At 38.9% G+C, this 72,089-nt stretch overlaps 1 protein-coding gene across 2 annotated transcripts; it reads right to left on the bottom strand.

Annotated features, from left to right (window-relative positions):
* Window positions 1-25,293: 25,293 nt before the first annotated feature.
* Window positions 25,294-57,929, bottom strand: TSPAN8 (tetraspanin 8). Of its 2 annotated transcripts, XM_045872958.3 has the most exons (8): window positions 57,479-57,920; window positions 44,841-44,903; window positions 40,084-40,221; window positions 38,192-38,266; window positions 37,987-38,094; window positions 33,656-33,790; window positions 30,779-30,862; window positions 25,294-26,872 (listed from the first exon to the last, which is right to left on the bottom strand). In XM_045872958.3, the coding sequence occupies exons 1-8, from the start codon at window positions 57,536-57,538 to the stop codon at window positions 26,819-26,821; spliced, it is 717 nt and encodes a 238-aa protein (XP_045728914.1). In that variant the 5' UTR covers window positions 57,539-57,920; the 3' UTR covers window positions 25,294-26,818. The 2 variants fall into 2 exon arrangements, with proteins under 2 accessions (XP_045728914.1, XP_045728915.1); XM_045872959.3 differs by lacking the exon at window positions 33,656-33,790 and having other exon boundaries at window positions 57,479-57,929.
* Window positions 57,930-72,089: the final 14,160 nt, after the last annotated feature.

Below are 72,089 nucleotides of genomic sequence, written 5' to 3'. Positions count from 1 at the left end.
TGGATTTCATTCTAAGTAATGGAGAGCCATGGGCAACGGGGGGTAGAGGTAGGGGGTGGAGGTTAAGCAGAGAAGTGGGATGATCTGATTTATATTTTTAAAATAACATTTGGCTGCCCCTTGGAGAACATCGTTAAAATTAAATCAAGTCCAAGGACAGAACAAACCACAAGTTTAGGGAGTAGAACAATGGAAACTGTTGGACACTTGCTTTCTTATTGCCTTTGTCTCAAACCAGTGCATTGGTATGCCTGGTGTTTAAAAAACTCATCATTCCTCTGGGCCATGTTTAGATGAATTACTCTGGCACGGCCCACTTAGTGATCTCCCAATGTTCGGAGGAGACTGCATGTGACTTCTTCTGCTACTAGACAGAACTCACTTTCAGAGCACAGCACACATTTCTCAGCTTGATTATGCATGACTGACTGCTTCCCAGCTTAGGCATTCACTTAGTAATAGGAGGGTAAAAAAGAATACAAGGAATGACTCTTCCCAGCTGAGACACATATGCACCATGTAGAAATAGCAATTTTACTATGGGCTGTCAAACAGGTGCTAACGTCCACAACCAGGGAGAAGCTATGGTCTCTAACGAAGGCTATGGGCTCTCTCTCTTGTTTAGATGGTTATTGAAATAAGGTCCTGTGTCTTTCTCATAAATTATAATGCAAGCATCTTCCCTGTGATGTGGATTTGTGAGTCATACAAACAGGACAAGTCAAGACTGATGAATTAAGGAACCCAATTCATGTTGTGTTCTTAACCAGGTCACAACTGAGAGTCAGAGCATGACTTGGAGAATAGGAAAAAAGTAGAGACAACAAAACCTGGAAAACACAACCTGCTCCATTAACATCTTTTATTTACCATTGCCCTCTTTTTCCTTTAGTTGAGCCTATCCTGAAGTGTCCTTCAAGCTAAATAGTAAAATCAAGGCTCGGAGTGAATGAAAGACTCTAAAAGGCTCCTGCGTAGATGGGGACCAACCAGCAGCACATTTAGGTTTGGTTTTCATGGTTTAGATCCATCAATTCATATATTTTAGCCAGCATTTGTAAAACAGGCAAAGAGATTTTTGTAAGTTGATGTCATTGACATATATGCACAAAATAATCTTATTGTGAATCAGAAACACAGTAACTGCTAAACCCCACTTCCCATTGAGTCATTGTTTTTATAACGCAAGGTTTGATGGCACAAATTTTCTGGGAAAGGCAATTAATTTTCTCTTAAAGCAGATTATAAAGAAAATGAGAAATCACTTCCAGTGAGGCAAACTCCACTGCAAAGTTATATTAAATTTAAGCCTACTTATTCTAGAAAATTCATACATTGCCATCTACTGACAGATAATAATAACTTTCGTTAGTAACTTACTTATATTTAAAACAGTAGTCCTAGTTGCTAATGTAAATTAATTATTCAACAATTACTCACTGGACTCCTATTCTAGGCACAGGGATATAAAATGAATAAGATCCGAGTATTTCTGCGCACCTAGAGCTCATCGAGCTGAGGGTGCCCACCTTGCTCTCTGTTGCCTCTGTTTCATGGCCCATCACCAACCAGTATTGTGCATTTATCTGTTTATTGTCATATTCCTCTATAGATTCAAGGAGGAACTGACTTATTTATGCTCTCTCACCATCTCCAGATATCCAGCTCGTAATTGCCTTTCCATAAGTATCTGCTCAATAATGAATGAATCAATAAACTCAGAATCACATAACTTATAAAAGGCAGACCCCAAACTCAAGCCCAGATCCATCTGACCGCAGAGCTCATGTCCCTCGATTATATTCTTCCACAGTGTTCATGAATTCTTTAATGAGGATGCCCCTAAACTAGGAATGGCCTACATTTTCTACAATAGATGTGCCCAGTGATATAACCAATGAAATAAAGTTTTCAAATTACCTTAAATGATGCTGGCAATTGCTGATAATATAATTTTTAGAAGAAAAAAGCCCCAGGGTAAGAAATTATATATATAGCATGAGAAAAATGACTGCAAGATAGATGTAAAAGCAAGGACTGGAGGCAAAGGCATGAAAATGTTTGGACTAGTTCACTCTGGATAATAGGATTGTGGTAACTTCTGCTTCCTCTTTGCTACTTTTCTCTATTTTCCAAATGTTCTAGTAAGGACACATAACCACTTATATAACCCTAAAAATATAATTTTGACACTTATGTAGATTTTTTAGTGGAGTATAAGAGCAAAAAGGGTATACTAGGCAGGGAGAATTTCAGTAGCAAAGAAACAGAGGAAGGGATTTCCAGAAGACTAGCTCAGCTGGCTCTGACTCACTGTGTATGGAGGTGGTGGGGGGACACTCTCCAAAGGTGTATTGGAGCTTGATTATAGCAAATCTTTCAGGCTGAGTTTGGGCTTCATCTTCAAGTAATAGGGAGCCATGGAGAGTATTGGAGTTGACAGGAAAGTACTATTGAATGCTCAAAGCCTAAGTGATTGTGAGAAAAGTAACACAACTGGAACATCAATTAACCCCTGTGTGCATTAGTCCCCCTGGCTGACATGTCTTTAGCTTTAACATTCTGTAATTATATCTTAAAGATTATACAAGAACACATTTACTTGCCAGAAAGTGCTTTGCTAACAAATTCTGCCACTGCAAATGTGACAGTGTCCCTTGGGCCAAGGCCTTTCAGAAGACTGATCATCTAAAAGTACAACAAACAAAAGATTTTTTTTAATTTAGGGGTTCAATCAGGCATTAGTTTTCTCTATTTCTATTTACTCCTTGTTAATGAATTTATAATATGGAATTGGGATATAATATAGGAATATACTTACTGTTGAGTATTAAATATTCTTGTGAAAATTTTGTTTGTTAGATTTTTAGACCTGGGCATTTTCCACTGTATTTTTTTGCCTGTGTGTGTGTGTGCGTGTGTGTGTGTGTGTGTGTGTGTGTGTTTGTGTGAACTTTGTGGTTTCCTAGCACTATATCTGGAAGCCAGAGATATCACAAGAGGCAAAAAAAGTAATAGACATACTCCTGTTAATATAGATTCCTACAAAATCATCAGACTCATGAATCAAACTTTTACTTTTTTTTTTCTGCAGAGATAAACATCCATAGGAATTGTAAAATCCAAGCATATAATAATTCTCTTTTCTAAGAAGGGATTCAGAAGCTTCATGAAAATAGCTTTAAGTTTTTTTCACTCTACAAAGGAAATACATATATGCGCCAGCCTATGTAAAAACTGCCTTTTCTCTTGTTCTAGCATGAAAAGTCATACTTGTTCTTCCCTATCTGCTTTACATGTTACCTTTTTGTGAAGCCAACTATATGAGAATTCTTTTGGCTTCAAGTGAAAGAAATCCAACTCAAACTGGCTGAAGAAAAACCAGTGTGTATAATTAAGAAGTCAGAGGTAGTTTGGACTTACGTTCTACAAAGCTTAGCAACGCCCACAGAACAAGTGCACCTTTAACCTACCAGCTCCCTCAGGAACCCGAGATTCGTCTTACGTGAGAGTGGCTTGGCTATTGTACCCACCTCTGAACTCATCACTGAGACTGGGACGTGGACTGCTCTAATTGGTCAAAGAGAATTCTCTCTCAGCCGGCAGGTGAAAGATCTGTTCTAGGCAGAGAAAATAACAGGAAAGAAGGACAAAGACTTACAATCAAGGGACTGTGGAGTTTCTGGGGAATTACAAAGCATGACATTCAGGAAAAATATTTGGAAAGGAGGAAACCATTACTCAGGGTTTGGAGTTCATCTTGAAACCAGGAGGGTAGGAATTGAAGAATTAAAACAAGAAAGTATGATCATATCTGCATCTTTAGTTAGCTCATTCTAAAAGCCAGATGAAAGAGGGATTGGAAGAGGGAAAATTCTGCATAACTTTTTACCTGTATTAGAACACTTATACTATAAGAACACTTATACTATTAAATTATAAGCCAACTGGTGCAGCCACTATGGAAAACAGTATGGAGTTTCCTCAAAAAATAAGAAATAAAAGGGCGCCTGGGTGGCTCAGTTGGTTAAATGTCCAACTCTTGATCTCGGGGTTGTGAGATTGAGCCCCACGTTGGGCTCTGCACTGGGCATGGAGCCTGCTTAAGATTCTCTCTCCCTCCACACCTCCACCATTCTAAAGAAAAAAAAGAAAGAAAAGAAATAAAACTACCATATGATCCAGCAATCCCACTTGTAGGATTATACCATAAAGTGAAAACATTAACTCAAAAAAACACCTGCAGTCCCATGTTTATAGTAACATTATTTACAGGAGCCAAGACACGGAAACAATTTAAGGGTCCATTGAAGGATGAATGGATAAAAATTTGTGAGATATAAATGATAGATAGATAGATATTATTTGGCCATGAAAAATAGGGAAATTCTATCATTTGTGATGATATGGTGGACCTTGAAGGCATTATGCTAAGCAAAATAGGCAGAGAAAGACAAGTACTATTCGATCTCATATATGGAATCTCAAAAAAAAATTCATAGCAAAAAAGATTAGATTTGTGGTTACCAGAGACATGAGATGGGGGGAGAGGAATTTGGAAGGTAGTCAAAATGTACAAACCTTCAGTTATAAAATAACAAATACTAGGGACGCCATGTACAACAAGATGACTATAGCTAGCACTGCTATATGATATAGAGAAAAGGTTTTAAGAGAGTAATAGATGCTAAGATTTTATATCACAAGGAGTAATTTTTTTCCCTTTCTTTTTATTATATCTATATGAGATGATGAATGTTAACTAACCTACTGTGGCAATCATTCCACAATATATGTAAATTGTCATCATGCTGTACACCTTAAACTTAAACAGTGGTGTATGTCATTATTTCTCAGTAAAATTGGGGGAAAAATTGTAAGCCAGTATTTATGTGTTCTCTACTTTCTCTACTTAACTGTCAGCTCCTCTAGGGCAGGGCCAATTTTTTATTCATCTTTATAGCCCTCATCTGTCACTGTAAATCCTTAATGAAACTCATTAAAATAAAAGAAAATTACTTTTCAATAAAATGACCGTAAGTTTTCACATAAATCAGATCTGAAAGGAGAATATATTACTGGAAGTTCTATACTTCCAAAAAAGAAAAGCCATGAAAATATTAATGTTAGATTGGTTTTCAGACATTAAGATGTACTAAACCTAAGCCTTACACAAAATTTTTTTGCCTGGATTGAAAAGTTGTCCTTGGTCTAGAAAGAGGGTTGTAAATTTGGTAGCCTATGGTCTAGTTTACTTCTTCATTTTATGCTCTACACCAGGAATTGGCAATTTTTTACTATAAAAGATCAAGGAGTAATTATTTTAGCTTTTGTGTGTTAAATGGTCTCTATTGCACCTATTCAAATCTGCCATTTTGCAAAAGAGCAGCCGTAGACAATTCATAAATGGATGTGGTTGTGTTCCGATAAAACTTTATTCATGAACACTGCAATTTAAATTTTATATAATTTCACATATCAACGAACCAATGTGGCCATGTCCTCTTGCCCCCAAAACATGTCCCTTTATTCTAGCATGGTGCTAAAAATAATAGACATTCATCTGTTTGGGTTTCACCAAGTCTTCATTCCATTTTGTAGGACTTTCAGCTTTATTTTCTAACACCTTAAAATATATATATATTTTAAAGTAGCAGTCATTTAAAAGCAAAAAAGACACATAAAGTTGAAACCCCAGACTTAGGCTCCAAGTGTGTGGCTACAGGGTAAGAAGAGGGTCAGAGGAGTAGTGGACAGGAAGGCGCGAGGGAAAGGTCCTGAAAGAGAAGGTAAGAGAGAACAAAAGAAGCGTATTTCTTTATAATTTCACAAATATGTCCAAGATGATGCCCGTAGTCTTGGATTTCCTTTGTGAGTCAGAGCATAATATTTCCATTCTTAAAAACACTGGCTTTTCTTTTCATCTGACGCTACCCATTGATTTCTAAGGGAATAAATGGAATTATTCTTATTTCCTGAGCCTTTTATCCCCTTTCAGAAGGTCAAGTTCCTGGAGGATAGTAGTAAATGAACCATGGTAGAGCAGTTTGTGGAAACTTTTACTTGACCTGTAACTTAGTTTTAGAAGTAATTCTAAGCAGTTATAAAATGACTATGCTTGAAAAATAATTGCTCATCGTGGTAACAAATAAATTCTATCTATGCAATCCAGCAAGAATATCATATCCCAAAAAAGACTTTCATTTAAAATTGTGGTTTCTAGGTATCATTGTTCACATACTTGGCTAACAACATAACTTTGTATTTTAGGAAATATACATTTTATATACTTAAAAGAGGAAAAAAATACTTCAGTGTCGGGGTGCCTGGGTGGCTCAGTCGTTAAGCGTCTGCCTTTGGCTCAGGTCATGATCCCAGGGTCCTGGGATTCAGCCCCACATCAGGCTCCCTGCCCAGTGGGAAGCCTGCTTCTCCCTCTCCCACTCCCCCTGCTTGTGTTCCCTCTCTCGCTGTCTCTCTCTCTGTCAAATAAATAAATAAAATCTTTAAAAAAAAAAATACTTCAGTGTTCCAGGATTTCTTTTGTTTTATTTATTTATTTTTACAAGGGAACACAGGGAGAGGACACAGAGAGGAGGCAGGGCTGGAGAAGACACGATTAATGTAAGTGAAGAAAACAAACCATAGGGGAGAAAGACACAAGGGCTGCAATCCCAAAGTAGCTGAATAATGCTTTGATGTATGGTAGCAAAGGGAGGGAATAAAAATCACAATAAGCTCTAGGGACAGAGGACTTTATTTGTCTTTGTTTTCCAATAGGATGGTCTTCCTAATGTCTCTCTTCTATTCTTATATTCCAAAATACTTACTGAATTTATTGAATATCAGTGATTTGTTACCTACTCTACAAGATGTTTTAAACACTCAGACAAATAAGATACAATCCCTGACCTCTTTTCAGTTTTTTACTATTATCAAGAAAGTAACTACGAGCATTCTTGCATATATCGTTTGGTGCACATAAGATTTGTATCTGTTAGGTAGATACTCAGGAGTGAAACCTTTGTGTAATAGAGAATTCCTATGTTTAGCTTTTCTCAGAACTGTCAGTTTTTCTAAATGATTGTTCCAGTTTTTACTACCTATCAATGTAAGAGAGCTTCACATCCTCACCAAAGTTTATTAATGTCAGTCTTTAATTTTAGCAATTCTAGTGGGTAAATTGTGGTATCTTACTGTGATTTTTCCCTGAGTTTCTTTGATAATTAATGATGCATATACTTATAGGATATTTTGATGGTCTTTCTTGTGGATTGCCTCTTCAAGTCTTTGTCTATTTTTAAATTAAATTATCTATCTTCTTCTTAAAGATTCGAGGGTCTTCTTTATGTATATACATATACATATATATGTATATATCTAATATATACCTAATATATATATTAGATATAAGTCCTTTGAATTGAAGTCTAATCAAAGGCTGTTTCCATTCCCAGAACTGGAGAAACTGACAATATCTGGCTGCTGAAATCTCTAGATTTCTATAGGCCAGTGACTGTTCTATACCTCTCATTCTGTCCTTTTCAAAATTGCATTGCTTTCGTTCCGTCATTTATGTATTTTGAATATTTTTTCCCAGCCTGTAGTTTACCTTTTCACTCTTTGAATGACGGCTTTTTATAAGCAGAAGTTCATAATTTATTGAAGCATATTTTATCAATTATTTCTTTTGAGGTTAATGGCTTTTGTGACTGTTGAAGCAATCTTCGCCTATCTCAAGGCTGTCAGAATGGCCTGGTGTCTTCTAAAAGTTTGATTTTTCTCACATTTAGGTCGATGGTCCATCTTGAATTAATTTTATATATGGTTTGAAATAGTGGTTAAAGTTAATGTTTTATCACATGGAAATACAGTTGTTCCAATACCATTTATTGCAAACATTCCATGTGCCAGTTTTTTACTAGTTACTGTCTTTCGCTCCAAACCCACCTAGCTGTATGCTGTTTTGTGATGCTGGGCCTGCGACTTTGCAAAGCACATTTCTGTTTTGCCAGCTGGCTTGCTGTTAAACGCTACCAGTAGAAGTTGCTAGAAAGAGGCTTCAAAGCTGGAGGAGAAGGAAAACTTAGTTTTCCTGTTTGTTAGTTTGTTGGTTTATTCCCAAGGGTGTCTGTGGCTGGTGGTCTCCATGAGTGGCACCCACCAATATTTCACCCCTGTAGAGGCAGAAGAATGTTCTGTCCTTCTGCAGCAACAACACTCCCTTTTCAGAGGCCTGGGCCCCATCCCACAAGTTCCTCCTCTGGCCCTGCAAAACTTGTAAACATAAGCAGTAGCTGAGATCAGCCCTCCTCAGAGCTGAGAATCAGCCCCACAAACACTTTCTCTAACTTTTCAAGCTTTTCCCTTTGATCCTTCAACTCCAGGGATGGTAGATGCATTCACTTTCTGCAGTTGTTACACTTAGATTCTCTGTTGCCCTGTTAGTAGTTTGTAACATGTTACTCCGTGAACAGTGCTTTACATTATATTCTCTTTGTCCAAATTAGTTGTGTGGTTTCTATCTCCTGACAGACCTCCACTGATAACAGCATCTGTTCACTCACTGAATTGCTGTGGAATGTCACCGCAAATCGGGTGACTTCATATAAATGGGTACGTTCTTGGCCTCTATGCTATGTCATGAGTTTGTGTGTCCTCGTGCCAGTACCACACTGTATTAATTACTGTATTATTATAGTAAGTCTTACTATCTAAGAGTCATGCGGTTTTGTTTTTCTATGAGCGTTGTCTTGGCTCTTCTAGATACTACATTTCCACCAGAATTTAGACTCAAGTCACCAAATTCCATTAAAAAAAGGCTGAGAATTTGATTGAGATTGCTTTGTATCTACAGATCAATTTGGAAAAAGTGGACATTTTACAATGTTGATTTTTTTTTCACGGTAAACAAAGGGATATATTCATGTACATGGTATGTCCTACTACGTATTTAAGACTTGTTTAATTTCTCACAAAACTGTATTGTAACTTTCCTCATAGTATTTTCACACATCTTTCATTAGATTTAACCCTATGTATTTAATGTTTTTTGATGCTACTACAAAAGGTATAGTTTTTCACTTCATTTTCCATTTGCTTGTTGCTAGTATACAGAAAAAACAATTTTTCATTGATGTTGTGTCCAGCAACCTTGCAAATTTACTTATTAGTTCTAATAATTTATAAGTTTTATTTCTTTTTGTGTAGTTTTGATTAGTAGTGATTCTCAAGGAATTTGTCCTTTTAAACGGAGTTGTCAAATTTTTATCAGCATAAAGTTGTCCATGGTATCTTTATTGTCCTTTTAATGTCTGAAGGATCAGTAATAGTATTTTCTTTTTCATTCTTCATATTGGAAAATTTTTCTTTGTCTCTACTTTATCTTGATCAATACTGTTGGGGGGGCTTTACCCATTTTATTAATCTTTTCAAAGAACCAACTTCTCACTTTGTTGATTTTAAGGATTAAACATTTGGTTTTTATTTTGCTGTTTTTTTTCTTTTATCTGTAGTATTTTTTTGCTTTCTACATTTGGAATTTAATTTGCTCTCTTTTTATAGCTCCTTGAAAATGAAAGATCCCTCAAAACATTGCTATGGCTGCACCCCTCCGATTTTGATATGTCATATTGTTTATTTTCATTTAGTTCAAAACATTTGCTAATTTTATCTTGCTTTTTTAAAAAAAATTATGAGTCATTTAGAACATGTTGCTTAATTTCCAAACATTTGGGAATTTTCTAGGACTTTTGCTGTTGTTATTGATTTCTAGTTGATTTTCACTATGGTGAGAGAACTTACAGTATGATTTCAGTCTTTTAAATTTTATTAATATTTACTATATATCATATGGTCTATTTTGGCTGTTGTTCCATGTGGGCTGAAAAAAATGTGTATCTTGCAGTTGTTGGGTGTGATGTTCTATAAATGTCAGTTAATGCAAGATAAGTAATAATGTTACCTGAGTTCTCTATAAATCTTTTGTAGCTTCTTCTGTTAATTACTGAAAAAATGTTTTAGAATATGCAATTTTGAATGGGTTTGTCTATTTCTTTTTAAAGTTCTACTGAATTTTTCACTGTTATTTAGGTGCCAACACTTTTTTTTTAAAGATTTTATTTATTTATTTGAGAGAGAGAGAATGAGAGAGAGCACATAAGAGGGGTTAGGGTTAGAGGGAGAAGCAGACTCCCCGCTGAGCAGGGAGCCCGATGCGGGACTCGATCCCGGGACTCCAGGATCATGACCTGAGCCGAAGGCAGTCGCCCAACCAACTGAGCCACCCAGGCGCCCCCAACACCTTTTTTTTTAAGATTTTTATTTTTTATTTACTTGACAGCGAGATAGAGAGCACAAGTAGGCAGAGTGGCAGGCAGAGAGAAAGGAGAAGCAGACTCCCCACTGAGCAAGAAGCCCAAAACGGGACTTGATCCCAGGACCCTGGGATCATGACCTGAGCTGAAGGGAGACTCCCAACTGACTGAGCCACTCAGGTGCCCCTAGGGGCCAACACATTTTGAATCATTATGTCTTGTTGGTGAATTTTATTGAAAGATATTAAATGGATTGAGAGAGAGAGAAAGATGGAAAGATTTCATATCATAAAGATAGCAAGTCTTTCTAAAATAATCTGTAAGTTAAATGCAAGATCAATCAATAGCCTAAAAATTTTCTTTTGTTGTAATTGTCAAGCTCATTCTATAAATCATCCAGGAGAATTAAACCTAAAAATAGACCGAACAATTTCAAAGAAAGAATTTTAAAAGGGAAGATTCACATTTTACTAATCTTACAATTACAAATATTCAGAAATTAAATCAGAGTGAGACTCTACCAAGTTAGATAAGAAAATTAAATGAATGGAAAAGAATGCTTAGGAACATAGCTACATATTTCTATCTATACTGGAATTTAGCACATGATGGAGGTACATTACAAGGCAATGGAGAAAAGACAGTTTAATTATTAAATGGTGCTGGTACAACTGGCTATTCATTTGGGAAGGAAAAATGTGTCTCTCTGCTTTCTACACACAAAAAATAAATTACAGGTAGATCAAAGACCTAAATGTGATCTCTGTTCTGGGCACATTACAGAGTAGATACTTTGAACTAAATTATTACATTTCTAAGATAATAAATATTAAAAATCATTTTGAATGTTTTGCTAAGCTGGCAAGAAAAAAAAATCACACAGGGACCAAAAATGATGGAATACTAGAATTCTGGGATACAATGTATACCACATCCAGCTTTCATCCTACGGAATTTGGCTAGGTAGGTCCTGGAGACCTTGAGCTTCTACTTTGATGTCTGCATGGGGCAAGGAGAGAGGATAAGCCTTGGGCCTAGCTAATATAGGATACCTAACAAAAACCCTCTGCATAAAGCTGGTTACCCAAAGGGCCTTTTACCCTCTGTATTAAAATGAAAAGGAAATAAACCTGTTATACAGTAGGTCTACCTGTGTGAAACTTTCCATTGAGTGAAAGTAAAAACCAAAATCTCCCCTAAGGATTTGTCATCACTCACATGGTTTATGGTCTGAATTCCTGTGACCAAGAAGGTCTGATAAACCCCAAACCACTCAGATTGGTTTTATCTCCAGGCAACTAGTAGAAGCAAACACAAACTGTCTTGGAGAGACACGACTGCATTTGAGACCTCAAAAAACTCAAGGAAATTAAATAATAAAATTCCAGAGAACAAGTCAACCAAAAGTCAAAACACACAATCAATATTGGTTGGTGTGACAATAAGATGATTATTTTGGAAAGCGGTTTGTCAGTTTGGAGAAGGGCATTTCCATGTGCCCCTGCAGCGCCATTCTTGGGCATCATCCCTGGAGAAACTATAATATATGTGTGCCAGGAGAGATGAGTATGCACATGGGTGCTGAGTAGAGCCTGTTGATAATTCCAAAGCAGTAGAAATGAATGAGCTGTTTCTCGAGAGGTGAATAAACTGGGGTCAAGAATGCAGCATCTCATAGAATGAATTCGCTCCCTTTGAACAAGGCTCAGTATCACAGTGTTCAATTTTTTTTTTTTAAGTCAATTACAAAAAGATGTGGGCAGGTTGACACCATTCACCTAAAGTTTTAAAACTCAAGTGGCACCTGGGTGGCTCAGTCAGTTAAGTGTCTGCCTTCAGCTCAGGTCATGATCCCAGGGTCCTGGGATTGAGCCTGCGTTGGGCTCCCTGCTCAGCAGGGAGTCTGCTTCTCCTTCTGCCTCTCCCCCTGCTTGGGCTCTCTTGCTCTCTCTCTCTCTGTGTCAAAAAAAATAAAGTTTTAAAAGAACTAAATAAAAAAAAAAGTAAATAAAATTGTATAACTCAAGTTATATGGTTATTTAAAGCATAAAAAATATATGAGAATTTTAAACATTAACCTCTGAAGAACGTATTTTTTTCGGAGGAGGTAAGGAGGAGAGAGGCTGTGTGAGGCAGAGGAAAATAAGACTTAAGCTGTGTCTGTAAGATTTATATCTTTTCTTTTTTGTATGGGACAGAGCTGAATCAAGTAACGTATTTTAGTCATAAGAGTCTGTTTTGTCCTTTTCTTGTCTGTATGTTTTAAATGCTTTAAATTATAAAATTTGAAACAAAGCAAAAAGGATAGAAAATCAAAGCCAAACCCATGTTGATAAGAGATTTCCATAGTTAGTTGCCTTGCTCCATTTTACTCCAAGTATGTAATTAATGCCAAATAATTCTTTAAAAATAAGTCTCAATAAAAAATCTTAGTTGGATATAATTTGAAGGAGAAAACCTGAAATCTACTATCCAATAAATATCTTATTTACAACCATATTTCATTCAACTTTGTACCAGTCTATGAGCTAGTATTATTGTCCTTTTAAAAATATTTTCCCCAGGGGTGCTTGGGTGCCTCAGTCAGTTAGGTGTCCAACTCTTGGTTTCACCTCAGGTTATGATCTCAGGCCCTGAGATCAAGCCCCGAATTGGGCTTTGTGCTCAGTGGGGAGTCAGTTTGAGATTCTCCCTCTTCCTCTCCATCTGCCCCTCCCCCCACTCATGCTCTCTCTTTCTCTCTCTAAATAAATACATTAAAAAAAAAATTGTTCCCAATCCAATCAAGAAATGGGCAGAAGACATGAACAGACATTTCTGCAAAGAAGACATCCAAATGGCCAACAGATACATGAAAAAGTGCTCAACATCACTAGGCATCAGGGAAATACAAATCATAACCTCAATGAGATACCACCTCACACCAGTCAGAATGGCTAAAATTAACAAGTCAGGAAACGACAGATGTTGGCGAGGATGCGGAGGAAGGGAACCCTCCTACACTGTTGGTGGGAATGCAAGCTGGTGCAGCCACTCTGGAAAACAGTATGGAAGTTCCTCAAAAAGTTGAAAATAGAACTACCCTATGACCCAACAATTGCCACTACTTGGTATTTACCCCAAAGATACAAATGTAGTGATCCAAAGGGGCACATGCACCCCAATGTTTATAACAGCAATGTCCACAATAGCCATACTATGGAAAGAGCCTAGATGTCCATCAAAAGATGAGTGGATAAAGAAGATGTGGTACACACACACACACACACACACACACACAATGGAATATTATGCAGCCATCAAAAAATGAAATCTTGTCATTTGCAACATGGATGGAATTAGAAGATATTATGCTAAGCAAAATAAGTCAATCAGAGAACGACAATTATCATACAATCTCACTGATATGAGGAATTTGAGAAACAAGACAGAGGTTCATAGGGGAAGGGAGGGAAAAATGAAACAAGATGAATCCAGAGAGAGAGACAAACCATAAGAGACTCTTAATCTCAGGAAACAAACTGAGGGTTGCTGGAGTAGAGGGGGGTGGGAGGGATGAGGTGGCTGGATGATGGACACTGGGGAAGGTATGTGCTATGGTGAGTGCTGTGAATTGTGTAAGACTGATGAATCACAGACCTGTACCCCTGAAACAAATAATACAGTATATGTTAATAAAAAAAAAAATTTCCCCAGGTTTTGCTATCCCGTGGTCTTCTCCTTCCCAGAGAAGGTAGAATGATTTATCTGATGGTAAGTCGGAGCCTGCCATAAACTGGGCCTGCCTGGCTTAATTCCTCCTTTTTACCCTTGGGAAGCCAATATATCTCTTGGGTAGCTCACTCTAGGGTAGGATTTTATAGTTTAGGGAGTATTATCTCAAATGCAACATTTGGTGTATGTGCTTTGAACACTGAAACATAAAATTGGGAGTAGAATGATAGACCAAAGTAGCCTGTCAAGAGGATTCTCACAAGGCTTGGATTAGCAGACCACGGACTTGAATGTGTGGGGAGGGGGGACCCCCCCCTTGGTGATTCATAAAGTCTCACTTGGATCATAGCAAGCCAAGAGGGTTTTTACTTTGTGTGATTGGAATGTGACTGCCGTAGCCTGATCTTGGCAGGTGATTGCTGCTCCTGGCCATTCTGTCCACAGGGCATTTGCTGTTTTGTAGAGGCAGGACTATATACGTGGGCAGCATCACGCAGATCTTCGGACCACTCAGGCCTCAACAAAGGCGTGGGGGTGGTTAAGACCTGGGGTAGGGTGCAGAGGTACAGTTCAAATCTCAGGAAAGGTGGTGCCTCTAGACCATCCCAAGCCAGATGGCAGAGGCTCTATCACTCTGGCCACTGCATCTTACTCTGCAGGCACATCTGAAGCACAGATTCAAGTCTAAAGAAAAGACAACAATTCCACATTAGACAATGGAAAAAAAGAACAATGTTGGCTGCTTTCAATGCAAGACTGCTGAATATTATGCACACTACAGAACCCTGGGGAGATAATGGTGAAAGATTGTTAGAGCCAGTCTCTATAAAGGCAGGTCTGCATCAGCTGCCTCAAATTCCACTCTGAATTTAGGGCCAAGATGGAACCCATGGAAGGCCCAATGTTGAATTTATGTTTGTACAGGCTTAAGGGTGGAAAATATTTAATTACCTGATGTGTTTCAGGGTGATCCTGTTATCATGCAGGTACTCCGAGGAAACATGCCTGAGAAAATTAATGGAATTCAATAGTACCATAGAAAGAGCTACTGGGGAGCAAGAACCAGTTCTCTCTGGACTCCTCTGAGGGTATGGTTCTCAGCTGCAGGTGCACATTGTAATAACCAATTATTCATAATCTCGAAAATAAATAAATACATACATACATACATACATACATACATACATACATACCTCTAGAAAGGGGACCCAGGTATTGGTATTGAGATACTAAATTGGGGTATCTAGCCTCAAGGCTGACAAAGAGCTGGGATCTAGCCAATAAATATTGGCACCCTGCCCAGTTTCCTCTTGTACATGACGCGGTCTTTCATTGTCCTAGGATAAGTTACCTAAGGAATCTTAATTATGTTATCAACATTTTATTTTCACAACGGATCATCCAACATTGCAATTTAATCAGGCCGTCTCAGAAAAGCTCATTCGAATAGTCATTTTTCTTTGGAGACTTAAAGTCTCACAATCCGAACACTATTCCTTTTTTTTCCCTGCTCCCCTGAAGTGAAAAATGTAAGTTTCTCAGTTCTCTCACCAGACACACATTACTACCATTTAACTGTAAAGATATAGGATAATTGCATATGAGAATAATCTGGGTCATAGGGAAAATAGAATTTCTGCTTTATATTTCTCAAATATATGCCATCTAAGATATTTTTAGACGTTTTATGGCTGGATGCTTCCCAGGAAAGAAAGTTGGTTCTTCCATCAAAAATGTGCTCTTTCTATCTAAGGATTTTTAGATCTTTAGATCTTTGGAAAGTGCTTTCCAAAGTCCAGAATTTTAAGCCACTGAGGGATAATTAACAAGGATAAAAAAGGTATTGGGAGTTTAGCCAGCATCACACAGAGCCAGGCGCACAGCCTGGCTTACAAACCACGGCTCCAGCTTCCAGACCCATGAGACTCTGCTTTTCCCAAGTCAACAAGTACTCACCACATCCTAATGATTATACACATTTGATTCTCATTTTATTTCTGAGTAGTTATTAGGCTTAGTTTTCTTGACTTGCCTGTTTCTATATTAAGCATTTTTGGGATTATTAAAAAAAAGAAGTCCAATTGCCAGTTACTATGGCTTCCAGTTATGAACTTATTAATGATTTCTTGCTTGTTTATGACATTCCTGACTATTTCCATCTCAAAATTTGCCATGAACCCTAACCTGTTTTCCAAAATCATAATTTCTGCAGAGAACAACATGTTCTATTGGAATCACTTGAAATAGTGTCACAAATTACTCTTGGAGATAGCATGATCCAGGTGCAATGTTGTGTTCACCCTGGTTAGTTATTGCTCTTGGCTTTGCCACAGTTGATGCTCAGATTTCATTAAGTAGACATGACTTATTAGGGTCTCACCTTGCTGGTAATGCCGACAGAGCTGTCTCTCCACTTGGCTTGATGCATGCTGTTTAACATCACGATGATTCCCGGATTACATCCCTTTTCATTTACTGTCTTTCATTCCATGCTGCTCAGTTCCTGGCCCATTCTCCCTTCCCTGTCTTTTTGGTTTCACTGCTCAACATGATTGCTGGAAAGCAATCTTGGACGGAGATTCTGAGAAGATTTATCATTCTGTGGGGGAGCTGGTGTCAAAATCCATTTCAAAAATTCAGATCTTTGAAGATGAAGTCTTTGATGGTCTTAAGCTTTCTTTGAAGTGCGAAGAAGCTTCATAATCAAAACCAAAACTTGATAAGTGAATATTTAAATACCAATGCTGTCTATTCATTCTTATAATAATGATGATATTATAGCTGCTAACATCTACTGTACTGTATGTTCAAAATATTTTGCATGTATTGCCTCGTTTAATTTCATAGCAGTCATGTAAAGACACCCAGACAAATCTGATTCCAGATTCTATAGATCTTAATCACCACCCATAGATAGAGGATATCAAAGTCATAGTGAACAAACTCCTCTCATTAAAAGGGACAGGATATTCTAATCTGCAGATATTTCTTGGAGTCAAGCTAATTGTTGTAAGTCATAGGACTTGTCAACTTTCATTTATGGATGTGGCGATTTTAATGTTTTTAAAAATGTAAGCACTATTTCTTATTATTTCATTCAATAAACATTGGTTGAGCAAGTATCAGTCAGGTGCCATGCTATGTGTGGTTAGGACATTAAGTTTAAAAAGACACATTTCTTGCCTCAAATTTTTCCCAACCAGATTAAAGACGTAGACATGGAAACAAAGCCTTGAAATATAGCATGATAAAGGTTCTGATGGAGGTGTACACAAAGTATGAGGGTGGGGAAAAGGAGACTTATGGCAATATGTCAACAGACTCTAATGTTCAAGTATTACCCTCAGCAATTCAGCTACCCTGGAAAAAAAATCTAAAACTCTGTTTCTTAAACAAATCAGCTTTTTTCCCAAGAGATATACTATAGTGTTGTGGTTTCAGAATGTAAGCTGTGGAGCCAGGGTGGGGTTTAAAGTTTGACTCCATTAATTTTTGGCAACTTACCTACCTCCCTGTTTATAAAACAAGAATAATAATTTTAATAATAGAGTCATTGTGAGAATTGAATGAGTTAATATATGTGAATTCCTTGGAGCAATACCTAATATATAATAAGCACTATATGCATTAGCTATTGTTATTATAATGTTAATAAAAATATTGATATTCAATGAAAGATTTTTATAAAGTAAGGATGGATACCTTTCTTCAAATGGACCAGATGATATTAATGACAACAACGTAGAGTTAAGCCTCTAAGATATTCTAGGTACCATGCCAGGGCCTGGGGAACAAATGCAATTCAAGAGCTCAGGAATACTCAAGGAGCTTGTAATAAAATGGAGGCAACCAAAACTAGCCACAATACATTAGAATAAGTAATATTTAAGTTTAATGTACTATGGGAAAATGCAGACGAATGGAAAAATTAATTCAGTCCCCATGGACCCATAAAACCTTTATTGAGGAGGTCACATTTGAGCCAGACTTTGAAAAAATCCAACCAAATAAATATCAAGGCCATTCCAGTCATAAGGAGCAATATGGCAAAGATATAAAGGGATAAGAGGAAAACAGAAAGTTGAAGGTTTGTGAAGTGCTTATGGAAGAGTGTCTGGAGATGTGCAGGGAAAAATGAAATTAGTTCTTACAAGGAGCTTTGTAATTAATTCTAAACTTGGGAGAGAGTAATGTAACATGGTAACATCTGCATTTTAGAAATATTCCCGTGGCACCATGGGGAATAGATTTGAAATGAAAATAAAGGTAGAAAAAAAACATCAAAATATTATTGCAATGATCCTAAAGAGAAATTCAGGTGGCCTGAGCCTGGGCCATTACCAAGGATGAGGAAGAGAGAAGGTACAGTAGAGGTGTCAATAAGATGGAGTGACCAGTTAGATACAGTAGATAAAGAGGAGATGTTGAAGATGACTCTGAGTTATCTGGCTTGGATGACTAAGTATTTGTTAATCCTGATAACCAAGATCAGAAAGGCAGAAGGAGAAGCAGCTTTGTCTAAACCATCTCTATTTAGCACCTAAAAATTTCAACTCAGGGGCTCAGGGAGCAGTCCTGATGAGGCTATGGATCTTGAAGTCCTGGGAGTCTGCTAGGAATTGTGGAAATAGTTACCATTAGCAAGGAAGGGAGTGGAATGAAAAGAAGAATAAGACTAGAAACCTGGGAAAGTCCCAAATGAAAGAGGTGTCCAGAAGAAAGACAATAAGTAATAAGATATAGAACAGACATAGAAAGAGCAGCCCATGCAATGAGTGTCTGACTGTGTCCATTAGAGGAATGATGAGGGAGTTGGAAGCAGAAGGATAGAGTGAGGGAGAAACAGCAACAGTAGGATTGTGGAAGCTACAAGACAAGATTTCAAGAAAGTTGTGGTGACCTGGGGGCAAAGAGGTCAAGAAGAGTAGAAGTCAGTCCTTTCAATTCATAGAAATGAATAGAAAGAAATGTAACCAAATTCTACTTAAGTGCCTGCTGTGAGGAGGAGTATAGAAAGAGATTTGGTGAGTGTATAGAGGTAGAAACTTAATCTAAGCGTGTTTCTGGAAGCCTCAGTGCCAGCATATCATGAGGATGTTGGAGGAGCCATCTGATGATAGCTCACCAGGCCCCAGAACTGCACACAGAACACCATGAGAAAGACCTTGTTTCAGTTCTCATGGCCCCTTTAGAGACAATCCATACCTGAGGTAGAGGACAAGATTTTTCCCATTACTTTGGTCCCAAAATTGGTCATGAGACTGTTCGGAACATTTATATGCCTACTACATACACCATGTTGCCATTTCTTCTCTGAGGGCTTGTTGCCTCCCCAGACGCTTAGCCAAGTCTTACTTAGGTTCACACACACACGTACACACAGAGTCACACACAGTCACACTCATATATTTCTCCTCTCATTCTCTCTTGCCTTCAGTTGGGTTCTGGGAGACACCTCTTCTAAGATGGGGAGGGGTCAACAGTGCCCCAATCTCTCCCCCTTGCTTCTCCCAAATACTTGCCTATACTCCAAATACATAAAATGTCCCCAGGTAGGACACACAAACTTGACTGCTTACAACAGCTGACAGGGTATGTAGATGAATGAAGCAGGCCCATGGTGGCTCTGCCAAACTGGAGCTCAAGCAGCTCGTCTCAATGGGCAGGCACTGTAGTGTTCTAGCAAATTCCAGATTTGGAATTGCAGATCCAGCGGTGGCAGATCTTCCAGAGTTTTATGGTAAGTGTCCCAACTTTTAACTGCTAGGAGCTATTAAAAACGTTTTAAACACTGTGAAGAAATGCAAAACACATCTGAAGGCAAAGAGGCCCAGAACTCATGAATATAACCCGTCTGCCTTAAAATATTAAGCTTTTGAATGCAAAAGCTAGAAGCATGGCAGATTATTCTGCTTTCCACCTTATCACTTCCTCCTCAAGGGTCCTATGTGCCTGAATAGTGTGGACGTTTGGGGGTGGTGATGAGACAGTAAAGAGAGAAAGACCAAGATAAAAAAATATAGCTTAAGATGTAGAAAATAGTATGAAACACAACAGAAAAAAGAATTTAAACCAAAAGAAAGGGGCAGAAAACTAACATCTATTGTACATTTTTATATAACCAATGACACACATGTATTACCTCATTTCGTCTTCATGAAGATCCCAATAAGTATGAATCATTATCCCCAGTTTACAGGCGAGAACCTGAGCTTCAAGGGATGAAGCAAATGGCCTGTGGTTACACAATGGTGGAGCTGGAGTTTAAACCCTGATTCTTTTTACTTGGAAGTCATGTTCTTACTCAAGCTGCTTAGCAAGTGGTTGAATGCTCATGTAATGACAAATGTGGATGCGGCTAATATAAAATATAAATGTGTCTAGGATCATGTGTTTCTCTCTAGTCCAATGCCCACTACCATCTTCCTTGGGGAAAAATAGTTGTCTGGGGAGCTGGCCCCTGTTGCTACTCCAATGTTGTTAGTTCCTATTTTCCTCCATCCAAGCTCTTCCTCCAAATTTCTTTGTTCTTTCAAACCATCCTCTTTGTTTTTTCTTATGAGCCATCTGATCAAGAATGTTACTTAAAATGGTTTTTCTTTACATAAGTCCGTAGGGCTATGCTGAATTTTAGCATAATTTTGGTTAATTACAAAACCAGCAGAATTATACCTTAATTCTAGAATGTGTAAAAAGCCTATGTATCTACATTGCACACCCATGCAAGATACCACTTCTATTTAACATTCCACTGGAGGTTTAGTCAATGTAATAAAATTTTTAAAAAGGGAATAAAAATGTGTAAATACTGAAAAAAAAGAAAGAAAGAAAAAGAGAAAGAGAAAGAAAGAAACAAACAAACAAAGCTGTATATTATAAGCCAATGACATGGTGGTATACATAGAAAATCCTTAAATAAAATAATCTACAGGTAAATTATTAAAATTAATTAATAAGTTTAGCAAGGTTATTGGATTGAAGATCAATGCACAAAAATTATATTTCTATATACATTAATTTCTTTTAATAATGTTTTATGAATTTTCTGTTAGAAGTCTTCCAATTATTTATTAGATTTATTCCTACGTATTTGACATTTCATGATTCTTTTATAAATTATACCTTCTTAAAAATTTCCCAATGTGTAATTTTTATCATTGTTATACAGAGATACAATTTTGTGTGTCTCGACCCTAAATCCAACAACTTTGCTAACATTACTTTTAATTTAAATAATTGAATAGTTTCTAACAGAAAAATTCTAAAACATTATTAAGAGAAATTAAAGAAAATCTAAATAAGTGGATAGCTATACCGAATGGGGAGACTTAATATTATAAATATGTCAATTCTCCCTAAACTAAGTTATAAATTCAGAACAATCTCAATGAAAATTCTAGTAGGTCTCTGTGTGTGTGTGTGTGTGTGTGTAAATTGGCAAGCTGATTCTAAAATTTCTACAGAAATGCAAGGGCAAAGAATAACCACAACATTTAAGAAGAACAACAAAGTAAGAGAGCTTATTCTATTTTATATCAAGGCTTATAACATTCAACAGTTATGGTATCAGTCCAAGGACAGAACCAAACGAAGAGTCCAGAAACAGACCTTGAGACGATCTGGAACAATATCCCACCTTTGCCAGCTGGCTGTGTTTATCTAGTAGAGAGCTAGCTCTTAAGGAAAAGTGTTTGGGAAAGACTTGCATTATCACCCAAGACAGTCATCCTGTTACACTTGTCCAACTGTTCACAGTTCAAATTATGTGACTCTTGGTCAATTTAGATTATAGGCACTAGAGAGACAGTATCTCTTTTATCAAAATGATAAAATCCTACTTTAATGCTCTAAGTCTGGTCTAGTAAATTCAGTCTCTTGAAAGATGCTCTTACATTATTGTAAGAATAATTAAAAATGGGATCAGGCTGCTACCACGGAAAATGAGAAACACTAATTATGTGTGTTCTTAGTTTGTGTCTTTGCTAGGTGTGTGAAAGAGGAGTTTCACTATAGTAGGTGATGGGAAACAAAATATTTTAGTTGGGTTCATTATACACCAACAAAATCAAGATATACCAGTAAGGTAGACAAAGAAACAAAGGATGTTGAGTAAACCATTACTTGTTTCTACTTCAGGAGGCAGTAAGAAAGATCACATAGGATGGTGGCAATGGGAAGCAGAGAAATGGACAGATTTGGGAAGCATCTGCCAAAATCTAATATAATTACCTGTATCTAAATAAGTGCAACAGTAGAGTCTTAAGCATAACGAACATAATTCCTACATTTCTCTTAACTGGAAGAAACATTTCCATCTACATTGAATAATCAGTTTGATGACAGTTATCTTTTATTTTATTCTTTTATGTTTGTTAAATAATTTAATATGTCTTTGAATATGGTGGTTTGTTCTGGGAGGAATGAAGGTAAAGTATGAGCTTATTCTTAAAACTAATTTTAATATACTATAAGAGAATAAAAGTTTCCCTCATAATCACCTTCAGTACCAAAGACCAAAATTAAAACTCTGATGAACTATCACAAGCAGATAAATATCTTCTTCTAGATAAAATTTCTTAATTGCAACGGAGGAAACTTCAAGTTAAGTGATTTGCAAAAATCCCAAAGCCAGCAACCTATTGGAGCCTGGTCTAGGATGACTCCTGACTCCACTCCAGTTCACTTTCCATGATAACACGCACTTTACTGTCCCCTGGAAAGAGGATATTTTGTTATTCAGATGTGATTCTAAAGCAGTTTTTCTCAATCAATTCCAGCACTGTGGGGAGTTCGGACTGATAATTCTTTGTTATGGGGCACATTCCTGTGCATTATGGGATATTTAGCAGCAACCCGGGCCCCTGCCCACTAGATGCCAGTAACGTTCCCCTTCTCCACCTGTTGTGACAACTCAAACTGTTTTCAGACATTGCCACATAATCCCTGAGGGACAGATGGCCCCCAGTAAGGAACAACTGCTCTGAAGTCCTCCCTATCCTTAAAATGCTTTGAACTTTGATCAAAACAGAAAGAAATCAGGAAATTCTGTACCATTTCTCATGAAAATTTTAATGTCAGTTATACTTTGCACAATTGTACTACCCTCTAATCAAAAAGTTCGGCCTCTTGTGCTTGCTCTCTAAATGTCCAGTTGCTATGACAGTCTTCTCCATCTGCTCAATCCAGTCCTTGACATTCTTAGCTTGGCTTTGTATCAGAGGAAACTACATTTCCCAGGCTCCCTTGTTCTTGGGTTTCTAGATGAGGTCAGCCAACGGGAGGTACTGGCAAAAGAGCGGGCCAGAGGAAAGAATCCAGGGCACTTCTCCCTTTCTCTGTTGTGATGATAGCTGCTGAGTCACCTCCGTGGCTCCGACTCTTGCTAACCAGCCCTTCCTCTGTGGTCCCTGCCATGGTTCCATCTTCTGCCAGGTGGTTCTGGATCCCGGCATCTGGTAACACCATCTCTGGCCCTCCAGTTCTAAAGGTGGTAGTGACTCCCCACAGTTGCTAATCTCTGGTTTACCTTGCCTTCCCATTTGGCTGCTTATTTCTTCCTTCATCTGTGTAAGCAATTGGTATGGACTGAATTTTGCACACACACACCCCACGTCCCTCCCCCTCCACAATTCATATGTTTGAGCCCTAACCCTGAGTGTGGCTCTATTTGGAAGTAATTAAGGTTAAATTAGGTCAGAAGGGTGGAGCCCTGATCTGCTAGCATTAGTGTTTTAATGAAAGAAGACAGTGGAGAGTTCTCTCTCTCTCTCTCTAATATTCATTGTTTAAGCCACTGAGTCTGTTGTATTTTGTTACGGCGGCCCTGGCTGACTAATACAGCAATTCCCTGCGTTGTATTTCCATTGTTTGAAATAGCTAAGAGAGTTTTATGCTTTCCTGCTTACCCTGACACAGCTCTTTATATCACTGATACCATAAAAAAAATGTTTACCATAAAATATCCTAATATGTGCCTGACACTGTGCAAAAGGCACTTCCATATTCATTTCCTTATCTATTTCTCCCAACACTGGGCAAAATGACATTACATAAGGAGCCCAGGTTTCGAGTCACTTAGACTGAATCACAACTCTTTTTTTTTTTTTTTAAGATTTTATTTATTTATTTGAGAAAGAGAGAATGAGAGACAGCATGAGAGGGAAGAGGGTCAGAGGGAGAAGCAGACTCCCTGCCGAGCAGGGAGCCCCATGCGGGACTCGATCCCGGGACTCCAGGATCATGACCTGAGCCGAAGGTAGTCGCTTAACCAACTGAGCCACCCAGGCGCCCTGAATCACAACTCTTGCCGTTGCTGGCTGCACGATCTAAGAAAAGTTAGTTAAGCCCATTCATCTCTGGTTTCCTTGTCTGTAAAGTGGGCCAAACAATAGTACTAACCTACGAGGGTTGTTCTGGATTAAATGAATTACTCTATGCAAGGTGATTTGATTATTTTTAGGCACACAGCATGCTCTCAATAAATCTAAGTATTAGTTTTAGCTATAATTTACTGAGCACCTATTGTGTGGTAAGCACTGTGATAGGTACAGGGGACATAAAGACAAAATAAGAAACAATCAATGCCCTCAAAAAGTTGCAGTATACTAACAGAGACAAACACATGAACAGGTGATTAAAATAAAAGTACATTAATAGACATATGGGAAAGTACATTAATAGACATATGGGAAAGCCAAATAGAGCATGATCCATTTGGGAGGCAATTGTTTGGGAGGTTTGGAAGGCAACTGTCAAGGTTGGGATCCCAGTTCTGCCGATCACTAATGGCTTTACTCTAGGCATGTTACCTAACTTCACAGACGTCTCTATTTTCTCCCCTGCCAAATGAGGATAATAGTATCTAGTTCATAAGCATGTGGTTAAGAAGAAATATGACAATAAAAGTACAGTTTCTGCTATAGTTCTCAGGTGATGACAGGTGCTCAGAAAAGGATAGTTATCTTTATCAGCCACAGGGGAGCACAGAATTAGGTTGCCCAACCCAGCCCACCATGCACCCCCTGCCGCCCGTTTCCCACTCCTTCCCCACTCTGATCCATTTGATAATGACTGCCTTTCTTTCCCTTCCTCCTCCTCAGAAGAGGAGATTAAGTCTACCTTACTTGTCTAGTATGAGTATGGATAAGCACAACTGCTTCAGAAAATTTCTTGGACAGAACCTATTAAATCTAAATATACAAATACAAAGCTATTCTACCCCTGTATACCTATCCAGAAATCAGTACCTATAAGCACCAAAAGATATAAAAGAATGTTTACAGCAACTTTATTCATACTAGCACCAAACTGGAAGCAAACCCAACACCCATCAAGAGGAGAGTGGGTAAATACATTGTAATTATATTCATATACGATGGAATATTACAGAGCAACGAGAATAAACTAGAGTTGCATACAATAATATAGACGAATCTCACAAACAAAATGTTGAGTAAAAGGAGTACCTACTTACTTTACTATTTCATTTATAGAAAGCTCAGGAATAGGCAAAATGAATCTATGGCCACAGAAATCAGAAGAGTGGTTACCTTTGGGGAGGTATTTGCCGAGAGCAGTGATATACTGGTAAATGATTACCAACAAACTCTCAAAAAAAAAGAAAAAAAAAATCCTGATTTTACAGCATTTTCCAATTTCCATGGTATCAATCCTCCCACCACGGTGGATTTCAAGCTACCAACGTGATGTCACTGAGCATATGTTATATATACAATCTGCCCTGGAGAGCTGGTGTGAGCCAGCTCCTGCACGTCAGAATGAAGGGGCATTCTGGTGTGCTGAAAATGTTCTATCTCTTGATCTGGAAAGTGCTTGCACGGCTGGAGTCTTAAGATTTGTTCACTTGGGGCGCCTGGGTGGCTCAGTCGTTAAGCGTCTGCCTTCAGCTCGGGTCATGATCCCAGGATCCTAGGATCGAGCCCCGCATCGGGCTCCCTGCTCCGCGAGAAGCCTGCTTCTCCCTCTCCCACTCCCCCTGCTTGTGTTCCCTCTCTCGCTGTGTCTCTCTCTGTCAAATAAACAAATAAAATCTTTAAAAAAAAAAAAAAAGATTTGTTCACTTCATTGTGTGTATATTATACCTAAATAAAAAGTAAAATGTAAAAATGCCTGTAAGAACTAGAAAGATAAAAGCACTTATATCCATGTCCCAGAGAAAGATCCAAAGAGGTACCAGAGATTCAAAGACTAAAAGACAGCACTCAGATCTTCTTGCCCCACCCCTGCCTCAATAGCTAGGAGAAAAAAGAGATACCATTAGTAAACAGTAGCCCAAATAGAAAAGAGATGCTGACTCTTTCAGCTGGGCCACTCTCAACTTTTTCAACTTGAGGTTCAACTTAATGTTACCACCAATGGCTGATACACCACACAAAAGAGAGTGTTGCTTCTGAAAAGCCCAGATCCACTGCTTTAACTAACTATGGCACTATCTGTCACTTAACAATGACGATTAATCCACTGGGTGGCTCCAGATGAATGTTTTCAGCACAGTACCACCTGAACACAATGATCAGACACGGAAATACACCAGCATAAACAAGGTTATTTTTATCTTAAGTAAAAATCACATTCATATCATTTTCCTTGTGTCACTCACATCTTAAATATGTTCAGTATGTCTGGAAGATACCTGTGATATATCTAAATGAAACATTTTAATAAGACAGCCGCTCCTAATGTGTACAGCACTTGTATATTCAAAGTTACAAAGTCAAAGCAAAATGTTAAAGGGGCTTGATGGATGATAGCTCGGCACATCCACAGACTCATTTGCTCCCAATCTGGCAGTACAGGACCATAGAAAATACCAGACCAAGTACCTAGAAAATAAAGTAACAAGATTAACATGGAATTTAAAATGCTGGAGACATTATAAATAGACAGAAAGAACATTACACATGAAAAGATTCTGGCTCCTGACAGTTCTAATCTTATTTATCTAAGTCATCTCTCTGCTTGGGAAACTGGAGCCTCCAGTGGGACAAAAGAGCATTGGGAAAGCTCTCTGAGTATCTTTGTGTTTTAATCAGAGTTTTTAGCTAGCCAATCCACTTCTAACTGGCTCTGTTTGGGCAGTACTGGCTGCCCCCAGAGCACCCCATCCTTCTCGAACACACACCCTTCTGTGGGGCATCTACCCTGGAGCTCTGGAGAACTCAGGCCTCTGGGGGCTAAATATACCTACTGCTTCCATGGAAGGGTTATATGATCATCTGGTTTAGATCATGTGCATAAAATCAAGGAGTCTAGAATTTCTCCTGCCGTATTTTTAGGCATTGCCAAGAGGAATGAAGAAAGTCACTTTTTTTTCTTAAAATGCTTCTAAATCTATGGGGAATAGCTTAATTCAGGAATTTCCTTTGAAGTGAAAAAGCACAGCTGAAAACCTGGGGCATAATTTCCATCTCGTTAAATGGCTCTCCCAAGAATGAGGGGCCCCAAAACGTGCCCTCCTTGACTCTGCAGTCAGTGCCTGGCCCTGCTGTGGCTTCGATGCAGAAATGATGGAAAGGACCCGTGTGTATTACAGATGGAAAGTTTCCTCCCCACCAGAGGCAGGAAGGGAGTGAGGTGCCATTTATGCTGAGTCATCCTGAGTGTTCCTACTGTACTGAGGCATCCTGCTTACTAATTCTTTCCTGGAAATGCATTTCAAACTAGAACTGCTGCCCAATATTTATTCCTTCTTAAAAATAAAACAGTAGATACCAATTCTCTGCAAAAATAACAAGTTTCATCCATAATGTTCTTTTAGAATGACCTGGAAAAGCCCTGAAATTTCTTTTTTTTTCTTTTTCTTTTTTTTTTTGCCTTGGTCCCAAGCCTTCAGTCTGGGAGACAAGTATCAGGAAAGAGGAAAGAAAATGGGCAATAAATAAATTAATTAATTATTAATTAAAGAAAGAAAGAAAATGGCCAAAATATTGGGATAAGGCAACTCTCTATTGTCGTTCACTGTCACATCCTTGAAATAGAAGTCCACCATTCATCAGCAGAGTAGACAGTTAATATCACACTTTCTTGCATTGGAAAAGATAATTTACCACTGTTCATAAAAACCAAAATAATTAAAAGAGATTCATCACATAGTGATGTATGCTAAGACTCGGGATAAACGTGCTAAGTAGTGTGCATGAGTTTCCGTATTCTGAGGCAGTCCAAAAAATGTTATAAAATTCTCATTTCCCTCTCTCTCTCTCTGTTCCTAGGACCTCCTGTCAAGATAATGTTTATCTTACACAGTGATGACGATCATTGTCAATGTCTTTTTTTCCCCCCGCAATTAAAATGAGGAGTGGAAGGGCTGCTCATTTTTTGTGCTGTTAAGTTGTGTAGTCAAATAAGGAGACATACGATAGTCTGGTTATTTAATGCTGAATAATGAGAATTGCAGTGCCTAGAGATAAAATTTTCTTACAAAATAAAGCATTTTGCATTGATGCCTGACATCCTATCCGAGAAAAATCCCTCAGGGACGTGGTCTTAACAGAGCCTTGAAAATAACTATTGGCCCAGCCTGGGCCTAAGCAGATTATCATCAGAGGTCTAAATGTCAGAGGGTGATTTTTTGTGTGTGTGATATTTGTCTATGGAAATAGTTTGAATATATTTTCTGCAGGAAGATATTTCTTTCTATTTCCTTCTCAAAAATAGTTATTAGAGGGATTTTTCTCTCTATGTATATTTGTGTTTTCTTGAATTTGAATTTGGGAAACAATGGATAAAGGCCTGTTAGGCAACTAGTATTAATGCCTATAAGACAGACTAATGCACATTTTTTGGATATAGTTTTATAGATTGGATATTTTCAAAGCTCCTTTTTGAATTAAAAGAGAGGGAATATAAAATGATTTTTTTCTCTTCAAATCCTAGAGGGAAGGCAGGTTTAGATTGAGGGAGTGAACAACACAAAATGGCAAACAGTTCTTTGAACCAACTCTTTGCTATATACTACTGTATAAATTCCATATAAATTACTATAAATTACTCCATGGAAGTTTTCTACTAAGGTCTTTTCCTATATATGTCTTTAGAACAACCAGTAAAATATCTAAATATGTATCAAACACATGGAATATACCAATTTCACAAAATACTGAAATGCTATTCCTCTTGTAATCTTATTTTCCATTAGATGTACTTAGATTCTTGGCAATGCCTTTGGCTATGGTATGAGAGACATTGATCTTCCCAGTTGCTTATGTCCTTATTTTCTCCAGATTTGCTTCCAAGAAGTTTCTTAAAAGCATCAGTGGTTTATAGCCAGTCATAGTCAATTGTCTGAATTCAAGTCTAACATGGATTTGACACTTCTATTGACACTTACAATGAACACCTCATTCAAAGCCTGATCTTTCAATCAGTCACTTAAAGTATATCCACCAACATATACGTACATGTGTTTTATGCTTATAAATGTCTGAGTACATCTGTGTGTGATTCCTTACTCATCTCTACAACCATTAGCTCATTATTTCTAAACTTGCATGAACCCAAAATACAAGGCAAAGCAGCAAAGGACATTTTACAAAAGGCAGAATCAAAAGAGAAACAGACCTTGTGCATAGCGCCATTTGACGTCCATCATATATCAGACAAAAAGAAAGTTAGTCATATCTACTGACACAGAATGTGTCGTACTTAGACCTATTAATGTGGACTGCAAGGAAGTCATACTCAACAGCCCAACTTGCTGTTCAAACTCTACTAGTAACCTAAAAGTCCACTTAGAACACTAAATTGCTTCAATCCCAGCTAAAATTCCTCTCTGTTCGGTAAAGTAGCACAAGTAAGAGGTAGAAAGCTACCAGAAATCCCAGGGAGGACACTGTATAGCAATCTATGAGAGTGAAGCAGAAGTTAACTCATCTGACCTAACCTGCCCTCAGGGGTAAAAAGCAGGAAAGCACCTTACACGTCATTAGGATTCTTGCCAATGTCCTGACAGGGGATCAAGAGTGAATTGACTCACTTGATATCTAAATTAGCCAAGATCTGGAATGATTCCAAAAATGCTTCTCTGAAATAGTTTTATTTCATCTTTTTAGCAAAGAATTTTAGGCCATGTAGAAAGCATCTTCAGGTTCTTAAAAAAGTCATGTCAAGAAAATCCATCAAGATAAAAATCCTATACGGGACTTTTTTCAACACCAATAATCAAAATGATGAGAGTAAATATATAAATCTCAAATTTCCTCTAAAACTTCTTCAAGTGAGCCCATAGTCTTTAAGGCACATGTCTCTAGTTTTTAAAAATTGCTAGATTTCTCTAGACGGAACAGCAGGAAAAGAGCTCCCCACACTCTTGAGTTGAATTTTTATTTTCTGCTTCAAAATCGGGAAGAGAGATAAGAAATTGTAAAGCTCATGTTTTGGTTTTGTTTGGTACTTTTTCTTCTAACTTCAGGAAACTTTAACTCTTGGGCTAGTTTTCAACAGGAAAAGGATATCTGGGACTAAGAACTGTGGAAGTTAATTCAATTTTTGTTTCCCAGTGGAGAGATTATTCATAAATAATGGTTTCAGCCCTGCTGAATTGATAGATTATAATCCTCTCCCCAGACCGAAGACTGCTAGAGAAAGATGCTAGACTGTGGGCAGTTGGCACCCAGTGTTTTTCTCAAGCACCTTGTTTATATTTGGCTTACTATAAATATTTGTTGGAATTAATTAATGAAGAAACAAGGGAATGAATGAAGAGTCAACAATGCAAGGTTATACTGTACCTCAATAACCACCAGTCCAAATGCTATTCCAATAACTATGAGAGAATGTTTCGCAACTATTTCTTTTATGAAAGAAATGCATGGCTGTTAAAAAACAAAACAAAACATAAAAAGTTACATTTAATCAAAATTTTGACCTTATTTTAATTAAGATTTCCCCCCCACACACACTTTGGGTTGACTTTTTATATTGCTACAGAGGAACACAGTCAACAAAAAGGAATTGGCTTATCCCACTCTGCCATTCCACCATGTGACACTCCACCCTGCTCCAAAAGGTTGTTAACTGTGGCTTGTTCATATGTTAGAAAGCACCAAGAAGTAAAATTTTGCTTCAACTATCTCATTGCTAAATCTAGGGATCTTTAGGTATAAGTAATAATTTTATCCTAACTTTCAATTATTCATTTTAGAGCTATTATCACTTTGTGTATGTTTAGGCTTGTAATCTGCAGCAAAGAGTTCCCTGGTTGGGGTTTCAGCTAATTGTAGCACAAATTTTCATCTTTAAAACAAGGTTTTTTAAAAAAAATCCCCTAATAATTTGTATCAGGGTTATTTTTACTTTAAAAAGGAAAAAATTATTATGTCCACTATTTTGTCTTTACTTCAGATAAAAACGAGAATTTAGAAAGTAGCCTCTCTGCCACATTTGTTGAAATATAGTCAAACTAGCATGCAATTTCAAGCTTATAACATTTCAGGCCAGACCTAGAAATTCTAACAATTGTAAATTATATGGATAATTTTCAAAATGGAAAAATACTACACAATGTAATAGTGGTATTATCTGTATTGCCAGAAAATATATCATCCCTGTGATAGTCTTACATGCACAGAGGGCTAACAAAATATTGCTATGGTTAATAAAATAAAAGTTCTCCATAAGGCTGAGTAAAACAGTCTTTTCCCTCTCATTCTTGAATGTAATGGGTTTCTCCATTCACATCTGATCCAAAGTGGTAAATATTAGAGTAAATTATTATGTCATTTAGGGTTAACCATGAGATTAATGATCTTATCTACTGAGTCACATTCATTATATTTGAGGAGTTTTCTCCCCCTGTCCCCTGCAGATAACCAGGTTATCTTGGCAAAAGGGTGGGGGTGGAAAGAAATGTGAATTATGGCCATTCCAGATTTCTTATTTTTCCAGACCTCTTGCAAATGACAGAAGGCAGATGGATGTCGTTTATGAATTTATGACCCTCTTTTTGGGAACCTGGTGCAGCTCTCAGCCTATCTTCTGCTGAATTATGTGTGAATTTGGAGGGAATGTCTATTACTCTTTAGGATAAAAAAATCTATCCTGCGGAAAAACATCTTCAAATTGGAATCTTTAACAGGCAACAGATAACAATCTGCAACTGAATTTACTAATGTCCTCATCATCCTAAGTGGTAACTGCATTCATTTACACCATATTTATTTCCCCTCTTTCCTCGCAGATATCACATCTCTAAACTAGGTCGGAAGGAATATAAAAAGTAAGAATGAAACTGTTTAATGATACTACTTTGACAATAAAAAACATGGTTGCTCTGTAGTCTGGTTGGGATAACTTCTCCCCGTGAATTATGTTAAGTACTAGTAACAGCAATTCCCCTTTAGAACAGAGTCTCCTGATTTTTGGTGAGATTAGCAAAAGGAATGTGACAGCCAGCGGGAGAGAGATATCCCCCAAGATACTTTCTACTTCCTACTATATAATTAACCTCAATAGCCAATTCTACACCAATGTCAAAATGAAAATAATCTTCAGGTATTACAGAAATTAGTTCATTGACATATAATAGCTTTTACGCATCTTTCTCTCAACTAGATTATAATCTCTTGGAGGGTCCAGAAGTATGTGTGATTTTAGCAAGGGCCTGTCTGATACATAGTGAGCACTGAAGAATAACAGCAAATAAATGAAACATTAATATCAATTATCATTTTCCTATGCATTCCTCCCAAGCAGAAGGAACAATTTATGTAAAGCCCTGTGGTAAGGGACAGATATTAAATCCGTGAACCCTGAAGACTGTGTTAGATAGGGTCCCGTAATACCTTGTCCCTATCTAAGAAATACCAATAATTCCTTGAAATGAAGTTGCCTCGTTTTCTTTCTCTTTTCATTATTTGAGCAACAGCTCCATGAGTGCAGACTTTGTGCCTGTCAGGAATGGATTTCCAGTGGCTGGTAAAAGGCCTGGCCCATAGGAGGTGGTCAGTCATATTTGATGAATTAAGCAATAACAAGAAATATAACATTCACATATTGACATCTACAAGTGACATAAATATGACATCTACAGTACATAAAAGACAAACCCAGCTTTTTCAATTGACTTTAAATGTCTGAGGCAACTTCTCAATTGGAGCAATAATTAGGCAAGTTGATTGATACACTTAACATCCAGAGCCAAATCCCTAAAGGTCAAGTCTTTATACCTACACAATTACTTGAGAAAAGGAACCTTTGATAAGAAAAAGAAATCTTTATTTTGCAAACTAAAGTGAAAATATAGATTTCTAGGATTTATGTTAAAATAGAAAAAATAGAGAAGAATAATGATTAAAGCCATTAATCATTATTAATGAGGATGAGATAACTTTCATCACTTAGCTTGTACTTTCCTTCTCCTTGCAGTGGATTTCTTTGATCTATTAATGTTGACTTTAAATGATATCAGACTCATAGAAAAAAATGAAATACTTTCACTTTTTTATATCTGCTTTTATCTTTAAATTTTTTTGGCGGGGGGAAATTCCTGGGACGTTTATATCATTATTCCCATTGTAATTGCTTGCAATTTAATTTTTTTTGTAAAGACTCATTGTGGAAAAAAATTAACAGAACTATTTACTGTGTCAAATTTGATTTGTTCTCACCTGTTGGTAAACATATTTGCCTTCATACGTCACACAAGAAGACTCTGACGGACCTGGACATTCACATGACATATAATTGTTTTGAAAATTATTTCCCCAGTCAGCAGCTCCATTGACCAAACCACAGCATTTAAACTGTTTAATGAAAAGTAGATATAAAAAAACAATCACCAAAGAAGATAAAAAAAACATTGTCAATACATTGAATCCTATTTTTCTGGAACCATTATTAAGATGTTTCCTATACTAAAATGTCATGTAAATCACCTCACCAACTTCTCTGGATGTAGAAGCAAAAATGAAGGAATCTTCCATTTTGGTCTTAATATTAATGAAGGAAAAATAGGATTGCAGATGCACAAGTCTGAGGATGTTGGAGAAAAGATGAAAAATTTACCTAGTTTTAAATGATAAAAGAGAGGGGATGAATCAGATCTATGTATCCTAGATTTGGGGAAAGAAGTTTCCAAAGAGTTCATGAGAAAATCAAGTTCTCTTTAAAGAACTTTTGTTCAAAAGAGAGGAGAGGTTTTAAAAGATGAAATTTCCATCTCATGATCTTTGATCATTTTTGGAGGAGAGGAGGAAAAGAGTGAGAGGTCTCTCAAAGGCCAAAGAAGATGCCTATTAGTGAGCCTCCCGTAAAGCTGAATTTTACATGGACATCAGCAAAATGGGGGAGGGATGCAAATGAAGGATGAAACTCTTAAAATAATGTCAAGGAAGGCCCAGAATATACTGAAATGTGGGGAAACACTTAAGGAATCTATGGTCATGTTTTGGGAAGGAAAAACAAGGAAGCAATAAACATCATGATTCAGGGTATATGGAACACCATATGATTAGATGAAAGAAAGAAGTAACTGTCCCTCATCTTGTTCTATTTAATCTATTAGAAAGACAACTCTTCATGAAGAAAAGGTAGAAAAAAATTGCTGGAGAAAATAGAACAAAGACTACATGGTTTTCTAGGCTCAGATGCATTATAATGCCAGGATATTGAAAAAACTTCCACTTACTGGCTGGGTGACCACATTACCCCCATTACTTAACCTCTCTGTGCCACAGTTTCTTCATCTGTAAAATGCAGATAATAGTAGTTGCTCACAGTATATGTAAGTTGTAGATTTGTTGTAAAGAAAAAAAATGGGAAAATTCTTGTGAAGATATGAAGTGCTTAGCCCAGTGCCTGGCTTGTAGAAAGTACTCAGTATGTGTTAGCTATTGTTGCTGTTATTTTGTGGTGGTTGTTGCCATTTCCATTATGCTCTGTTCAACACTGATATGAATAATTCAGATAAGTATTTGGAAAGTACCTTTTCAACTCTGTAGTTGATACAGAGCTGGCAGTGATGATTAATGCTTTGGGGAATGGAATCAAGTTCCAAAGTTAGTTCAAACAATGGACTCAAACCAACAAGTTCAGTGGAAGCAGATATAAAGTCTTGCACTTCGGCTCAAAGCCTTAATTATACAAATACATGACTCAGCAGACATTCATATGACAAAGAGTGAAAGATTTCATTTGGCCCCAAAGTCAATCAATATGAGCAAAGAGGGCAATCTTGAAATAACTTCCTTTCCTGTTTCCATGGTAGACATGATTAATTGCTCATGCTTTCTGACTAAATAATCTTGAATAATATTAATTGATATAGAGAGCAGGATTTTTTTTAAAGTCCCATTATATGCACTCACAGATCAGTCCATATCTGACACCCAGTATACCTCAGGATTCCTTAGGGAGGCCTAGAAACAGAAGACATGGTAGGAGGTAGAAAGGCTAAAGTTGGTATGATATCTGGTCACCGGATCAGATGTGAGAGAAGTCGAGGAAGAAGTTGGTCAGGATTTCTTGAAAGTGTTATCACAGCTGGATGAACAAGGCACTGTGCAGTGAATAATACAACAACCTCTAGACAAAGAGTCATCACCAAGAATCCAAGAGGAGCACATTCCATTAGTATGTTAGCAGAGGATTCATGGGAGGAATTCTCTGAAATCCAAAGAGAAAACCACTTTGTATCTACAACTTCTATCCATGTATGGTGGGGCCCCAAGTCATCCAGCCAGAGTTTGGTGTAGGATTCTTTTTCCAAAAAAAAGCATTACTAAAAAGGAAAAGCCCTGGTGGAGAGAGGAAGAAGGGAGGGACGGAGGGAGGGGGATGCACAAAGCGGATCATCAGGAGCGGATGTAATACGACGGGATGCTTTCTCACTGCACATGGTTCAGCTCTGTAGAAATGAGCCCAGCACCCTACCCACCTGTCACTCCCACTCTGACCCCATGCATTGGAAGAAAGAAAGGAAGAGAAGAAGAGAGAAAGAGAGAGAGGGAGAGAGGGAGAAAGCAAGGGAGGGAGAGAGGGATGGAGGGAGGGAAGGAAGTAAAGCAGGAAGGAAGGAAGGAACTCAAAATGGACATTAAAAAAGAACTGTAGTTCTATGAACATAGGAAGCTTCAGGCATAGGATTAGTGTACAAGAATGGAAGTAATTCAGAACTGTGCTACAATAAACAACATTTAGAACTCCGTGGTTGGTACTGAGACCTTGGATATCAGGGACAATGTGCAGCAAGTGTGATTCAGGACTCAGTCCAGAGATCCAGTGGTCACCTATAGTACATTTTGTCTTAGGTCAACCACCAGGGAGGATCAAGGATGCTCAGTCCCACCCAGGGGAAGAATTGAGTTGCTTAAATTCTTCCTGCTTTAAACCTCGATTGATCTGGGCTCCAGAGTAGGATGCTAGAGGGGAGAGGATCAAGAAATGCAGCTATTGGGGAAGCTGGGAAAAGCACACCACAGAGGAAGTGAAACAGAGACTGACTCCTATCAGGTTTCAGCTCTTGGAAATGATGCTTTAAGCAGAATTTTTACAAGCTGGAGTCTATTCAAACAGGAACTGGGAATGCTCTGGAAAAAAAAAAAAGTCATCTGATAAATAGTTCAAGAAACTAAGGATGTTTCAACTTAAAAAGCAAAGCTTTTAGAAGTCATACGATAGCCACTGTCAAAGTAAAAGTGGCAATGTGCTGAAGCATCAGTAGATTTTCTTTTTCCTCTGAAAGTCCAGAAGGAAGAACTAGGACTAAATGATGTAAATCCTAGGGAGTCAGGTTTTGTTTCAAATTAAGAAAGAACATACTAATCATCAGACTTAGATATAAATGGGATAGGATGGGCAAAAACTGATGAACTTTCAATTCCTCAATGTTTAGAGAGTGGATGAACATAAATATAAAATACTTCAATCAGTGAGAAGTCAAGTTAAAGGCCCTACAAAGTCCAACTGTCCTCTAAGATTCTGAGAATTTCCCTAACTTGTGAACTGAATGCTACATGTAGTTCATACGATGGGAATTCTGAATAAAGAAGGAGTGATTAGGAGTTTCACAGAGTAAGTAATATTGTAGTCAAGTCTTGAGGTACATGTAGTATTTGGGAAGAAAGAGAAAAGTATTAGTATTTTCCACAATAGAGAATGATGCCAAGATAGGAAGACAGAACTGTTTAAGGGATCTTGAGTAGAGGAACCTGACTGGACTAGAGTGGTGGGCTTTTGTTTTGTTTTGTTTTGTTTTTGTTTTTGTTTGTTTTATTTTTATGGAGTAGTGTTTACTAATATTAAAATACTAGGTAAGAGCCAGAGAGTATAATACCTTCAACGCCTGCCCAAGTTTTGACTTTACCCTAAAGACAGAGAAGCAACTTCAATAAGTAAATTAGGGAGGGGCTGGTATACCAGTTATAAAAAAATAACTAGTCAGACAACTGGTTTCAAATTCCAATCTCATTACTCATTAGCTGTCAGACCCTTCCAAGACCTAACCTCCTTATCTATAAAAGAGGGATAGTAAAGATAATACGATCCATCTCAAAGAGTTGTCATAAAAATTAAATGAGCTACTGAATGTAAGGCCCAGTACATACTAAGTAGCAGTAAATGATACCTGTAGTTATTTTTATGACAGAGGGGGGCAAACATGGAGGCAGAGAGAAAGAGAGAGACTTTCCAAATGCCCCAAACACACTACCCCGCTAAATGGTAAATATGAAACAACTATTGATTTGGTCCAATTGAGGCTTAATTGGTCATAAACATATCTTCTTAATCTCTGTCCTTCTAAACTGCTTCAGAACTTTATAAGAAGCTGGAAACAAAGTTAGAAATATTCTTGGATTTCTTTTATTGCACAGTGACAGAATAGTCAGTCAAAATCTGCAAAATGGAGACATGTTTTTATGTTAAGGAATACGCCTGTTAAAAATTAAGTAAACATAAAACCGACGCCCAATTACCCAGATGGCCTATAGGTTCCAATTACCTTTTCTTGAAATTTCATCAGGGCTTTCTGGAATGCTTGCGCCTCCTCATCTGTTCCACTTAAGAGCTTTATATTTTCATGGAGAGTCTCATTCAGGACGCGCTCAGACTGAAAATTGAAAAGCATTGTTAAATTATTCGTGCCAGAAGGTAGTATTTTGATTTTTCAGACTTTTCCAAAATTATCAAATATCATGTGTACATACGTCAGATTTGAAAGTAGCTCCTAAGATACCTGCTGCCACCTGCAGGAGCAGGATCAAAAGCAAGCCTATGAAAAACTGAAAGAAAAAAAAAGAAATGGAATACATATTATTCCCAGGGCATTCAGTCACATCTTGGGACATTTGGGCTTAGCACTTTTTTCTGCAGTCGGGATTGTATTACAGTTGGAATAATAACCGCGTTCTTCATTTATTCTACCCTTTGCCTCAAAAAGCCAATCTGGGGGCCATTAGTAGTCAAAAACATTTGCTTCAAACACTGACCAAGCCAAGTGGTTAAAACAAAAATTTATTGATAGGATTGTAGGCATCAATGTGATGTGGAATGGAGGGAAGTTTGAACATTTAGATGCAATTATCTGAATATTATCTTTCTACTTCTTTCTCTTCATCAAACACAAACTCGCACAAACTTTAAAACAAACTTCAGAGTGAGTTCAAAACAAGTTTTCTACGGCTAGCAGAATCACCTGGGATCCCGTTATAAATGTACACTCCTGAAACCTGTCTCAGATCTACCAAATTATAACTTTTTAAAAAATTTTTGATTGTTATGTTAATCCCCATACATTACATCATTAGTTTTTGATGTAGTGTTCCATGATTCATTGTTTGTGCATAACACCCAGTGCTCCATACAGAACGTGCCCTCTTTAATACCCATCACCAGGCTAACCCATCCTCCCACCCTACCAAATTATAACTTTAAAGAATGCAGCCCATAAATTGGTTTTTCTCTCTTTAAAACAAGCTCCTCGAGTAATTAAATCTCCCAAATTAGAAATGAGGCCTTATATACCAAAAGGCAACCACTAGGGATACTATTAAAATCCTGTTAAGCTCTGTCTTTACCTTCCCTCATAATAAACAAACTGTTACAAAATATCTTTCAGGGACAGACACAATAATACTTATTTTATGAGAGAAACAAGCTTAAATGAGCCCTGTAAATGCTAATGTTAGATTTTATCTAATAAATATGTCATGATCTTTTTCTAATATTTTTTTCTACATCCATTTATTATTTTCTACTGCACATGTTAAAAGTAAATGTTTGTGGGTTATCCCAACCCAATCCATCTTCCTTGAAGCTTTCTAAGCGACAAATCTGATTACCTCCCTCTTACAATTTTGTTAACGTGGAATATGATTTGGCGCCATCCATACTCAGACCCATCTCCCATCATTTACTAAAAACAGCCTCTGTCACACTCCAGCCATACCCAAGGCCTTGTCATACCCTAAACGTGCCAGCATCATATGGCCAGCCTCGCTCACTGGAAAGCCCATCACCCCCTCACCCACACAAACACCTTTCTCATTTCTGCTTCCAGCTTGAAAGTTCTCTCCTCTACCCTTGTCCTCCTCTTCTTGGGCCATTCACACTGTAGCTAATAGTTGGCTTGTCAGTCTTCCCTAATGGGTTCTAATTGTCTTAATGTCTATGTATCTTTTAGCACAGTATCTGATATACAGCAGGTACTCAGTAAGAAGGAAGGAAGGAAGGAAGGGAGGAAGAAAGGGAGAAAGAGAGAAAGGGAGGGAGGAAGGGAAGAAGGAAGGAAGGAAGGAATGAAAGGAGGAAGGAAGGAAGGGAGGAAGAAAGGAAGGAAGGGAGAAAGGGAGGGAGGAAGGGAAGAAGGAAGGAAGGAAGGAAGGAAGGAGGGAGGGAGGGAGGAAGGAAGGACGGAAAGAAACAAGGAAGGAAGGACTAAAATTTCTCAGGCATCCTCTAATCTAAGCTAAAAATATTAGCTTCTATAATCAACTCCCCTAAATGAAAGTTAGAGTTTCATCAATCTTGGCAAGTCCTTTTGACAGACAATCCTCAGAAGTCCGAAGGCTGGGTATTGTGTTTTGTCTGGAGAACTCACCAAGAGAAGCATACAGCGGCTTTCTTTAACGGCGCCACAGCATCCCAGGAAACCCAGAATCATGATGATAGACCCCACAGCAATCAAGATGTTCACAGAAATATAGGAGCTAGTGGCAAAATCCCCAGAGTTGAGAATCTGAAAATAAAAAAGAGATTAATGACAGAAAATCCCTTTCTTCGATGTCAGTTGTTCAACAAATATACACTGGGTACTTAGTATGTGCCAGGCCCTATTCTAGCACCTTGAGATACTTCAGTGATCTACAGAAGCAAAAAAATCCCTGCTTTCAAGGAACTTACATTCTATTGGGGTGTTACTTACCTGAATAACATTTCCAACTTATATTTTTCTAAGATGATATATTGGATGCTGTATGTAAGAAATGCAATAGGCTTTTAAAATGCCAATTATTATTTTTTTAAATATTTTATTTATTTATTTGAGAGAGAGAGAATGAGAGACAGAGAGCATGAGAGGGAGGAGGGTCAGAGGGGGAAGCAGACTCCCTGCCAAGCAGGGAGCCCGATGCGGGACTCGATTCCGGGACTCCAGGATCACGACCTGAGCCGAAGGCAGTCGCTTAACCAACTGAGCCACCCAGGCGCCCCTAAAATGCCAATTATTTTTAAAAGCTTAGAAGGATAGGTACTTTCATCCGTGATGTGACCTTCGGTTTGCATATTTTGTGTTTTATACATAAGAGTCACATAGTAAAGCATGTGTTTTTTATGGCAATTTAATTATTTAAATTAGAAAGGCAAGTTCCTCCAACTACCAAGAGACCCAACAATATGAATGAATCTTAAAAAAACATTATGGTGAGCTAAATGAGCCATATTCAAAAGAGTGATTGCTGTATGATTCCATTTATATGACATTCAAGAATAGGTAACTCAGAAATCAGAGCAGTGCTTGACTTTGAGTAAGACAGGAAGGAAAGAAGGAACCGACCGCAAAGGGATATGAGTAAACATTTATGGGTTGATAAAAATGCTTTGCATGTTGTTTGTAATAGTAATCACACAGGTCTATACACTTGTCAAAACAAACTAAAATATTTAAACTAAGAAAATAAGTCTAGATCTTGATATTCTACAGAATTCTATCTCCTTGTCCCCAGAAGGTAGGGTCTTTAGAGTCTTCAGAAACTCTTTATTTTGCCTGTTAATCAATGGGATATTGAGGAAAACATCCTAGGGCTCCTTATATGGGCTTGAGCTGCCCTCCCTGCGTAATTCAGTTCTTCTCTCCAGCAATACACATACTCTGCTTCATCACCTTTGTGATCCCTAGCCTCAATTTACCACTTGTCCTCCAGATAAATCACAAGCGAAAAGTGAAGCCTCGTGCCTATACTCTTCATGAGCGCTCCTTGGACCTCATCCATCTTGTCTGATCTCTATCTACTGGGCTATTTCCAGGGAGAACACTCGTTGTTAAACTAACTCAGAGACTCTGCCTCCTAGATTCTGCTGCACAGCATGTGGGTCAGCTCCCTTAACAGGAAATACATTAAAAAAAAACAAACAAACTACTAATAATGATGTGTACGTTTTTAAAGACTTTAAAAACCAGCTCATAGCCTAGAGGAAAGCTTCATTCAACAATCAATAGGAAGGAATGTGCTGAAACTGTAAAAGCATTAAAACAAAGATTTATACTCTAGTCAGGGTCCTTATATATAAACTAAGGTTCTAACCCTGGACTAGTCAACTAATCCTGTGAAAGGAAACTGGGTCACCCTCTGTAATCGCTGAGGCCCCCTTTGTCTCTAAGAGTCTATACTTACAGGTAATGCTTCAACTTACATATTTAGAAAGCTTGGTTCTGTCCTAAAGATTTTTTGTTTGTTTTTCAGGTTTTTTGTTTATTTGATTGCTGTTTGCTTGTTCATATTGGAGCTAAGAAATCGGTTTTGTTAATAAACATGCATGGCACCTGGGTCAAAGTAGATAATGACCAAAAAAAGCAGCATTAGGAAACCCCCTCTCCCCACTCACCATCAAACACCGCCCTAGAAGGTCATGGCCACTGCAGGTAAACCAGAAGGCGTCTGAGAGGGGTAAGTCACTGTGTGAGTTGTCAGAACTTGGCTTACAGGCCACACAGAAATAACAGGTCAAATACTGACAGGTGGGACAGCAGAGTGCAGCCAGGCAATGAGGCAGTTCTATAAGACTGGTGTGGGCAGCGTGATCCCCTGCCAGAGACTGGCCGGAAAGCAGTGTGTTGGATGCCTGGGCGGTTGCTGTTCCAAGCCCAGCCCAACAGGCAAGAAATGGAAATCTGAGTTCAGGTGTTTGCTCCAGGAGGGGGACAGCAGAGTTTTAAAAGCTGTCTTGGATGAACAGTGTCTGTGTGTGTTAAGACAAAGGGAGAATTTCTAATGGCTGAACCTTGAGGGAGAGGGCTCAGGGTGTTCTGTGGATTCTAAGAGATCTCCTGAGGCTAGAATGGCTACGCCAAAGGCTTTGCCTCGGGTCACTGAGTTTCCCTGAGGGAAAACAAAGTGTCCTAACGAGAGACCCTTTCAGCACGAAGAGATATGCTAAAAGATGTGCACAAAGACCGCCCGGACATTCTTTCTTTTTGCCCTCATGCTCAATGCTTTTCCCTCTAAAACTGTTGCCTCTGTTTCTCCACTACTAAAATTCAGCTCTTTGCAGTCTCGATTCTTTGTCACTGACTTCAGATAAAGATAAATCAAGCCAATTTCACAGAAGTCAAGCTGGTTAGGGGTGTCCCAGCAGATCCAGACTTTCATCCAGGGCTCGAGGCTGACAGAGCACAAGAGTCAAAATGCACCCGAAGATGCTTCCTCACTCTATGAGTTCATTCCATGTGCCCAGATGTGGAGCCCCACCCTCTCAAGGACAGCAATTTTCCTTTAATACGTTCAATGTGTGGAATTTCTTAACAGACTAAACACCAAAGTTGTTTACCAGAAGCACTTGGGGGAAAGGAAGTGTTCCCATATCAACCAGAAATAAAATAAAATAAAAGACAGGCTGCACACATATCTTAAAAAGGCCAAAGCACCCTCTGAATAGGTGGCTGTTTAATGTCTATGCTTAATTATGCGTCCGAAAGTCAAACATCAGCTTCTAGACACCAGAGATTCAGCACATCTTCAAATACCCTTCTTGAGTTCAAACCCAGAGCCCAAGGCCACCAGGAAGTCACAGTTAACATTTATCAGTACAAAACCAGAAATGAAATCCAGATGGGCTAGGATGTTACCAACTAGTTGCCACACCTGTCCCCCACCCAATTTCGTCACCGTGGGTAGGCACACAATGAGGAAGCTGGTAACGGCTACTGTGATTCCTTGGGTTCTCCAAGGGTAGAAAGCCGATTTTAAAAAGAGAAGAGGAGACAGAGAAGGAAAGGAGGGAGGGAGGGAGGAAGGGAGAGAGAGAGGGAGGGAGGGAGGGAGGGAGGGAAGAAAGAAGGAAAGAAGGCAGGCAGGCATGAAGGGAGGAAGAGGCAGAAAAGCCACCCAGTTGAGGAAAGGAATCAGAATAGATGTTAATTTGCTTTTAATCTTTCTTACAACAAGGCTGTCTCCAAAGGCATTTAGCTTCATCACGGCATAATAAGTTTTTGTAGAAAATACATTACTTTAATTGCTGGCTTAATATATCTTAATAATTATCAAATAAGGATCAAAATTCCTCTTAGAGGCAGAAACTTTATTTGGGCAAATAAATACCTTGAAAAGGCTCTAGCAGTGGAAGATGGGATCCTGAATAGCGTCAAGGGCCCAGACCACAAAGAATAAGGGAAGTGCCGTGCATGCAGTTAAGAATAATAATTTGGGGGGTGGAGTGCCCCAGAGAAGAAGGGGGAGAGTAGAACAGAAGCAGGGGAGCCAGGAAATGATGCCAGCTGTTGTGTTGGGTAAAACCAAAGAAGAAGCCCGCGCCTTCCTTTTTTCCCTCAGGCACTCTCTCACGTCCGCAAAGGTGTATGTGGTGCAGAACAGAAACAGCACGCAGGCGTCCGATCCAAACACTGGAGCCAGAATTAACTCTCTGAACTAAACTTCGTCCTGACCTGTGACATCTTGGTGAGAGCTTTGCCAAGGGCGTGGAGTGGGGCATGGTGAAGGGGCTCGTGCTAATCTTATCTAGATAGCAAGAGGTTGGACACCCCCAGCCAATGAGTCACCCTAGCGGGACCAGCCCCTTACTATTCTGAGGAGTCACCCTCGATGCCGGTTGGCACAGGTAATTACCAACCATCTTTGTACCTTGTTGCCTTTAAAACACAGATTCAAATTCTTCTTCTCCAAGAGAACTTCTCATCTTCTTTACTTTTGGACCACCCTCCCACCTTGGGATCAGCCGAATGATGGTCAGTACCTCGTACTAGAGTCATTGGTGTGGAGGAATGGTACCCCGTATCCTCCAGCTACACTTCAGGCCGGCCTTCTGCCAATAACGAAGGAGCTGGATTTCCACTCTAGCCCCTTCTGAACTCCACGTTCATGGCAATCTTCCTATCTTTGAAATAACACCTCTCCATTCTCCAGAAGGATTGATCCATGCCTAGCACAGTGCCAGGCACATAGTGAGTAATTTTGATTAATTAAATTGAATTAAATTATAAAATCATATACCAGCACAAAGGACTACATCAGGCAGTTAAGGAAAAGGCTATGGAAATATTTATATTATTATTGTCATTACTTTCATCACTATAAGAGAAATAAACTACTTTGGGAGCAGAGAAGCTTCTATCTATTTATTTACCTCTTGACCATCTTTGCTAACTCGTATCCAAATTGCTGCTCCCAGGATCAAGATGCCACATAGCTGCAGAAAGAAAAAAAAAATGTTAGAGGACAACAGAGACAAACTGTGACTCTGAACACATCCCTGGACGTCTGGTCACCATGGCTTACCATTTATTATACATTACCACCTAAAAGACGTAAATCTGGCATATTCATGTGTAGGTAACTGCTAAAGCATTTCACTAAAATTGGTAAATTGCTTAAGAATAATTGTGTTTCCCGTCCACAGTCCATTCATGGGTCTACAGACAAGAAGTCATCACCATTACGGGGGAGGGGAACAATGATTTTTCATGTTTCAATGCTAACTCTGTGTTTTTGCTAGATTAAAATATATGAAAGATAAGTCACAACAGTTTAAAGACAAAATATCTTTACTAGACCCCTGGGTTTGTCTCAGAAGCTGTCTTGGACCAAACAGGAAGAAAAAAACTAATTATCAAACATTCCTTCAAGATTCTAGAAGCAAGAAGTTGGGATAGACAGGGAACAGTAGCACATCAGACAAAATCTGCAGGTAAGCAACAAGGGTTTACAACACTTTTTGTACCCAAATAAACTCTTTTAAAAATAAGCTCTTTTAGGTCGTAAAGCTTACCCAGAGAGGAGGAACAATGGGCAACAGTATTTAAACTCTTAAATGCATTTAATGACTTTCCCAGGTTATTTAATTTGGACCAAGTCCAGCACATAAAATGTGAAACACATTTTACTTTTGTGTAAGGAAAACCCTTGTCTTTCAGGATTTGATTTTGTTTTGTTTCATTTCAGATATATATATGTTATAGCCTCAAAAAAAAAAAAAATAAAAGATCTATTATTAAAGAGAGATGTTGAGAACAAGTTTGATAACAGCAGACACAGCAGCCCTTGCAAGATTTTCTAGACTGTTCCGGCCGTGGGGTGCTCTGACAGAGAAATTCCTGAGTCCTCGGAAGCCCGCTGGCCTTGTCGTATCATTGCTGTTGTGCTTGGTTGAGCGATATGCCTGCCATCTCAAAACGGCCGGCTCAGGGGCGCCTGGGTGGCTCAGTCTTTAAGCGTCTGCCTTCGGCTCAGGTCATGGTCCCAGGGTCCTGGGATCGAGCCCCACATCCGGCTCCCGGCTCCGCGGGAAGCCTGCTTCTCCCTCTGCCCCTCCCCCTGCTCATGCACTTGCTCTCTCTCTCTCAAATAAATAAAATCTTTAAAAAAAAAAAACCAAAAAAAACGGCCAGCTCACTTTTAACGGCTTCTCATTAAGTCTGCCATGCATGTAGAGTCAAAGGCTTGTTAAGGAATAGGGAGTACCATGAGCAGCTGAAAAATCAGAGAATATCCGTGTTGCCTAAAAGATTTCAAAAAAGTCATCTAGGTTCAAACCCTTCATCTCAGGTAAAGGAGCTAGAACCCCGACAGATAACAGTCCCGTCATGAAAATCCAGCACCACTCCTAATCCAATCCTGCCCCTCGACATGCTTCAACTCTTACAAAATAACGAAGGCAATGGAAAACCAAAGCTTTTTCTCAAATCACCAAAATAACCTACACAATTTAATTATCTTATAAGCACACACTGGCATACACCATAAAATACAAACCATTGTAAAGACAGCTTTAGAGCCTGAAAACCCTCAGTTTTTCTCCCCCTTTCCACTAAATCCTAATTTCACTTGCAGATGGAGATAAATGCTCATTTTAGTAGTTCTGTGTTAATAAATAAGTCTGTAAGGATTTATGTTGAATGATAATGAGACCCCCAGAGATTTTCAGAATTTACAGCAGTTGGATTTTTGTTTGTTATTTAATTTGTTCACTGGTATTTTCTTTTTCTTCTCAAGTATATTTACATTGATTATCTTAATAGTAGCTCTGGCTTTTAGCTTTAACTGAACATAGCACTAATTATCCAAATAGCTATTATGATTATTATCCTTATCCGATATTTATTTATGAGACTATCAGTGAGAAAACTGTAGAAACTCCTAGAGACTAAGGCTGTGGTTTTTTAAACCCTTAACTTTTTTGTTCATCTCTGTGTGACTTTAGTTTACCTTTTCAATCCTTTCAGATATCAAGTCATTGATTTCATTGACTTCAAAGTCATATTTCATTGACTTCAAAGTCATATTTCATTGACTTCAATGAAATCAACCATATTTTCCCTTCAAATGGTAACTTTTAGTCTTCTCAGCCACCAAGTGTCATCTGTAACACTAACTTTAAAAGAAGGAGTATCAAAACCAGACACACTATTACACACCTATCGAAATGGCCAAAATCTGAAACACTGACAACCCCAAATGCTGACAAGGATGTGGAGCAACAGGAACTCTCATTCAGTGCTGATAGAAATGCAAAATGGTACAGCTACTTTCGAAGACAGTTTGGCAGTTTCTTACAAAACCCAACATACTCTTACCCTATCGTCCAGCAATCATGCTCCTTGGTATTTATCTAAATTTATGTCCACACAAAACCTGCACAAGGATATTTATAGCAGCTTTATTCACAATTGCTAAAACTTGGAAGCAGCCAAGATTTCCTCCAGTAGGTGGATGGATAAATAAACTATGGTACATCTAGACAAGGTAACGTTATTCAGCACTAAAAAAAAAAAAAAGAGCAATAACACCATGAAAAGACATGGATGAACCTTAAATGCATATTACTAAGTAAAAGAAGCTAATCTGAAAAGCCTACATACTGTATGATTATGACTCAATGACAATCTGGAAGAGGCCAAACTATGGATTAGTTTTAGATCTTAAAAGATCGGGGGTTGCCAGAGGGGATACAGAATGAATAGATAGAGCACAGATGATTTTTAGGCAGTGAAAATACTCTATACAATATTATAATTCTGGATACATGTCAATGTCATTATACATGTGTCCAAACCTATAGAATGTACAAAACCAAGAGTGAAACCTAATGAAAACTATGGTCTTTGGGTGGTTATGATATGTCAATGGAGGTTCATCATTTGAAATACATGTACTGCTCTGGTGAGTGATAGAGATAACAGGATAAGCTATGCATGTGTGGGGGTAGGGTATATGGGAAATTTCTGTACCTTCTTCTCCATTTGGCTGTACACTTAAAACTGCTCTAGAAAAATTCAATTTATTTTAAAATTATTTTTAAGTAATTAAAAATTAATTTTTAAAAAGAAAAAGAAAGAAGGGCGCCTGGGTGGCTCAGTTGGTTAAGCGTCCTGACTCTTGATTTCAGCTCACCCTGCTCACATGCTCTCTCTTTCTCTCTAAAAACGGAAGGAAGGAAGGAAGGAAGGAAGGAAGGAAGGAAGGAAGGAAGGAAGGAAGGAAGGAAGGAAGGAAGAAAGGAAGAAAGAAAGAAAGAAAGAAAGAAAGAAAGAAAGAAAGAAAGAAAGAGAGAAAGAAGAAAGAAAGAGAGAAAAAAAGAAAGAATATCCAATTATTTTAGAAGTCAAGAATATTTTGCCCAATTTCAATCTTTACAATTCGTTAAATTTTCTTAGAAATTTTCAAGTTGGATAAACTCTCATTTCAATCCCTATCTATCTTTTCTTCCAACTTCATCTTAAAAACAAAAGAAATGCATGTTTAGAATATGCCATTCTCATCTTAATGAAGAATTTAGTATAAAAATCAGTCTTAATAATATAAAATTATTAAATGTTACACTAACTTTAAAAGTAAATGGATTTTCTATCAAGAATAATAATTCTAGAGTCATGATTGATATTAACCTATTTTATCCCAATTGTTACCAGATTGGCTATCATAATGGTTCTCAGAGCCCTTTTCCAGTTTGGCTTTAGGTCCTTGTCGCCCAGCCTTCTTATACTGTTTAAATAATTGAGAGTATAAATTAAGATATAAGTATCTAGCTCTGTCCTACTTTCTGTTGACCAGGTTGCAAAAGGAAATGAGTTGATACTTTGGGCCACCAACTCAGCAGACAGTGGACACTGCAGAACTGACCTGGCCTACTGTCCCCAAGGCCTACCTTCCGGTTCCTCCTTGAAGGCAGTCATTGTGGTTATCAGTCAGCTCCTATATCTTTCTTTTTATGGAATTAGGATGCAGTTGGTCTGAGCCAACATTCTAAGAAATTAGGCAATAATTTTGATGTTTGCTTATGAGCATGCTATGGACTGAATTATATCCCCACTAAATTTACAAGTCAAAGCCCCACCTTGCAGTTTGTATTTTGAGTTTGGGCTTTTAGGAGGTAATTAAGATTAAATGAGGTCATCAGGGTGGGGTCCTAATCCAATATGATTGATGACCTTATAACAGAGGAAGAGATCTCTCTCTCTCTGCACAATGCATGGAACAAAAACCATGTGAGGACACAGCAAGAAGACAACCATCTGCAAGCCAGGAAGAGAACTCTCACCAGAAACCAAATTGACTGGTGCCTTGATCTTGGACTTCCAGCCTCCAGAACTAGGAGAAAATAAATTTCTGTTGTTTAACCCACCAAACCCAGGGTATTTCGTTAGGGCAGCCCAAGCAGTCTAAGACAGGGCACAAGTTGACAACTATAAAGTGTCAGGAAGAAAAAGGGAAGCACCATCTAGAGCAAAGATAAAAGGTATAGAACCAGCTGATTTGTCCTCTTCTTGGATATGGTGTCCGCCAATCATCCCTACTCCCTCCCTCTCAAATCTATCCTTTGATTTTATCACGGTGTATTTGAAGGGTGTTGAAAATGGAAGAAAGTGCGTAGCACTCTGCTAGGGGGAAGTGTGGATCGTGAGCTCTATCATTATTGGCCCAGAATGGACACTTTTTGGATAAACTTAAGGGAAAGTTTCCTGTACTGCTCCTGAAAGGTTGTAAAAGAATAAGGGGCGCCTGGGTGGCTCAGTCGTTAAGCATCTGCCTTCTGCTCAGGTCATGGTCCCAGGGTCTTGGGATCGAGCCCCTCATCGGGCTCCCTGCTCCGTGGAGAGCCTGCTTCTCCCTCTCCCGCTCCCCCTGCTTGTGTTCCCTCTCTCGCTGTGTCTCTCTGTCAAATAAATAAATAAAATCTTTAAAAAAATAAATAATAAAAAATAATAAAAAATAAAAGAGTAAGAAAATATCCAAATGCATAACCTGGATAACTCCAAGATTTGTTTTTATGGTAACCCCACCACACCTCTGGCCATGAATGCAGGAAGGAAGGATTCCAAGAGCCCTAACAATTTAGGACCGTACTACTGTTGTTGATTTTCAAGTTTCTTTTTTTAATAAATATTTATTTGAAAGTCTAGTTCCATGGCATTGTGGTAAGATGAAGCAGAGCACGCCATTGTTGCCTGTGAGAATTGTTTTTTATACTAAATTATCTTTTTTTTTTTTTCCATTTATTGTGTCTTCTCCTTCAGGAATACAAATTGTTCTGGTTTTCCATTCTCTGCTCTACCTTCTTCCACCTCACTTATCTCTTTTTGATCTTCCTCTGGGAGGTTTTCTCAATTTGGGATTCTATCTCACGGTCTCCATTTAATGTTTCTGGAGTGGATTTTAACTCTATCATTTGGTTTCTGGTTTATATGAGGTACTTCTTTAGTTTACCCATTTTTCTTTTCATCCCATTCTGTGCTTTTCCAGTTAGCTTTTTCTTCTCTCCCGGCCTCCATCCTCTGTTTCGTAGGGAGTTGTTTTCTGCCATTGCACTGCGGATGCCAATTCCCAGATCCTTGCTCCATGATGTTGGAATGTTTCTTTCAGGGATGTGTGCTTGTCCTCTGAGGTTTCAGAGCGACATTCCCTGTCACTGTTCAGCAGTCTTTATTAGGACTTAGGCTGGATTTTCTCTTATTCGTCCTTGAATAAGATGAGACCCATTCTGATGTATTCATGGAGAGTAGGGTCTGCACTTTGCCTCACTCAATGACGTGACGGTGATTCTCAGACCTGTTGGAGGAAAGCTTGCTGGGCCTTCTCTCTACAGGTATGGCCTAATGCAGCTGATTTGCTGACCTGGCCTCCTAGCACTCACACACTATCTGCTTTTCTGATGCTCTACACCAGTGGAGTTAATTAAAAACTTCAATTCTCAGCAGGCTCTGCCCTCATGGTTTTTCAACCCCAAATGACTGATTACTTGCTGTATCAGTGAGTGGTAAGCATACAGCAAAGTGTCTCTATAGTTGCCTTCATGTGTCTCTTCTGAACCCAGTAAGTAAGCCAAACACCCAGTACAACTGCTGCAAATTCTAATTTTAAGTAGCTCTAAATTTAGGAGAAAGAAATCAACCACATTTCTTTCTGACATAAATAGGGTCTGGGTAAATGTGCTTCAGGTTATCTTTGCTGCACTAAAGTATAAAATCACTAAAATGTACATAACTTCAAATTAGGGAAAGAGAGTTGGATGTTCAGCATTTGATTAGCATCCTAATGCTTCTGAATCATAAAATGGATGCAAATTCAGGGGGCGCCTGGGTGACTCAGTCGATTCAGCATCTGCCTTCGGCTCAGGTCATGATCTCAAGGTCCTGGGATGGAGCCCCATGTCCAGCTCCCTGTTCAGTGGGAAGTCTGCTTCTCCTTCTCCCTCTGCCCCTTCCCCCACTCGTGCCCTCTCGCTCTCTCAAATTAAAAAAAAAAAAATGATGCAAATTCAGGAATGTTTTTATCACTTTGAGTCAAAAGTACAACCTGCAGACCTGTACATACATTTGCAGGGCCTGGGGCAAGGACACAAAGAACAAACAGTCCACAGACTACAGGTCTCTATATTGAGAAGTTATCATTCATGGTAATAAACATATAGAAAATGTTTCCTATCATCCGACCTTGACAAATGTGCCCACTTAATGACCTGGAGGACAAGATTTGCTTTTGAATTCTCTGACTCCTCCCAGTCTGGAGTCTGCTATCAGCAGGGGGTGGCCTGGGGAGAGCCAGCCTGCCCACTGGCCCTCACTCCAGGCTCTGTCCTGAACTCCGAGGGATAAAACAGGAATGGCTGTGGATCTTTCAGCCTGCAAGCCAGCCCTGGTCCAACCTGCTCCCATTCCGGCAGACAGTGCCCCCTTGATCATACCATGGAGAAGGGTCTGGGCAGACCCTGGAAACAGGTTTGGAGCCATTTGGGCAGGGAAATTGGGGGTCTCAAGTCCCACAGCGTGGAGGCCAGGCTCAGGGTGAACACAGTTCTCTAGCCCCACAGATTCCTTGACCCATGAGGCCAGAGGAGGGCCGGAGTAGGGCTAAAATTATATTTCAGTTTTTAAAGCCAATTACGTATAAAATATTACCACCCCGGACTCTAATACTTTTTTTTTTTTAAGATTTTATTTATTTATTTGAGAGAGAGAGAATGAGAGAGAGAGAACACATGAGAGGGGATAGGGTCAGAGGACGAAGCAGACTCCCTGCCGAGCAGGGAGCCCGATGCGGGACTCGATCCAGGGACTCCAGGATCATGACCTGAGCCGAAGGCAGTCGCTTAACCAACTGAGCCACCCAGGCGCCCCGGACTGTAATACTTTTAAACTAAAAAGCAATATGATGGTTGGAATTGGGGGAAATTGCATTAACTGAACTATTATTGCATGTGAGTCCTTGGTTATAGGCTCTCAGAAAGTATTTTATTTCATCTTCATAATTAACTCTGCTGGATAAAATTATCATCCTCATTTCACAAATGCAGAGACTGGGGCACAGAAAAGTCAAGGAACATGTTTCCGGCCACAGAGCAATATGGAGTGAAGTCAGGATTTGGATCTCAAGTCTGCTTACAAAATACGCTTTCCTTCTTTCCATTCCCCTCATCTGTGCTAGAAGAATTTCTGCCTCCATCATATTTCTTGCCATCTTATTTCCTCCTCTATTTCAGAATTCAACATTGGAACTGATTTCTCACTATGCACTGTAGTTTCATATTTTTGTCTCATAAAAATGTCATACAATGTTGGTGGAAATGTCTGTTTCTTAAACATTTCTTTAAAATTATTCTGAATTCTTTTCTATGCCTTAATTCATTTAACCTTCCCAACAACTCTGTGAAGTAGATATTGCTACTACCCCAATTTTATAGATGAGGAACTCTAAAGCACAGAGAGATCAACACATTTCCCCAAGGTCACACAGCTAGTGAGGAAGGAGTGGAGGTTCAGCCTGAACTCTCAACCCCTGGGCTTAGATGCCTTTTGTCATGGTTACAGTTCCACACGGACTGCAGAGTGAGGGGAAACCACTGTATTTACCAAGTTCACACGTTACAGTCATAGTCAGGTCTCTGTCCTGGGAGATTTCATCAACCGACACGATGAAGTATCATTGGGCCTGATTTTTTTTTCAGCTTCCCCAATCTCAGTTATGTCTGCCTTGACTCTCTTCATTGCTCTCGGCCCAGCCACCCAGGCGACCCAGGCGACCCAGGCACGGCATAAAATACAAGGAGGAACATCAAAATTCTGATTCCTGGACTCTCTCCAAGTTCTGACTTCCTTCTGCTCTCTTCAGAGGGCTTCAGGCACGGGCATCCTGCATTGCTGATACATTCGGCTTTTACAACCTGGCTCCTTCTTCTCGCCTTACCGCATTTGGGATCGGTCATGTGACCTCCCTCCGCTTTCCTTCCTTCCCACGGGGCTGGCCTCTCGGTAGCTAGCTCTTCGCCTCTCCGGGCGGTTCCACTGCATCCCTGGGCCAGCCGAAGGCTCTGTGTCCAGTGCTTGCCCAGAACAACAGCCATACCCCAGCATCTGCAATACTCCCCAGCCTAATCTATCTGAGAGGAGCATCAGGAAACGGGCGGGTCATCTGTTCTGACACAAGACTTGGAGAATAGATTTTATACCTGGAATTTTATTTATTTACATACTCGTTTACTTCACCAATATTTCATCTGTATGAAACCTCCAATTTCACTGTGACTCACATCAAACGCTAGCCTCGGTGATTAAGGACGATTTCCACTTTCACATGTTTTTCTTCAATTGCTAATTCTGACAAATGGAAATTGCCGCATATTTATGTGACACATCTCAAGTTCTCTCCCAAAAGAAACTGGTATGTTTAGCTCACATGACCATATGCATATCTCAGAGATATTTCAACATCTGGCCCAACTTTGCAAAGGCTTAGTTTTGCAAGTTACACCAGAAAGAATGTATTTGAACACATAAGGCCATGGATATCTATAAGAAAACCACAACAGTGGGACTGTTAAACTCGTTGCTTAAGTAAACTTTAGGAATGTGACAAATTGCTAATTTCCTATGAAGGATCATAAAATTCCAATGGAGAACTCTGGGTTGGGATAGAGGAGAGAGTAGAAATAGCAGTGGTTCCCTAACCTCAGGGACTCCTGCTGTCTAAATTTTGAATAAAACTATTGATGTCACCTGTTGGCTGAGAAGTCATCACTGTTCTTTACCGCCATTGCTCTTATTCAAAGACTCCATTTTGAGATGTGTCATATAGAGATTGTAGGTCACACTGATATGCGGATGGGAAGAACAAGGCCTTTTACAAAACCCAGGGAAGTTAGAAATATCTAACTGAAATCTAATGCATCAGAAAGACTTTGTCTTCATTATCAGAAAAACAAAGAGATAATGGGGACCATAAAATAATCAGAGAATCCGGGGAAAGCAGTGACAATATCTGGGTACAGCACGGTACAGATCTCTAATCTTAAATATATAATCCTGAACCTATAACATGCCCCTTGCCTAATCTCTCTTTGTCATTTCAGGCTCAAATTCAGATTTCAAATTCCTGGGTAGCTCCTTAATGAAACACCGACTTCTAATGTATTCACAATCTTTGTGAATGCACTTTGTATGCTGTTTTTATACAACAGGAACTAGGGAAATAAACCTGGAACATCTTGTCATACCAATGGGGAAGAAGTTATGCTATTAAGATCATGTCAAAAGGACTCAGGAGCCAACTTGAAGATGCTCCCCAATGGCCAAAGATAAAATAAATTGCATATCAACAAAGAAAAGGATAAGAAATGCTTGCTTATTACTGTTGCATGATACCAGAAAATTAACTCATCATTTTGAAATCAGTTAAGTAAAAAGTAAGAAGCATTTATGCTGCCTTTTTTTTTTTTTAATAAAAACTGGGTACTACTGGTAACCAATCAATAAATGCTGGGTTTCTCTTTATTTAAAGTATTCCAGCTCATACATGAACAAAAGGTGATGGAAATAGAATATCACCAATTTGGAACTCTTACTGGACTGTTTCTTAGGTTCTTGAGTGGCAACTAACATCACAAAAAGTGACACGGTCAGACAGTATGCGCCTCCTGATGAAAGAACTCAATATCACTTCTAAAGTAGTTGTGCTCCCCCCCAAAAAACAATCTGAATCTCTTCAAGCTGACAAATGTGATCACTAGATTAGAGATAATACGGAGGACAGGGGAACATGATAAACTATACCACAAGTGTGCAAATAGCAAACACCAGACTGTGGGAAATGTGGTAAGACTGACAACATACATCAATACATAAAATTTCAAGGGGGGAAAAAAGAGATGAGGATGGAAGGAGAACCTAAAGATGAAAATTGACATACAGGATATATCAACCAATAGCAAGGCGTGAACCTTATTTAGATTCTGAAATATCCCTAGGTGGATATTTGATAATCAATTCAGGAAGTCTTATTAAGTTTTTAGTGTGATAATGACATTATGGTTATATTTTTAAAAAAGAATTACTTCTCTTTTAGAGACATATACTAAAATATTTACAGATGAAATGATGTATCTGGGGTTTGCTTCAAATTGATATAGGGTGGAGAAAGTGAATGAGAGCATGCACACAGAATTGCCTCGATATCCTCACTGTTGGGGCTCAATGATGGGGTTGATCACCCTTTTCTATTCTGTGAATGTTCAAAATTCTCCATAACAAAAAGCTACAAACAAAATCAATCAAAGTACATAGGCATTCCTTTGTTTATATTCTACTCTCAAGGTTTAACGAATTTTGAATATTTTTTTAAATATTTTTATTTATTTATTTGACAGAGAGACAGCAAGAGAGGGAACACAAGCAGGGGGAGTGGGAAAGGGAGAAGCAGGCTTCCCGCTGAGCCGGGAGCCCGATGTGGGGCTCAATCCCAGGACCCTGGGATCATGACCTGAGCCGAAGGCAGATGCCCAACGACTGAGCCACCCAGGCGCCCCCACTTTTAAATATTTCAAGCGAAGAAATTTATCAGGACTAACTTTAAAAAACTGGCATATATTCATGACCTATACTTAATATTTGCAAAAGCAGCCTGTTTTTCTAGGGAAAAGAGGAAGCAAAGGGACAGATCTTCTTTATTTTATTTTATTTATTTACATACCCATTTACTTCACCAATATTTCATCTGTACTCATTAGGGCTGCTGACATTGAATGGAAAGTCATTCTGTACAACAAGACTGTATTCCTATAGTTAAACTTAATTAGGTACATCCTTGTTTTAACAGGACAGAAGTTTACCAACATAGAGATACCAGCTGCCTGGTTAAGGTAACCAGGTAAAAAACAAAACCAGAACTCTCTCCTGCCCATTCTGCAAAAGCCATTTCTTTTTTTTTTTTTAAGATTTTATTTATTTATTTATTTATTTATTTGACAGAGAGAGACACAGCCCACAGCCGAGAGCAGGAACACAAGCAGGGGGAGTGGGAGAGGGAGAAGCAGGCTTCCCACCGAGCAGGGAGCCCGATGTGGGGCTCAATCCCAGGACCCTGGGACCACGACTGAGCCACCCAGGCGCCCCCAGGAGCCATTTTTTAAATCCAGGATACAAAATGATTTTTTCATTTAAGGACTTTGGGCTATTTCTACTGATTTACTTCTGAACAATCTTTAATTGCACCCTATATTACTGAAAATAATGTCAATTGTCCAACATCCCAGCCTGCCTTTTACCTTTTGCCTTCCATATCTTATTTTTCCATTTTCTAATATTTAATGCTACTTATCAATTTATTTACTGTCTTATGTCAATAGGCTTTTCAAAAAACCCATACGACCTGCTAAAATACCAACCCTGTTGATTAAGAGGTGGGGTGATGACACATCAAAATAAGTAACTTTTTAAACCTAGTTTACTAAGTTTCATTTTTCCATGATTAAATAATTGTATTGTTCCCTCTCAAGTTTTTTATGACCCACTGTTTCTTCTTTGGGTCTCTGAAAATGATCCTTTCCTCATCTTTCTCATCTGACACCCCACCATTCACCTGTTTCAGACCCAGATGTAAAGATTAGGATTCAGGGGCTGGGCTCCGGTGGAATCAGACCAAATTTTTCCCACAAGGTCCTTAAACTAGGGAGGCCTGCATGATATACAACTAAGAATAGTTGTCCTTTAATTAAGGGATATTTTTTTTTCCTCTGTGATTGTTTTGCAACAATATCAAAACATTTATGAAATGTTTATCCTCACAGATCCTGAAGTCCACTTTCTTGAGTCATTGGCTCATTTTCAATTACTGACATAACCGAAGAAAGAACAAACAAATCCAAACAAGTAAATGGAAAATACATTTTCCTCCTCCTCCTATTTCTCTAGTGCAGAGTCTGTTCTCGTTTATGGTATTTGTATCAAGGTCCCCTTTCTTGCCTAAAATTGATAATTAGAAAAAAAACAAAACACTTACCCAGAACAAGAAGTTGAAGATAAACATAGAATATTTTATACAGCCACTCACACCTGCCATGTCAGAAAAAGATCAGGAATCCAAATGCCGTGAATGGAACTGTTCCTTGTAGGACTGTCCTGCAATATTCTCTGGAGTAATTTGCCTGCAGAGATTTCTGTGCCCAAGGCTTCGGAGCAGAAATTGAAAGCAAAGGAGGGGTAGAGGGGAATAATCCAGTTATTAAAGTGGATAAAAAATTAACCACACATTTAAATATCACAAGGGCTATCACTAGGCGAGTATGTTCTTTTGCTTGTCATGGCTCCTGGGGCACTGGGCCAGGATATTTATGATCCTTTCTTAAAAACTGCCTCCTCTAAAGTAAACAGATATCAAGTTAAGGAGTGGCGCTGGATCCGAGAGAGAGTGGCACAGCGATACTGGGTTGTTGGATTTCAGAAACCACAACTTGACTTCCCTGCCCTCCATTTCCACTACAGGAAAGCAAGACTGTTTTGCTCTGAGATAAAGGGACATTGTGTCTCAACTCATTTTGCATTGCATTTTCTCAACAATGCAAAATTTCTCCCAGGGGCAATAAAATGCGTTTAGAAATGTGTAAAATCTGAAGGCTTACTCCCTGGCACCTTTCATCCTGAACCCCAGAGTAGTGGGAACCACCATGACATGGACCTGCCTTCCAAAGCTTCTAAATTTATTTCAAAATAAGTCCACGAAGCTGCTATGAATGCAGCAAAGATAGGGGAAGTGAGGAGTGAGAGGCTGCCCTGACTATTACAAGACCATTCAGCGTTTATCTTTATTTCTTTACAGTGTAAAGGGGAAAAACATAAAATTCTCAGGAGCCACTCTCTGACGGCCTCACTGTGTTCATTTTATAATGTGTAGCCATGTTGATAGCTCATTTATTGTTAAGGCGGGCACGGACCTTCCCTTCCCCTGATAAGTTACAACCAGCAACAGCTCCTCTCCACCAATTCAGTTTCTGGATTCCTGGTCCTCTTAGACAAAAAATTCAAAATGAGAAGGTGGTCATAGTTCAGTGACCATAGATTGTACAATTTGTTTCTAGTGCTAATAGAAGGCAGCCGTGGCCGGTAAAAGGCAAAATTCTCTGACCTAATCAGGGAGGTGTGGACTGCTTTTGTATAAACAATTGGGGTTATGCTAGTTTCTACATCTTGTGTCTAAAAGAGAGTTCTTTTCTCCCTAAAGAAGGAACCCTATACTTCAAAATGTGGTTGGGGAAAATAATTCTTTAAAATCTTTGTTAAGTTCTATACAATAAGCAAGCGTGGACCTCTAAGAAACTGAGTCAGTTAAAAGAATATTTTTCTACTTTTCACTGACATACAAAGGTGCTCTTGAAACAATCCCACTCTCTGACTATAAACGTATTTTTATTTTTGTATTTTTATTGTATTGGCATCAATCATATTTAGTGTGAAGGCCAAATTTAGGTTTAGTGCAAAAATAATGGCTTAATATTTAAATAATGAAAATTGTTGGTGTTCTATGGTGTTTCCTCTAGAAAATGGAAATAATCTCACAAATTTCTACTGAGATATTAATGTGGATAGGATTATCCAAAGCTGAAAGAATAAAGTGGTTTTGATTGAGTGAAAAACCAAATGGATTTGAAGTCCTAGAAATGATTATCAGTTAGAGGTAAAAATCAAAAGAAATATATAGATAAAAATGCTGTTTTGTGGACAAGAATGGATCAAGTACTTACCAAATTTCAGTTTAGAATACACTTTTTTTTAAAAAATATGGTATTTAGTTAAATCGTTAAGGAACCCTGAAACACAAAAATCAACGGATGGGTTTTATAGAAAAATTCCTCTTCATAGAAGATTTCACAGTCCAATTCGAAATCAATATGAAACAGTTCACTCCTCTGAATTCCCATCCCAGTAAATTTTATAATCACACAACATTTACCCAAGCTAATAATGTGGAGTCCCTTTGTATTCCTCTTTCTTTCCTGCCCGGTATCCAGTCACTTCTCACATCCGCTGAGCTCCTAAATTTCCTTCAAATCTGGTTCCTCCATCTCTCGTTTAACTACTGTCGTTATCCAACCTGTTATCATCTCTCATTCCACCAGAATCTTAATTAGTTTCCCTGCCAGTCTCTTCCCCCTCCATCTGCCTTAACACTCCAGGATTTTCTTTTTCATTCCATAATTCTCTTCACAAATACTTATCAACTATGTAATTCCCCTGATTAAAAAACCAATCTAAGGATGGTTTCCTATCACCTACAGGATACGTTCCAGACTTCTTAGAATGACACTGATAGCACAGCGTAGGCAAGCCTCTACCCACCTCCCAGAACTTTCTCCCATTCCTCTCTCCCTGGGCAGCCTCTACTCCTAGGCTCCATATGCATGAGATTGATTCACAGGACCAGAATACATCCTGGGATTTTATGACTCTGTGCCGTGTCAGAGTTCTAGGGAACTACCAACATGTTACCCTTCGCCCCTCTCAAAAGATCAATTACCAAATAAGGAAAAATAGTTTCTTTATTTCAGGATTTGTCAGAATCCTAAACCGCTGATATTCTATTCTAAATACATAGCAATTCCCAAATGAATGTGACCCCAGAAAGTATTTCTGAAAGACATATCCTTGAACCAGTGTTACAGCACTTACTTAGAGAAAGGCTGATCTAGACAAACATCCACATTTTACACATAAAAAAAAAAAAAAGTGAAGCCCAAAGAGATTGAGTAGCCCAAGTCCACAAAACTGGCTAATGGCAGAACTCTTTAGCTCTAGACAGGAGGTCTCATGATGATCAGATCAGTATTCTGTCCACTTGCACCAACTATGTCTTGAGTTATGTAATATGATTATAAGATGAGTCAGTTAGCACCTTAGATCTTGAGAAGTTGTTCTATGTCAGGTATTTAACAGTGGCGGGAGGCGGGGCAGAGGTAGGGAGGGGCTGGAGAGTGTCAGTAATATATCTTAGACCCAGAGAAATGCCAGGCCAGGAATGAGAGGCAATGGAGGGTAGGATATCACAAGAAATGACAACTGAAGAAAAGAGCTGAAGAAAAGTCTAATAAATGAGATAACGTTTTCCTAATGCTGCCATTGTGCCAATTGTTGTCACTCATAGTAAATGCACAGGGTAACTAACACTAGATGAGGATTCAAATCCAGTTAATCATGAAAATACTCCACAAGGCGGTCATAGTAAACTAGGTTTTGATAGCAATATGGGGACACTGGCAGGGAGAAAAGAGAGAGGGATTCCTTGTGTTCAGAGTAGGAAAAAAGGCACGAATAAAACCATCAGGTACCCTCTATAAAATGCAGCATTTTCTCTAGGTCATCAAGCAAATCAGGCATACATCTGGGACTTGAACAAGAAAGCAGACATAGAAAGGAGGTTCATTTTCACCATGATATCATGTTTCCCTCTACAAGATATACGCAATAATTCATTCAACAAATGTATTGAATGCATACAATATTCTAGGCACTGTCCTATATAGATGCTGGAGAGACAGCAGTTTCCAAAACAAGATAAAAATCCAGTCCTCATGGGAAATTGTATACAATATACATACAGATATATTGGGTAACTAGATTTTGGAAACAAAAATATAAAGAGGGAGTTATCTTCCCACTACAATGTGAATATAAACAGATGCTCTTTATTATTATTTAAAGATAAATTTGATAGCATATTCAGATAACTTGCCTCTTAGTCATTCATTCAACAAATACTTATTGAACACCTACTATATTCTGAGCCCTGGGGATATGGCAATGAACAAACAGAAAATGCTCCTGATCTCCTCAAGTTTGCACTCCAGAAAGGGAGATGACTTCCCCTTTGTATTTTTGTTTCCAAAATCTAGTTACCCAATATATTTGTCATTGGAGTACGTACTGAAAAATCAAGTCATGTGTTTTGTTTTATTTTAAAGATTTTATTTATTTATTTATTTGAGAGAGAGAGCAGAGCGAGAGAGAGAGAGCACATGCATGGTGGCCAGGGGCGGTGGGCGGGGGGAGGAGGCAGAGGGAGAGGGAGAAGCAGACTCCCCACTGAGCAGGGAGCCTCACACGGGATTCGATCCCAGGACCCTGGGATCATGACCTGTGACCTGAGCCAAAGGCAGACACTTAACCGACTGAGCCACCCAGGTGCCCCTCATCATGTGTTTTCGAGAAAAGATTTATGCTATTTTATCTGATATAGTCTCCCATTATCACTGTCACTCTACACTCTAAGGGTTTTTTAATGGCATTATGGATGTTCATTTCCTCGAGGGCTGATAGTAGCAGCAAGAAAAATGATGTTGAAGTTTCTCTTCCTTATGACCACTGAGGTGTGGGTGTAAGTACATGAAGACAAGAGGTCATACCTTTTAAGCAATTAGAGTGAAGAGAAAGTTCTGGTACTCTTTAGCATTTCTCATTTTGAAAACCCTTTTTTCTTCTTTTCCGAAAATGGAGGTTGCTCATTTACAGGTTTTACGATTCCTTTTACAGGAGCAAAGCCTTGGCTCTTGTCCTCTCGTCCAGTTCCAGCATTCCCAAGACCAACATTTTTCTTCTGCTTTCATTTGAGCATAATGCTCTATGCTTCCTATCCCGTGGGCTTACGGAGCCTAGCTCATAAAAACCTCTTGCATGTTCCCACTGGGGATGGGAAGCATCTGGTGTGAGAATGATCTGTCTCCTTCCTTTGCAGGACATTTTGAAACAATGATACCTATTTATAGCATTAATTCCAGCTCAGAAATAAAGTGTGACTTGGAATTGTCTTCCTGAAGTAGCAAGACAGTGCTCATGAACAATGGATATCCAGTATTCTTCCTCTCTTACTGATATTTTTACTCTAAAATGGTCATGATTTGTACCTAGACATAAAGTCACGAACCATATAGGTTACAAAAATAAAAATATGAATATATGCATCAGAAAATAGACTTTAGTTCACTAAAATCAATTTTTTTAAAAGATTGATTTATTTATTTGAGAGAGAGAGAGAATGTGAGCAGGGGGAGGGGCAGAGAGAGAGGGAGAGAGAGAGAGAATCCTCAAGCAGACTGCCCACTGAGCGCGGAGCCCGATACAGGGCTTGATCCCAGGACCCCGAGATCATGACCTGAGCCAAAATCAAGAGTCGGACGTTTAACCAACTGAGTTCCCCAGGCGCCACACCAAAATCTACTTTTAAGTGTTTATTAGTGAAGACTGAGGCAAAATGGTAGAGTGATTAAAAAATGCAGCTTTTGACCATGATGGATTAGAGATGCCATGAATTCTTGTTAGACCTCACTGCAGTGTTTTTACTTCTTTCATGCTTGCAGCAAGATGAAAACAGGCCAGCAGCTGGGTGGGGTCCAGGGTCAGGTCCTTGGCTGGGCAGCCCCTGAAGCTCAGCTTTTCCAACCTTTCCTGAAATGATCTACTTCTTAGGACACTTTAGATGATCTCACAGGAGCCAGAATGTCAATTTCTTAGATTATCATGAGAAACATACCCATGAAGCCATCCAGCAGTAGAGAGTGGCTGATCAGAAATTCATCTCCCTGTAAGAAAGCAGCAGAAGCCAGAGCCTACACAGATAGTTTCTTGGAGGGTAAATTCAGTAAAGGAGTCAGTGGATGCACTGATGAGATTTGATAGTCTGGTGAGTCTAGAACCATGTCACGGATCTAACAGCCGAACCCACCAAATGACACTCTTGGTGGCGGCAGCAACCTCTCTGTGAATATTGCTATGACAAATCACAAATTCCTTTTCCTCCAGGTGGCCCTCTCTGTACCCTGTTCAGTCTGTGCTTTCTTTCTCTGTGATCACAGTCTATCCCCAGGCAAGGAGATGTGACCATTGTGTATCCACTTACCGGACCATAATTACCATTCAGTCCTGCTTCCAAGATGGCACTTGAATTGCATTTTATTTATTTATTTATTTTTAAGATTTTATTTATTTGACAGAGAGAGATAGTGAGAGCAGGAACACAAGCAGGGGGAGTGGGAGAGGGAGAAGCAGGCTTCCCGCTGAGCAGGGAGCCCGATGGGGGGCTCGGTCCCAGGACCCTGAGATCATGACCTGAGCCGAAGGCAGACGCTTAACGACTGAGCCACCCAGGCGCCCCTTGAATTGCATTTTAGATATTTCTAAAATTTCTCACCTGAAAATGACGGCTCTCTTGGTCCTTGCCTATAGATTTTCCTAGTTGATCTCGCAGAGATCAATCTTATTTTCCTTCTCTCCAAATCGGGACATGTGCCCACATACAGACTAGAATACTCAACAGGAGAATGAAGAATACAAAACAGAGCTTTGTAATCACCAGCCCAGGATCACTGGATACTCTATTTTTGTGCTGCATATTTGCCTGGCTGTTTGCTTTTTAAGTTTAAAGTGTAAATGCCAACCTGCTTTTCCCTGAGTTCTCTCTGAATCAGTCCTTTGTTTGGTCGGTTCACAAGGTACACATTCGCTGCCAGGCATGATTAGGCTCTGAGGTAACAGTGATTAAGAGGCAGGGAAATGAGTAGAGGCCACCAACACAGAATTTAAAAAAAGAAAAAGAAAAAATGAGAGGGTGGGGATGTTTAATGCTTATATCAGACACAAGCTTCTCAAACTGAAGGAGCCAACAAAATGTTACACTGAATTTAACACAGGCTTATCCCATGACTGGTCAGAAATAAACATAGACATTTTACTCATAATGCTAATTAGGATCTCACAAGTGACTGATTCTAAATTAGAAAGGTTTATTCAACCTCACACAGTGGGAATGTATTGCATGGCTATTCTGGTTCCCAGGAGAAAATAAAATAACAGAAAGTCACTGTAGAAGGTCATTTATAAGGAAATCCCAAACTTCCATTTCACACCTTTATAAGAAGCAACAAAATGTATCCCAAATTAAGCTCAGGTAGAAAACAACTCAGACTCTGTCTTGAATTTTTTTTTTTTTTAAACCACAGAGAGTCCTATTTAGATTTTCCCTGAGCACTTGAAAACTTGATTTTCCCTTACTGCAAGAAGGCAAATGAAGCTGAGAGAACCAGAAAACCCATGGCTGAAACACCTACACCATTGTTCCTGAAACAAGAGGGTCTGGCTGCATTTTCTTCGCTATCACCCCGTATAAATGGATCACCCCAATTTCAATCCATAGCAAATAAAAGAACACATATTTAAGAATATAATATCTAAATGTAATCTTTCCAGAAATGGAATACACCATTTCTCCTAGAATTCTCTTCTAGTTCCTTTCTTCATTTATACTCAGGTATTAAAGCATCCTTCCTTAAACTTTCCCAGTGATTATTTTACTATTAACACACTGATTGATTCAGAAAATGCTCCGTCCATAAGCCAATCATGTGAGGAAGTCAAAAAAATGTTAAATAAGCTACTCTTGGGGTCATTCAAGTGTCTATGGGTAAGAGAAAGCTGAGGATTTGTTTTGCTTTAGGCAGAATCATGTTGACCTCTAATTTAGCCTACACAAATCATTAAACCTTAAAATATCCTAAAGGAGCACTCACTGACTTTTTTTTTTAATTGTGCAATGGACCCAGACTCTCTCTGCATACTAATTTATTTATACCATATTCATAGTTGAGGCTTCAGATAGCCAGAGAATTCCCATAAGTGCTCTGCTCTCTTTCCTCTTCACTCTTCACACTTTCTTGAATCCTTGAGTGTGAAGAGGTACTGTAAAGCCAGGAAGACTGGCCGTGCCGAGGCCCCTCAGAAAGGAATGTGCAAATCTGGGAACACATTCCAGGATTTCTAGCTACCAGTTCAGGGCCTGATGTATAAGCAGTATCAGCCAGCAATTTCAAGTTTTTTGAGAATCACAGATTCTCAGCCAATCCCCTCAGGAGCTTTCTGAGAAGGAAATGGTTCATAAAGCAATTTTCTGTGCAGTAAAAGATTATGTCACTCCCATGCTTTGAACCCTCTAATGGATTCCCATCACAATTAGAATGAAATCCAAAGCCACACAAGATGGATCCTTGGCTGCCTCACTGGCCTCATCTCCTCCCTCTGTCTCCCTCACTCATGTGGCTCCAGCCGCAGTGGATTCCTTGCAGATCCTCGGACTTGCCAAGTGTATCCCCAACTCAAGGCCTTCCCACTACTTCTTCTTCCTCTGGAATCCTCTTCATCTACAAGAGCTAGATGGTTCATCATCTCCACTCACTGTATTACATATTGATTTATTTGTATTATTGTCTGCTTCCTTTCTGGAATGTAAATTTCAGGAGCCTGGGAGCATTTTCTGTGTTGTTCACTGTCATATCCCTTGGGCTCAGAATATAGTAGGTGTTCAATAAATATTTATTGAACGAATGTCTAAATAGCAAGTTATCTAACTATCCTTCCTAATTTATTTTTTGTAATAACAAGGAGCACCTATTTGTGTTCCCCATTACATTCCTACTGCCTCGCACAGGGGCTGGCAGATTATAATCAGCACGTGTGCGAGGACACAACATTGCAAAAGAAAAATAAAGTCCACGCTGCTCTTATGAACTTTATATTCCACCAACGTGAGACAACAAACACACAAATATACAAATAAGTATGCAAGAAAACACCAGGAAGAGAAAAACAGCAGGATCCTGTGTGGCAGAGTAACTGAGGCAACTACTTTTCATCAGATGGAACCCCGAGGGCTTGACATTCAAACTGAGTCCCGGCCTGGGTCAAATCACAAGGAAGCACCAAATCAAGGGTATTCTACAAAACAACTGGCCTAAGTCATTTAAATGTTAAGACAAAGAAAGTTAGGAAAGACGGAGGAATTATTCCATATTCAAAGAGGCTGGAGAGAGACAAGGCAACTTGGGGAAATAGGATCCTAAATTAGGTCCATTGCTATATAAAAGACGTTACTGGCGAAATCAACCAACATGATTGGGGTCTCTGGGCAAGGATATGTGGGAATTCTTTCTATCATTCTTGCAACTTTTCTGTAGGTTTGAGATTGTTTGGAATAAAAATAAATGGTCTCTTGAGGGGAAAATAACTGAGGCACAGAAAAGTTAAACAACTTTCCCGAATTCCCATAGTTTGTAATAAAGCCTGGATGTGAACCCAGGCAGTCTAGCTCCAAACTCTATGTTGGAGAAACAACTCTGTTGTTTCTATCAACATTTGCCTCATGCAAAGTAAGCTCTCGAGTGATATCCTTATTAGTAAAAATGAATACGCTGTAAACAGAGTCCTGCATGAGAAAAAGGCACAAGCCATGCTAAGATGTAGGGTAAGAGAATTCCAGACAAAGACAACAGATAGTGCAAAGACCCTAAGGGGAACACAAACTTGGCATTCTGGAGAAAAAAGACTGATGTGTATGTAGCATAAAGAGTTATGGGGAGCATGGTTAGAGATGAGATCAGAGGAAGCTCTTCAGATCAGGTCCTATAGATTGCTGTGAGATAGGGAAAAGAGAACAGATATATTTAAGTGTTACTGGAAGTGTAAGGTGTTATAGGCTGAATGGTGCCCCCCCCCCCAATTCATGTTGAAGTCCTCATCCCCAATATGTTAGAATAAGACTGTATTAGTGACATCAGCAAGATGTCGAAGTAGGAAGCCCTGGACCATCCTTTTGTCCACAAACAGACCAGTTAAGCAATTCATGAACAAATGCCCTTTATGGGAAATCTAGAAACTAAGTGAAAGGCTCTTGAATGCTGGCCAATCACAAAAACAGATGTATTGAAGCCAATACGGAGATTCAGGACACCTCTTCCTGGAGTCATTTCCCCTGGTTCCATACCACATGGTCAAAAAGAGACCTCCTGGCTCCCAGCTTCTCCCAGGGTAAAGGAAGGGTTGGTTTGTCCATCCAGTGCTCCAACTTTTTTGAGGAGCTTCCCCAGCTGATTGACTCTGATCCTACCAGTCTTGGAGCTTAGACCCAATTTAAAAATGTGTTAAGGAATTGAGTAGACATTTTTCCAAAGAAGACATACAAATGGCCAACAGGTATATGAAAAAATGCATACGGTCACTAATCACAAGGGAAATAGAAATCAAAACCACAATGAGATTATACCTGTCAGGACAGTTATTATAAAAAAAAAAAAAACAACCCAAAACAACAAGGAAGGATGTGGAAAAACTAGAACATTTACACACTTACTGGGAATGCAAAAATGGTTCACCGGCTATGGAAAATAGTATGGGGGTTCTTCAAAAAACTAAAAATAGACCTACTATATGATCCAACCATCCCACTTCTGGGCATATATCCAAATGAATTGAAATCAGATTTTCACTGAGATATCTGCCCTCCCATGTTCATTGAAGCACTATCCACATTAACTAAGATGAGGAAACAACCTAAATTTTGATCAGCAGATGAATATATATATGAAAATGTGATATAAACATAAAATGAAATATTATTCAGCTTTAAAAAAAAAAAGGAAACTGTGCACAATGTGACAACATGGATGGACTTGAAGACATTATGCTAAGTGAAATAAGCCAGACACGGAAAGACAAGCAAGTACTGCATGATTCCACTTAGATGAGGTATCTAAAATAGTCACATTCAGGGTGCCTGGGGGACTCAGTCGGTTAAGCATCCAACTCTTGATTTTGGCTCAGGTCATGGCCTCAGGGTTGTGGGATTGGGCATGCCAACTTCATGTTCAGTGGGAGGGGGAAGGTTTACTTGGGATTCTCTCCTCTCCTTCTGCTCCTCTCCCTACTTGTATGCTCTCTCTCAAATAAATAGGTATATCTTTTAAAAAAATACAATGAAATGGTCAAATTCATAAATTAGAAACCAGAATGGTGGTTATAAGGGTCTGGGGGATAAGGGGATATGGGGAGTTATTTATCAACAGGCATAAAGTTTCAGTGAAGATTAAATAAGCTCTAGAGATCTGCTTTATATTATTATGCCTGTCTTCAATAATAATGGTTTTTTTAATCACAATAAGATAATAAATAAATAAATAGGACATGGCTATATTTGGACATAAAGCCTTTAAAGGGACAATGAAGGTAAAATGAAGTCATTAGGTGGGCTTTCATCCAATATGATTAATGTCCTTTTAATAAGAGGAAATTAGGACACAGACACACACCGAGGAAAGACCATGTGAAGACACAAAGAGAGGACAGCCTCCTACAAGCCAAGAAGAGAGACCTCAGGAGAAATCAGCACTGCTGACTCCTTGATCTCAGACTTCTAACCTCCAAAACTGCAAGAAGATTAATTTCTTATTTAAAGCAACACGATGCAGTGATCCAGGCAGAAGATGATGGTGGCTGATTGAGGGTGATAGCAGTGTAAAGGAAGAGAAGAAATTGGATTCAAGATATGCTGTAGAAGGGAGATGAACTTTGAGGGGGAGAGAAAAAGAGGAATATGGATGCTATGAAGATTTTAATGTGAATAACTTGGTGGATAGTGACGCCATGAAGATGGAGAAAACGGGGAAGAAGAAGAAGTTCCATTTTGAACATCTCAGATTTGAGATGCCTGTTAAATATCCACATGGGGACGTTAGGTAGGCAACTGAGAATATGAATCTGGAATTCCGAGGGCAAGTCAGAGCTGGATATAAACTTGGGCATCTCTGCCACATGGACGATATTTAAAGCCAAAGTACTGGTAAGATTAACTAAGGAGAGGGCATGCATAGATAACATCAGAAGCCTGGCCCAACTCCTGCAGCATACCAATATTTAAAGTCTAACGAAGGAGTAAGTACACAGGACTAAGAATCAGTGAAAAGTGACCTAGAGGAAAACTAGCAGAGTGGTGTCCAGGAAGTGAGAAAAAGAAAATGTCATAAGGAGAGATGGGGCAGATGTCAAGTGCTGTTGAGAGGTCTGGAAGGATGAGAACTTCCCTCACCACTGGTTTGGGCAGCATGGAGATTACTGCTGCCTTTGAGAGAAGACCAGTCTTAGTCACATAGTAAAGACAGAGTCCAAATAGAAAGGGTTGAAGAAGGAATGAGAAGTATAAAAGCAAAATTATTTCCTTTAGACCATTATTTCAAGTTTCAAGGGAAGCACTCAGAATGTGGAAGCCAGAGTAACGTGGGCTTATATAGTTCCACTGTCCACTGGGAATTTCAGAGGGATGTGAAAATATGTTCCCATGTAAATTAAATTGGAGGGTTTCTTACCATATGTACCGTTAAAATTATGATGTTTTATCACATAGAATTAAGCTCTTCATTGATTCTATAAAAGTCTATAGGAAATCATAAATGCAGAGCACTTCTCATGGTATATCTTTTTATTTTCTTCTGATTTTTGAACTATACCAATGCATTAGCTATCCAGAAAGTTAAATTTTTAATTTAATTGTAAGTTTCCGGGCGCCTGGATGGCTTAGTCAGTTAAGCGTCCGACTCTTGGTTCCAGCTCAGATCATGGTCTCAGGGTCCTGAGATGGAACCCTGTGTCAGGCTCCACGCTCAGCAGAGTCTGCTTCTCCGTCTCCCTCTGCTCCTCCCCCTGCTCTCTCTCTCTCTCATAAATAAATAAAAAATTTTTTTTAAAAATTTGAGTTTCAATTCAAAGCCAAGGAGACAGATAACTGAACAGATCTCAGCAGACAGGCTGGCGATGGTGGTTAAGATCTGCTTTGGATCTTATCAGAGAAGAAACTGAAAGGTATAATCGCCTGCTGGGTAGAGACAGAGTCTAAATACGTAAGGGGAAGTCAGAGATCAGGGACCAATCAAATATTTAGGAAATTTTTCAGGATAGGGAAAGGGAGCATAATTACATCAGGATATGATGTAAGCAGGCAGATATATATAAAAGAACAATGTTCTATGAGCATCTACTCTGAGACAAGGCTATTTTGCGCCATATTTTGAATTCAATGCTTTTCTCAGAGAATAAAGACCAATTCGGTACACGTTAGATTTCTCCAGAAGAAAAATAAAGTGGATTCTACGGAAACTGGAAGCTAATGATGACCACAGGGAGAGGGCTCGTTCCTCTCCAGGATGCTGGGGGCTTGAGCCCTATATCTTTCATCTTTCGAGAGGTGGTTCAGCCAGATACTAGCTGTTTTCTGAATGTGATGGTCCCTCTATTCTCACCACCAGGATAAATTACTGTTACCAGTTTTGTTGCTGTTTTACCCAGCATTTTGTTGGCCTTCCTTGGTGGGTCAATCTTTGCCCCTGACTAGTTTAATTGCTTTATGTACCATACTGATATCTTTATGTATCTCAGGACCTCAATCTCAAAACCATCAATTTAAACTAATTTGTTCTCCCAATCATCATCTTCCTCTTTATTTCTTTTTTTAATTAATAGGCTTCATTTTTTTTAGAGCAGTTGCAGGTTTATAGAAATTGAGCACAAAGTAGAGTTCTTCTACTCCCTCCCCTGCCCCCACACAGCTTCTTCCTTATCAATATCTTGCATTAGTAGGGTGCACTTGTTACAATTGATGGGCCAATATTAATACATTATTCATAACTAAAGTCCATAGTTCCCATTAGGGTTCATTCTTGGTGTTGTACATTTTATGGGTATTGACAAATGTATAATGACATGCACCCACCATTACAGCACCATACAGAACAGTTTCGTTGCACTAAAAGTCCCCTGTGCTTCACCCACTTGTCCCTCTCTCCCTCCACTCCAACTCCTGGCAACCACTGTTTTTTTTTACTGTGTAGTTTTGCCTTCTTCAGAAAGTCACATACTTGGAATCATACAGTGTGTACTGTGGCATAATAAGAAATATATATTTGGTCTTTGTCCCTTCTGGGAGGGTTCCTGGCATACAAGCTCCTAAAACCCTTGGAATCTCAGGAGGAATAATAATGTCATTTGTATGCTAATGAGGTGATTGGTAGCTAGGGGTCCCTAAACAACTTCTGGAAATTGGATGATTGCCAGAAAGACCAAGGCTTGGGGCGCCTAGGTGGCTCAGTCGTTAAGCGCCTGCCTTCGGTTCAGGTCATGATCCCAGGGTCCTGGGATCGAGCCCCGCATCAGGCTGCCTGCTTGGCGGGAAGCCTGCTTCTCCCTCTCCCACTCCCCCTGCTTGTGTTCCCTTTCTCACTGTGTCTCTCTCTGTCAAATAAATAAATAAAATCTTAAAAAAAAAAGAAAAAGAAAGAAAGACCAAGGCTTAATTGCAACTTTCAGCCCCACGCCTTGGCCTCCAGGGAGGGGAGAGGGGCTGGAGATTAAGTTGATTACCAATGGCCGGTTACTTAATCAATCTTGCCTAAGTAATGAAAACTCCATAATAATCCCTAAGCAATGGTATTCAGAGAGTTTCCAAGTTGGTGAACACACTGACATGCTGGGAGGGTGGCATACCTAGAGAGGGCGTGGAAGCTCTGCATGGCAACTCCCCCACCCACCATACTTTCTCCTATGTGTCCTCCATTTGGCTGTTCCTAATGTGTATCTTTTATAATAAACCAATAATAATAAATAAAGCACTTTCCTAAGTTTTGTGACTCATTCTAGCAAATTATCAAAACTGAGGAGGGAATGTGGAAACCCCCAAATTTACAGCCAGAATTTATATACAGGCATACCTCATAGATATTGTGGGTTTGGTTCCAGACCACCACAATAAAGGGAAT

Source organism: Mirounga angustirostris, unplaced genomic scaffold, assembly GCF_029215605.1.
Source record: "Mirounga angustirostris isolate CCGP_5_RB_7025 unplaced genomic scaffold, mMirAng1.0.hap1 SCAF_5, whole genome shotgun sequence".
NCBI classification, from domain to species: domain Eukaryota; kingdom Metazoa; phylum Chordata; class Mammalia; order Carnivora; family Phocidae; genus Mirounga; species Mirounga angustirostris.
This window is presented reverse-complemented; position numbering and strand designations above follow the sequence as displayed.

Bases quoted from the DNA above. Each gene is read 5' to 3' on its own strand.
- TSPAN8 (XM_045872958.3), bottom strand. From the start codon at position 57,538: ATGGCAGGTGTGAGTGGCTGTATAAAATATTCTATGTTTATCTTCAAC. The intron at 38,095-38,191 runs GTATGTACACAT...TTCAATTTTCAG, and splicing joins GAGCTACTTTCAAATCTGAC to TCTGAGCGCGTCCTGAATGA. The intron at 33,791-37,986 runs GTAATTGGAACC...TTCATTAAACAG, and splicing joins TGATGAAATTTCAAGAAAAG to TTTAAATGCTGTGGTTTGGT.